At 39.2% G+C, this 72,089-nt stretch overlaps 1 protein-coding gene across 1 annotated transcript; it reads left to right on the forward strand.

Annotated features, from left to right (window-relative positions):
• The first annotated feature begins 15,234 nt into the window (after window positions 1-15,234).
• LOC149229400 (uncharacterized) lies at window positions 15,235-54,521 on the forward strand. Its single transcript, XM_089378618.1, has 7 exons — window positions 15,235-15,918; window positions 52,559-52,657; window positions 52,771-52,926; window positions 53,298-53,468; window positions 53,631-53,747; window positions 53,903-54,001; window positions 54,161-54,521. The coding sequence occupies exons 1-7, from the start codon at window positions 15,502-15,504 to the stop codon at window positions 54,407-54,409; spliced, it is 1,308 nt and encodes a 435-aa protein (XP_089234744.1). The 5' UTR covers window positions 15,235-15,501; the 3' UTR covers window positions 54,410-54,521.
• The last annotated feature ends 17,568 nt before the right edge of the window (window positions 54,522-72,089 follow it).

Here is a 72,089-nt window from a genome sequence, read left to right on the forward strand (position 1 = left end):
GAACCTATAGCATAAGAACTTGTTGTATAAACCACCCCCATAAAAAATATGAGTTGTTATCATTTGTTTTAGCAGTAAGAAAGTCCAATAACAACAATGACACAAGGAAACCATATTATTGTTACACAAGAACCAGTAATAGGAAGTCTTGTTGTTGTTGCACAAGAACCAATGATAGGAAATACACCATATCATAAATCATGATTTATTATTGTTATTACTCTAGTTATAATAGTGTTAGTTGTTACTATGATTTTCTTGTTATATCCAAAGAATGATTTGTTTATATCATGGATCAAATGGTCACTTCATGGCAATCGATTTGTAGAAAATGGATAAAAGAAGCTTGTTTCTACTCTTACAACAATCTTGTTGCAGCTCTTTATAAAGGGTTGTTGCAACTCCACCAAATTTGTTGTAAGCTCATTAAAATTGTTTTGGGATGCTTTATGACAATTCACAGTAAGCATTAAAGACACATGAAAAATGTTATATAATATCAAGATGTATGAAGTGGAAAAAAGAAGCGTACTTATAGTATGCCTAATACAAAGGTACTAGGTCGCATGAGAACATGCAACATTTTCCGTTGGGGGCAGATGATAAGCCTCAGAATTGGCGTCTTTCTACAAACTCTTTTCCCTATTTTTAATTCATTTTCACTAGCCTATAACCATATATGAGTTCATTCTAATACTTATATGAGGGATTTAGACATAAAGTGTCTTTCAATGCATTTCCTTCATATTTTATATGAATTTATGATTAAACAATAGAAAAATATCATATTTGTATTTATCTTTGAGTTAATTTGCAAAGACAATGTGTGAGACAGGTTGTTGTGCATGTCGTAATGTCACAACAAGGTGTATCTTGGTTACAGTTGCTACAACTTCATAAATGTAATTGTTGCAACTCTTGTTGTTGCAACACCCGATCATTATTGTCATTGTTGAACCTCTCATTTCCGCAACTCTAGTCACACTCCAGTTTTTGTAACTCTTATTGTTGCAACTCCACAACTTTGTTCTACATCGCTGCAATTATGGAAGTTTTCAGGTGGTCAACTTGTGACATGTTTTTCGAGCAAATGAAGATGAATTTGAAAATCCTAAAACATGGGTTTTGTGGAGAATGAGCCAAATTGAGTAACATGGGGAAATATTTCTAAAACAAGAGACGATTTGGGAGATACAACCATTTTTCTAAAGATGTAAAACCGTGATTTACTATTACAACCATTTTCTAAACTTGCCCACTTCAACATAAATGATTTGACCACCAGATTTGCATTCTTCTTTTGTCAATAATGCAACATATCATAATTAAATGTGTCTTCATCAAGAACAACTCCAAGGCACATTAGTTGGGCACATTTATGCATTTAAAGGATTTAGTTAGCATTGTTGTAACAATTTCTTTTTATAAATTATTCCTGCATGTATAAAGACAACAGGATATCAATGTGTTGGGGTGGGGGGATGCTTAGAGCAATGTCTGAATGATAATGAAATAATTCATTGTTGAGCTTTTATTTTTAATTTTAGTTTTATGAATTTCATAGTGTGTGATTTAATGTAGCAATTATTCCTTCGTGTTCATTTCCTTTAATCAATTTAATTAATTTAATATTCTTGTCATCAATGTAGTAACTTTTGATATAGAATAATATCAACACTTTATTCTATGGAGGTAGAGCCCACTCCAATAGAATGGAGTGTTGTGTAATTTAGATAGATTTTTTAATTCTTCATTGTGCAATTTAATTTCTTTTATTTATTTTTAAATGTTTGTATTTTGGATTGGGTTGCAATCATGTTGTTGAATAAATGTGCTCAATGTGATGATTACATTTGTTGGTCAGAGTAGAGACATGGATCATCTTGGCAAGGATTAGCCATTTCTTTCTGCTTGTGTGATTTACTTTCTTCAAGTGTGAATTTACTTTCTTGTAAGCGTGAATTTAATTTCTTCCAAGTGTGCTCTTTACTTCCTTGCAAATGTGGATTTGATTGCAAGTGTGGCTTGTACTCTGAAGTATGTAGAACCTTGCTAAAGCTTGTGATTTATTCTCTCCAAAAAAGTAATCATTGATACTACAACTGTAAACCAAACCAATGAAAGTAGAAAGTGTGATATGTAAATATAGTGCATGGTAACTGCCAAGTTCCATACGAATCTCGAGTTAACAATTAAATGCACAATCTCTTGGTTGTCTTTATGAGAAATTAGAAAGGTAATTAAAAGTCTTGTTAGTTCCCATGTCTTAGAACACTGATGTGTTTTTGCTTCTTTTTCCATGGGTTTTTCTTTGCTCCATCTACACACACTTCTCTTTTTAATTCCTTCATTTCATTCTCCCACCTTTATCTTCGCCACTATTAATAAAGACCAAAGGCCTAGGAACTCGACCTTGTTTTTTGTACTTCTGCCATGAGTATATCTGACATGGATAGAATGATCCTAGGTAAAACATGGGGGGTCTCCTTGGCTCACCCCATCAAAAAAAAAATACTCTGAATATTTTCAACAATAATAACCATGATCAAAATTTTGGGCTTTCTTACCTTCTGCTTCAACTCATATTTCATGGCCATCCTAATAACGGAAAAAACAGAGACATTGAGAGTGATGTATGAAGCCTAAAAATACTTGTGGTTCTTTCCCACCATATTTGATATAAATAAATACATGGAAACCCTTCAAAATTGGAAACTGACTTATTAGAAAGTCATACTTGTAAACAATTTTGAGGAGAATCCTTGTCCCAACTTACACGTTGTTTAACATCCTACTAAACTAAAGAGAACACCTAGAACATGTATGGGCAATTTTTGAAAAGGTGTAATGTTGATCCGTTGTAATTTTTGCACAATGGGGAACAACACACCATCCATGCTTTTGGAAATTATCCCAAGACAATAGATTATTGTTTATAGCCAACCAAAAACATATTTTACATTTGAGTGGGGCGTAAAGCTTCTGTAACAAATTCCACCACTATTGAATCTCATTGTTGAAGCTGTCTCATACCAACACTTATAGCCTAGTTTTGTTGTCAAGTCTCCATTGTTCAAATCTTTAGACTATACAAGTGTATCCTCGTCATCCTTACATAAAATTATATAGCTTGTAGCCAGTAGGTCTACATAAGCCTACCATTCTTTCACCTATATACCTTCTCCTCTGCATGACCTAAAGGTTGGGGCACCTGAGCCCTTACATTAGCCAAAACATAGATGTCAACATCATTAAGGACCCTTCTAAGGTCTTCAAACAACCAAAAGTGCTCCTTGGTGCCCATATAAGGATCTTTACTAATTCTGATATTGGCTCCACTTCCAACTTTCCATACCACCTAGTTTCTAATGAGAGGATAAGTATCTATTAGAGCCTTCCAGACAACCAAACCTTTTGTATATTTGATTGGATTTCTGAACCATTCAGGAAGTGAGAGATGTTTTAGATATGTGGAATTCATTGAACAAAAGCCCAAGGAGTCTCATTTTGTGCAAGTCTACAAAGTCTTCTTACCACCAGAGCCTTAACAAAGAGAAATATATTATTTAAACCAAAACCACTCATAGAATTTAGGGAGATAACCTTGTTCCATTTTTCTACTAAGATTTTCTAATCCCTAGAGCCACCCTTCAAGAAGCGAAAACTCACTTTCTTGATATTTGTGAGAATATTTAAACCAAAACCACTCATAGAATTTAGGGAGATAACCTTGTTCCATTTTGCTACTAAGATTGTCTAATCCCTAGAGCCACCCTACAAGAAACCAAAACTCACTTTCTTGATATTTGTGAGAATAGATATTGGAACAACAACAATGGACACTCAATATACAAGGATGCTTTCCAGGATTGTTATTAACAAAATCAACCTACCCCTTCTGGACATAAATTTGTCAACCCACAAATATATTCAAACTTCCACCTTCTCTAAAATCTAAGTCCAATTTGAAATCTTGTAGCAATTTGGCCTTACGTAAAATCCCAAGTATTTAAAATCAATATCCAAATCCCTTTTGGCGAATAGAAATAAATCCTTCAAGTGAAAAGGGCAAGGCTTTGGTTAACTAAAATACATCAAACAAGACTTTTCGTGATTGATTTCCATATTCGATGATGTATAGAAACGAGTCAAGATAGATCTTATTAATTTGATGTCCTCCAAAGATACATTTGTGAAGCAAAGTACGTTGTGCGTGAAGAAAATGTGTCTATTGGTTACCTTGCTAGATGAGGCCTCAACTCTAGAGTAGGAACCATTCCTTTTTTTCAAGACCAATGAGTTTGCTTTGGGCTTCTGCCATAATTAGAAGAAAGAGCAAGGAAAAAGGGCATCCTTGCCTCAAACCCTTTATGGTTGCCTATTCCACCTGGATCTCTAGTTGGTTTCATCAGTTTCCTTGATTATAACACAATTTACTATTTTTAGCATTTTTTCGGGTCCTAAACTTCTGGAGCTATTTTGACCCCCTAAACAACATTTTTTTGAGGTCCACAACAAGCTTCTAGCTACAAATATTGTAATACTCAGAGAGATATTTCTAACAAGGTATCGTACCCACCAAACATAGATCATATGACGAAGTTACGACCATGGGAATTTGGTTGTCCAACTAACCCCAACGAGGTCCACAAACTCTTGGTGTTCTATCTCCTAGGGTTAGGGTTTTGGTTGTTTAGGGTTTCCCCTTGATGTTCAATAATAAAAAGTCCTCTGAGCCTCATTTTAGCACATTTCAGAGGCATGTAGCCACCACATCTCTTCTCAGAGATAAGCTACCATCGCCCGAGATAATTTATTTCCATTTTGTATGTAAGCATATTTCATTTCTTTGATAATAATGAAACGAAGATTTATTTCCACTGCATCTCTGTGTTTATGTTTATATATGTATTATGTTGCATTCCAACATAATTTTGGATCAATGGTATCAAATCAGTCTGCTCTTTCTTTGTCTTTTTTAGCATGTCCCCAACGAGGTCGAGGTATAAGGAGTTATGGCTCGAACTAGTTGAACCTTTGCAAGATCGGCCTCGCCAAAACCCACAACCTCCCATGGTGGAAGAAAATAAAGAGGAGGGAGTAGGAGATCCTTTCAAAATATTACTTGAAGAAGCCCTCAAGCAAAAAATGAACACGATGATGGACAACTTTGCCCAGATCCTTTGGCGGATGCCCACAGGAGAAGCATCTTCATCCAACAGCCACTTTAGAGGCACCACTCCTTTTAAGGTAAAATTCAACTTTGATATTCCCATATTTGAAAGCCAGATAGATGCAAATATCATAGATAAATGGTTAAATCTATTGGAAGGATATTTTTTGGTTCATGGTTTTTCCAAAAGGGAAAAGATTACTTTTGCACTCCTCAAAGCCGCCCCCCGTGTCAAGGACTAGTGGGAAACTACTGTTAGCAGAGGGATGAGAGGGAACCCTCATTTTTTTCAACTTCACCCACTTGGAATTCTTTTTGAGATGCCAGCAAGGAACAATATTACTCTGTCAGGAGTTATCAAGACAAGTGCAGACAATGGACTACATTACAACAATAAAGGGATAAACATGTGCATGAGCTAACAAATATTTTCCATACCCTGCACATAAAGTTGGGTATTAAATATTCTGAGAAACGTATAGTGCTCAAGTACCGCAACTGTTTTCACAAATACATTAAGGAGGAAATGGAGTTCTTGGACATCTCCTCACTTGGTGTAACATACCAATATGCCGCCAAGAATGAGCATAAGTTCAAGCAGAATAATTGAGTCTTTGGATTTATGAACCAAAAGCAATGCAAAGGCGACCCCAAACCACAAAGCAAAGGGGAAATATAGGCCATGATCCCTTGGGAAAACTCCTTGAAGCTACAAGCCAAGAATAATGGGAAGGTGATGAAGGACACCGACAAGTGGTGTGAGTTCCATAAAATCCCCACTCATAACACGAACAAATGTTGTGCAAAGCAGACACTAGTGCCCAAGCTAAAAGACTCAGAGACGGATGCATGCTTTGATTTTGAGTTGGAACCCAACAAGGGAATGCAGATCATTAATACAGAACCCACTGCGATGGTAGCCGCCATTAAGCTTTAAAGGGCAAGACCTGAGGTTCCAAAGGAGGGGGAACACCTCTTCCACTCATAGATGTGGGTAAAGGCTTCATCGATGTAGTTCATCATTGATAGTGTAAGACAAAAGAACCTAATCTTAGTCAAGGTCGTTAAGAGATTGAATTTGCCAACAACACTGCACCCATAGTTGTACACCATCGAGTGGCTCCACCAAGGGCAAGATATTTGTGTCAACTAACAGTGTCACCTGTGTTATAACATCAAACCATTTGTATATGAACCCATACCTCGTTTTGTTATTATTACTTTGGGTTAGAAATTGTACATGATACCAGAGGTAGCGTCGCCTATTGCTTTTTCTTTGATCTCTACTAAAAAATGTAGTAAGATCATTTCCCGAATCAGGAAATTTGTCTTCTCTATAATTCACCCTCAGAGCAAGAGGAAGATTGTGGCCACATCCACAACCTCCAGACAGGGCTCCTCTACATGGCAACAACATATGGACAAGGTCATGGAGGAGTACATGGACATCTTCACTTCACCCACAGGGGTACCCCTACACTATTAGGTCAAGCACTCCATTGATCTGACCCTGGGCGAGTCGCTACCTAATGGACCGATCTACAAATTCTTTGTTATGGAGAATGATGAAATCAAGAGGTAGATTTAGGAGCTATTGCAAAAAAAAGGGCACATTAGGCCAAGTTCATCACCCCATGGGAGCCCAATCGTGTTGGTACAGAAGAAGGACAAAAGTTGGAGGCTTTGTATTGACTATTAGGTGCTGAATAAGATCACTATCCAGAATAGGTATCTAATCCCACAGATTAATCACCTTCTGGACTAGCTCAAGGGGGCCAAATATTTTAGCAAATTGAATTGAATTTTGGTTATCACCAGATACCAATCAAACCCTTTGATGTGTGGAAGACTGCTTTCAAATCCAAGGACAACCTTTTCAAATGGTTGGTCATGCCTTTCGGGTTGATGAATGCCCCTACAATATTCATGAGGCTGATGGACGATATCTTGCAGCCCTTCACCAACTTGTTTGTGGTAGTGTATTTAGACGACATCCTGATCTTCAACGAGAGTTGGAAAGAGAACCCACACCATATTCAATAGGTCCTCCAAACCTTACAACAACACAAATTATGTGCCAATTTGGAGAAATTCACTTTTGGTATGACCCAAGTTCAATATCTCGAGTACATTATTAATGAATTGGGTGCACATGTGGAACCATCCGAGATACAAGTTATTCGAGATTGGCCAGCCCCAACCACTCTAACAGAGTTCCACAACTTTCTAGGTCTTTCCAATTTATATCGCATGTTCGTGTTGGGATTCTCTCATATCACTTGGCCTTTGAGTCAAGTCACAAAGGGTGGAGCGAAAGCAAAGTTCTTTTGGTCTAAATCCCAACAGAAGGTGTTTTCTGATTTGAAGCATCACCTCCACTTTGCATTAGTGCTCACATTACCAGACCTACAACAAGCATTTGAAATTGAGACAGATGCCTCCAACTATGCTATTGGTGCAATTCTTACCTAGCAGGAGCATCCGACGCCATATCACAGTGAGACACTTTCAGATACAGTCATAAAGTATCCCACTTATGACAAAGATATGTATTCCATTGTGCATGCCTGCCGACAACGGAAGCATTACGTTATGGGGAAGGAAACAGTCCTCCACACAGACCACCGACCCCTGTAGTTCATATAAACACAAGGAAAGTTGTAGAATAACCGCCATTAGAAATGGTCCACATATCTGCAATAGTTCTATTTGAATATAAATTATAAGAAGGGCAACACCAATAATGCTGCAGATTGCCTCATCCGACCATCAGTTATGGCGTTGACCACTTTGATCGACTCTTATGGACACGAGATGTCGAGATGGTCGCATCTTTACAAGAGTGACCCATAATTCAACACCACATACCAGATTCTCCTAGAAGGAAAGAAAGTTTCAGACTTTCACCTCCAAGGTGCACTATTATGCCACCTGGGACACCTCTGTGTTCGTTCAAGTGAGAGTTCCAATATGATTTGGGAGGCACATTACAGTTGGGTTGTTGGACATTTTGGGGTAGAAAATACAGTGGCAATGTTGCAGAAGTATTTTTATTGGCCGAACCTTTGACAGGATGTTGGGAAGTACATCAGACCTTGCACTACCTGTGCCATTTCCAAATCTACAATCAAGAAGAAAGGACTCTATACTCCTTTGCCTACTCCTTGTCAGCCATGGTAATCCATCTCCATGGATTACATGTCCAACCTTCCTTCTACCAAGGATGGCAATGACTGTGTTTTCGTGGTCGTCGACAGATTCTCTAAGATGACCATCCTGCCAGCCTGCAAGAAGAGTATCACAATAGAATCCACTGCCAAACTCTTCTTTGAACGAGTGTGGGTACACTTTGGGATCCTATAGTCCATTATCTCAAATCGGGACAACGGGTTCCTAAGTACATTATGGTTAAGCCTTTGGTTGTTGTTGGATACCAAGCTCACTATGTCCACAACCTTCCACCCCAAACTGATGGCCAAATAGAGGTCCTCAACAGGATGATCGTGCACATCTTGCACATGTACAACTGGAAGCATCCACACACATGGGATGAAAGCCTCCCCTTTGTCCAACATAGCTACAACAAAACTCTCCATAGCTCAACTGCCCACAAACCCTTTTAGGTGGGGTTGGGATTCCAACCACTATGTCCCATTGATGTTTCCATACCACTTGTAGCTACTCAGACAGATTCGGCTCATGTCCAGTATGAAGTTGACAGAGATACCGGCTTCATTGAATGCATTCAACATATCTACCAGCAGGTCCATGTCATATTGGACAAAGCAAATTCTAAGTACAAGCAACATCATGATCAACATCGGGTGCCACACAAGTTCTAGATGGGCTACAAAGTTTGGTTACATTTGCAGAAGGAGCGCCTCGCTTGTCCCACCGTAAGCTTCGCCCACTCTGATATGGGCCTTAGACCATCACTAAGGTTGTAGGAGACAATGCTTTTGAGCTCAACATTCCACCATTCCTTGCCCTGCACCTAATATTCAATGTGGACCGACTGTGACCATACTTTCCCCCATTATTGGACACTTCAGACATTGTTGAGCAACTGACACCAACAAAGCTCAACCCAAGTTGTATTGAACGGGCCAAGATTGATAGGATCGTGGACACACAAATCAAGAACACTCACCATTCGAGGATCTAACTATATCGAGTTGTCAAAGCCGGCCAACCCTTTCACCAAGGCACGTGGCTCACTGGGGACCAGGTTCAACAAAAAATTTCTCACCTCATGGAGGTTCAACAAAAAATTTCTCACCTCATGGAGGCTCTGCATGCAATTGGGACCATTGCTTCCTAAGGTGGGAGGACTGATCCAGGTGGATATTGGTGGCCACCCGCCTATTCCACCTATACCTCCAGTTATTTTCATTGTTTCCTTGATTATAGCACAATTTACTATTTTTAGCAGTTTTTTTTCGGGTCCTGAACCTCTGGAGTTGTTTTAACCCCCTAAACGACGTTTTATAGGTTTGCAGCAAGCCTAATACCATAAGTAGGGGTCTACCTCAAATATTGTAGTACTCAAAGAGATATTTCTAACAAGGTATCATACCTACCAAACAAAGATCATATGACCAAGTTACGACCCCAGGAAATTGGTTGTCCAACTAACCCTAACGGGGCCCACAAATTCTTGGCGTTCCATATCTTAGGGTTAGGGTTTTGGTTGTTTAGGGTTTCCCCTTGTTATTAAATAATATAAAAAAACTTGAGCCTCATTGTAGCACAATTCAGAGGCATGTAGTCGCCACATTTCTTCTCAGATATAAGCTACCATCACCCGAGCTAGTTTATTTCCATTTTGTATGTAAGCATTTTTCAGTTTTTTGATATTAATGAAATGAATATTTATTTATGTTGCATATCTGTGTTTATGTTTATATCTATATTCTGTTACATCCCTGCTTAAATCTGGATCACCATGTGGCTCCAAAGAAACTAGAAGGGGGGCCCATTTATGTGAACAGAAAAGGAAACTGATTGAAGACATCCCAAAATCCAATTTACCACGTGACAAATCCCATTTTTCAAGAACACTAATCTCAAGAAGGTCTAGCTAACTTGTCACATGCTTTGGATAAATCAATGTTGAGCACCACCACTAACTTTTTGGAGGTGTTGACAGTGTGGCTAGTTTCTTGAGTGATGGCCACTGCATCAAGTATCTACCTTCCATGCACAAAGACGAATTGTTCTTCATAAATGATGTCAGTAAGAATTAGCTTTAGATGAATAACAATGACCTTTGCACTAAGTTTGTATATAAAAATACAAGAAGAACTGGGCCTAAAATTTATGAAGGAACTTCCATCCTATTTCTTTGGAATAAGTGTAATGTGTGTCTAATTGAGGGAGCCCAACACTTTTATGGTGCTTTGAGATTCTTTAATCATCAACATAAGAATGGATTTTTGATCAAATCATAAAAACTCATGTAAAATTCCACTGGCAAACCATACTACTTTAGGCTCTTGCCTTTATGCATAGAAGAAATGACATATACCACCTTTGCTTCTCTTACCTCATCTAACACGATTGAATTCAACCGATATCATGGAAGGTAAAAGATTAACAACTTCCAAAATCTCTTGAATGGGGTATCTTGCTAGTTCTTTAAACATGGAATTGAAATAATTTATTTCTTCCTCCACCATATTAGATAATGAGTGTAGTGAATACCCATTGCTCGACCATAAATGCCTTATAGTTTTTAAATTCCTTCTATAGTTTGCATACACATGAATTTTTTTTTGGTATTATTGTCACCCTCCTTTGTGCAAATTGCCCTGCTTTTCAATCACCATTTTGACTCTTCGCTCTTTCGTAGGATTTGCCTAGTGTCTTCCATACTATGAATTTGAAAATTGTTTGAGGATTCTAGTGAAGCTATAACTTTCTATCGAAAAAAATCGTAATATTCTCTTCTATATCCTTCAAATCAACTTTATACTTGGCCTTAAAGGCTATAACCCACTTTTTTTTTTAAATTCTGAGCACACCTTTGAAATGTTATGCACAAATTGAATCATAAATGGTAGAGAAGAGGAAGAATTGAGGGGAGTCTAGGATTGCTCCACCAACCATCATAAGTCTTCCATTGAAAGCGAGTCTTGATTGAATTTGAGTGTAGAAGGAGACTCAGGACTACCATAATTGATCTATATAAGAACACGGAGGTGGCTTAAGAGACCCATTGTCACAACCCACAACTTCAAAGAGAAATTATCAACCATCCACCCATTGGCAACAAAAAACTATCCAATCTTTTGGCCATTTCCACGTTGTTAGTTTGGCAATTTCTCAAGCGGGCGACAACTTGATTGACTCTAAATCCAAAAGATGTTTCTTTTTGAAGAAATATTGAAAGAAGAGGTGGAATGGCTTTGTTATGACCCTGACTCCCCAAAATTCCATGTGTGACAAGGTAAAATTCATGTCTCCACCAATAATACAAAAGGAAACATCTAGAGCACCTAGTCCATCTAATTGCTTCTAAAAGTATCTTTGTTTGAGTAAGGCCCATATACGTTTAGTACATTGAAAACTGAACATGTACTTTTTTGTTCTAGAGTTGCAAAAATAGTGGACTGAGTAGCTGAGGATGACAAAGTGGATTAAGTTGGGCTCCAACTTGTAACTAGTTTACCTAACATATATTCAACATCCAAAGAAGCAAAGGACCAATCTTTTATCCATGGTCCTAGTAAGAAAATAGTCTTCTCACCTCAAGTCATTTTCTCCTACAAAAATATAGTATCCAGATTATGGTTATGGATTAGCCTTTTGGTGGCTAACTTTTTATTGGTGCTCCCACCTAATGAGTGCTAAAGAAGAGAATGATCATGAGGTTACTTGTGGAAGGGGCTTCCCTACTCCAAGGGCCCTAGAAATGATGGATCGTTTCCCCCTTCTGATTGTGAGCAACACTTTTTTTTTAGCATTAAGAAGGTGAGATTTTCAACCTGCAGGTTTGGAAATACGGGCATCAAGTGCCAGATTAACCTTGGATGGGCAATCCTCCTTTAATTTTACCATGGACTTGATGGCATATGTAACCTTAGTGACATTGTCCTTGACCAAATTCAACGATGGGTTGGAAGATGCACCTACAATTGCATCACTAGGGAAAATGTCCAAAGAGATGAGAATAAGTATGTGTTGACCCTTAGGAGACTCAGGTATCGAGGAGGGTGACTAGGACACCTGTCGCAGTTGATTAGAAGCCTCCCTCTCCAGAAAAATAAAAGGAGAATCAATCAAGGGAGTCGAAAACTTGTTGGCCATATGTGACTTCTTCTTGGAGATGACAACTTATGCTGGTGAAGGAGACTCCAAACCATCTTTATTGCAAGTGGAGAGTGTACCTCCCACCCACCCCATCGATGATAGACCAATGTAGCATAAATCCCCACCATGACATCAAACCCTTGAGGAGCATAGAAGCATGCTATCATAGAATCGGCAACTATAAAGCCCTTTCCCCCTCCAATTATCGTAGCTATATATATATATATATATATATATATATATATATATATATATATATATATATATATATATATATATATATATATATATATATATATATAGTTGTGTAAGGTAGGTGCTTGATTCAACAATGCAGATGTCCTTGCATAACCTCCGGAAGTACTTCCCATGCAATGGGTTTGACGTACCTTTGATCAGTTAAGTGAGAGCCCTTCCACATAGAACTCCCATATCACTATGGCCATTTTCATCTTTGTTCGACCAATGAGTCTCACAGTCAGGTAGGCTAAGACCATTATGGTGACCAAACGATTAGAGGAGGTACCCAAAATTGTTTGAATTTTCAACATGGAATCTTCCCATATGCTACACGTGGAATTTGGTAACATTTATAGAACAACATATAAAGCAAAATCCCAAAAAAGCACCATATAAACCATCCTAAAATGTTTGAATCCATCCTTCATAGTCTTCAATCCATCCACCTACCTGTAATGATAACAACAAACATCACCACATTTAGAATATAATAGGCTTGGAAATTCCAACTATGATTGTGTTCTTCTGAAATATTTTAAAGTCTAGATTAACACATCCTTACCTATTCATTGTGATACCAAGGGTGCCGAGGGCATATTGTGGGAAGTTTGAGAGCATTGAGACTATAACTTATTGATATGACTGGAACACGATCATCTGTATCATCGTTGTCAATACATTGAAATAAGTTTAGGTGATATTGAAAAACTCTTAATTATATCTTGAAGGGTGATCCATGTATTGTGCATAAGACATCAATCATTAAAAAATGGGAATACCTATATACCCATATACGAAACCGCATTACATGCAAGCCCTTCATCTTTCAAATTATCTTGTACATGCACTGAAATAACCTAATTATTGTTGAAAAAACCAATTTTACAATAACCTAAAATTATTGTTGAAATAACCTAATTTGTACGCTACCCATATAATACATGCTCACGAATCAAATCTATATTTACAAATTATCATCTTGAACACAAACATAGATGGCCAGTTTCATCAAAAAATTGTGCTTGCTCTAAGTTATTATAAAATATATAAAAGGTTTCAAAATGTGTGTGATGATGTGTTTTGTGTTATTGTATCAGATGCTCTATGATTAAAAACAATTTAAAATATTCAATACACTTTAAATCTTAAAACCGTGTAGACCTCTAAAGTATCCAAAATAAAAAAACAATTTGATGTTATCAAAGATCCATTATATCAAGTTGATTAAAATTGATGGAAAAGAGACAAAAAGCCTTTAACACATATTACACAAAATGTAGAGTACATAATGTATAATTAACTCATAAATATTTATTGAAAATCACTATATCGAGAGTGGGTTTGTGCAAACATTAGCAGTAATTTTGTGTGGGAGCACTAATTTAGATCTCCATAGTTGACAAGCCCCATATGCCTTTTTTTCTGCCAAATTTGTAATTTAAAATTGGGAGAAATTATTGAAGCACACATGCTAGTTACGATTGGAGTGTTTAATTTGTAATGCATGTGTAGATGCGCCATGTAAGGTCGAATAACATTGGATCATTCAAACCTCACCATATTCAATCTGCAAGTAACCTGATAACTTAATAACATGTGCATCAAACCTTGCCACATTCAAACCTCATAACTTAATAACCTAACTTAACCTAATAACTTACACATTGAACCTCGCCACATTCAAGCCCATGCATTAACCTCATCACATTGAGCTTGCACATCTAACATTGCCACATTGAACTTACAGAGGGTCTACAACATACTCAACAATTACATCTAAATCACCAACATCATTGGGAATTTTGTGAAGCTTAATGTAGTGCTCCATTTCTCGCCTTAATTCTACTTATGACACTCTTGATGTTGAACCATTGTCTAGAAATGAAACAATTTTGTAAATTGTTTAATCCTTAAATGACTGTGTAAATCGAAATCAAAATGGTCACGAAGTAGAGGAAATGATGGAACTCACGAGTAAGCCAAAACACAAACATTTTGGACAAACAAACAATCCACATACCCTTGCCACTTGTAAAAATAATTACATAATAAAAAATTAAGAAGAGTAAAAATAATTACATAATACAAAAACGAGAAGAGAAACACATAAGATGATGTTGAGAAATAAATCTCAACCATCCAATCTTAAAAATTCTCTCATTCTCCAATTCTGAGCATCACATTAATAAAAAATTAAAATTCTATTAGCATAATTAAAATAAATTCATATGAAAGAAAAAATTACTCATTATGATGAATTCATCTTTATTTATGATTTTTTTTCCGCATGGAAACAAAATTACATTTCAATTTTACTCTTAATATATAATGTATGATGTAGCTACACCGAGTAAAGAGAATGATAAGCGCTCTTAACACTACCCTTTAAAACAAAACCCTCTAACTCCTCTTTAAAGCGCCGTTACGAAAGATCACGATCACATAATGTCACTCCGGCCCCGGATATGTGACCACGTGCTTAACTCGCTTTCGCTCACTTGTAATTCCAGCATCTCCGGAAATCCGGAAACCGCTTGCTGCCTACCTTCGTCGCGGAAAATCAACTGGTATTGTGGGCTATCAAAACCACAATGAATTTTAACGCTCCTGGACGAAGATGCAAACAAAGACAGAGATAGGGCTTGAAGAGTTTGGACGAATTTTGCAAGGGCGGCCGGCCATTGATTATTCGAAGCTTGAACGGAGCGAAAGCCACAATTTTCGCCGCATAGAACAACCGTGTTTTTAGGTACTTTGAGAGCCTTTTCGAGCTAAAAATGGGCCGAATTCGGCCATCGAAGGACGATGAAATGTCTCCTAAAACCACGATACAAATCCCCAGCGATGAAGAGGATGCCAATGCAGATTTAAGCCTCGGAATATTGGCCAAAGCAAAGCGTAAGAAGCGTCCTGAAGATTCTGTCTTGGATATTGCTAGCTCCGACGATGAAGTCAGGGAAATAGAGACTCCCCGGTCTCGTACTCTGGTTGTCGACCTCGAGGGCGAGCCTGATGGCGATAGAGGAAACGCAGGCGTCGAAGCTTCTGGAGACGGTGTTAGCTTGTCGCAGGCAATTACTGTAGAGGAAACAGGCGTGGCGGTTTTGAAAGAAAACCCTGATTGTGCTGATGGCGAGGGTGGTGCCAGTGAAGATAAGAAGAAGAAGAAAAAGAAGAAAAAGAAACAGAAGACTGTAAGTCTAGAGGGTTCCGCTCTCGTTGCTTTTGCTGTTTGTTTACGATTTGAAGTAAATATGAAATTGGTTTGATTTATTTGTGGATATTACATGCTTTTGAAGGTGATGAGTTCGATTCCGTAATTTTGTGACATATTACTTGCACTGAAACGAAACCGCTCCACTACTTTTGGGATCAGTAAGAAGCAACACGTTGTTCCTTTATCATAACATAGGGAAGGAAAAATGACTACGCCATTAGGTTATTTGGTTGTCAGGGGCTAACTTGGCCATATAAGTCAGTATCAGTGGCCTCTTTAGGTAACTTCATTTGGTATGCCATTTTCTTCCTTAATATTTGAGCTATTTTTTGAATCATCCGTAATTTTATTCTTATTGGGGTCACAGTTACCGGGTTTGGCTGGACCTGGCCCAGCTTCACCCTGACTCCGAACCTTGTGGACCGTCTGAATTGGTCCAGTTCTTCGAATCTTTCCTTAAAAAACGCAAGAATAAAACTTAACAAATCGATCTGAAATTAAGACAACCACTTTAGAGCTTGTCAGTCCCCCCCACATCATATTCCTTCATTGTATAAGCTATTGACACAAGGATAATTCATTTTTGAAATACAACAAACCTAAAAATGATAAGGCATTGGATGATGTACGGGGTCACAGTTACCGGGTTTGGCTGGACCTGGCCCAGCTTCACCCTGACTCCGAACCTTGTGGACCGTCTGAATTGGTCCAGTTCTTCGAATCTTTCCTTAAAAAACGCAAGAATAAAACTTAACAAATCGATTTGAAATTAAGACAACCACTTTAGAGCTTGTCAGTCCCCCCACATCATATTCCTTCATTGTATAAGCTATTGACACAAGGATAATTCATTTTTGAAATACAACAAACCTAAAAATGATAAGGCATTGGATGATGTACGACAAACCTAAAAATGATAAGGCATTGGATGATGTACGACAAACCTAAAAAATGAAAGTTAATATTAGTAGGAAGTTTAAATCTTCGAGGAATTAGAACAAGATATGCAAGACCCTTGTGAAGACTAAATAAAATCTGCCCTCGAAGCACAAAAGAACCCACAATGTTCTAGGTTCATATACACTCAACCTTTTCGGAGATTAAACTCAAAAAATTAGGATCTTTCGACTAAGGCTACAATTTTCCAAACAAATTAAATAAATCGAGTCATTTGTAGGGGAAAAGTAGACTTGGTATTATATTCAATGTTGGACCGATTTTTTCCTACATTTTAGATCCTATAGAGCGCTGCATTGTGATTGATTAAGCTTTCTTTTTTTTTTTGGTATTATATTCAATGTTGGACCGATTTTTTCCTACATTTTAGATCCTATAGAGCGCTGCATTGTGACTGATTAAGCTTGCTTTTTTTTTCTATATAAAAATATTGATATTTTTTTTTGGCCCAAGTCCAACATGAAAACAAAAAAACAACATGAGCTAAATGTGATGGAAGTTTGTCTTTCTAAAGATGTGTTTTTAAAATTTATGAAAAGGCAATTTGGTTCCTTGCTAGTCTAGGTAGCACTCCTTGCTAGTGTCTTTGTGTAGAGCTTAATTTGATGGAGTAGGAGGAAAATAATAAGCCTTAATGAAGATGTCATGGGAAGGGAGGACAAGTCGGTAATTCAGACTCACATGAATCAGGTTGCCTCACCAAAGTTGATCATGGTGACTTTTCCTTGGAGAGAGCCAAATCCAACATGTAACACCACTTGAACCCCTAGCTCCACCAAATCTTTGCATCTCTTGCTTGCAAACTAAATTGAATGAAAACTTAGATTTCCTTGCTTTTTGGGCCTCTACCACTCATTGTTTTACAAAACGGTCGAATCGACTCCGACTCGGCCGAGTCGAACCGAGTCGATGGCCTGGGCAATGAAACGGTTGGAAACCCGGCTCGGTTGACCGAGTCACATGACTCATGACTCGGTCGAGTCAAAGTAGGGACGGCTGGGCAGCGTAACAGCTAATAAAATTTCACTTTTTATATGATTTTTGCAAAAGTTAAATGCAGTTAATGGATTCTAAAGGGTAATTGTAATTTGTTAAATGCTTTTGGGGTCCATTTCCCCCTCCCAAACCCTATTTAAGACAGCCAAATGCTCTCATTCACTCACAACAGTCTTATGCATTTGAGTGAGAGTCTTCTTTGAGAATTAGTGAGCAGTTCTTGAGCTTGTTTTGGAGCAGCAGTGAGGAGTCTTGGAGGAGCATTGTAGCTGGAGTGAGGAGCTTCTTGGGCAGCCATTTGGAGCAGCATTGAGGAGCTGATTCTTGGAGCAAGCTTGAGGAGGCAGTTTGTGCCTGGAGGTATTTTTTTCCACCTCTATAAATCTGTTTTTGCTTAGTAAATTTTAGGTGCATATCAAGAAAGCTTAGAGAGTGTTTTTTGTCAAATAAATGAACATTGAATCAATTTTTTTTTTCATTTTCAGATTGTTTTCCTAGTCAAAAAATGGCACCTAGAGCAAAAGATCCTGCTTGGGCATATGTTGAAATGGTTGATAGTCAGATGCATTGCAAATTTTGCCATAGGAAAATTAAGGAAGGTCCTGGGGGGATTAATAGGCTGAAACAACACTTGGCAGGGATTAAAGGCCAAATTACCGCATGTCCCTCATCAGAAATTGAGGAGATTAGAAAGAATTTGTTGGCCAGCTTTGAGAAATTTAAAGAAGATAAGGCTAGGCAAAAAGAGATACAAGCTGAAATTGGGAGGAAGAGGGAGATACAAAGAATGATGGCTACCAACCCCCACTATGATTTTGAGGGTTCTTCCTCTATCCCTCAAACTGAGGCATCCAACCCTTTCCGTTATGTTCCTCTCTCTTTTGGTTCTGTTCAAGATAAGGGAAAGGGTAGAATGAATTTGACAAAGGGTGATGTGACTATCAAAAGTTATTTCACTCCCTCCTCTCCATCAGATGCACATGGTCCTGAAGTTAGTAAAGGTCAAATTCAGCCCACTTTAGATGACCATTGGAAGAAAGAATTGAGGGAGACTGCTTGTGACTACATAGCTAGATGGTGGTATGATGCTAATATCCCCTTTAATGCTGCTCGTTCACCATATTATGAGCCTATGTTTGATGCCATACATGCTGCTGGAAAAGGCTTCAAAGGCCCTACTATGCAAGAGCTAAGGGGGTTTCGTTTGCAGAAAGAAATTCAATCCATTAATGAGTATTTGCAAGAGTTCAGGGACTCATGGGCAAGAACAGGGTGTACCATCATGTCAGATGGATGGACTGATCAAAGAAACCGTACCATCATAAACTTTCTTGTCTTCTGCCCACAGGGAACCATGTTTTTAAAATCAGTTGATGCATCTGATAAGGTAAAAGATGGCCACTTGTTGTTTCAGCTATTGGATGAGGTTATTGAGGATGTGGGGGTGGCTAATGTTGTTCAAATCATCACAGACAATGCCTCTAACTATGTTCTTGCTGGTAAACTGTTAGAGGAAAAACACAAGACCATCTTTTGGACCCCATGCGCTGCACATTGCATAGGCCTCATGCTTGAGGATATTGGAAAATTAGATTGGGTCAGAAACACTGTAGATAATGCCAAAAGCATAACAAAATTTATCTACAATCATACACTGGTTTTGAGTCTCATGAGGAAACACACTGGAGGCAAGGATATTATTAGGCCTGCCATCACTAGATTTGCTACACATTTTTTGACATTGCAATCTATGCTTTCCCAACATAGAAACTTGCAAAAGATATTTTCCAGTGATGAATGGAATCAAAGCAATTGGTCTAACAAACCAGAAGGCAAAGAATTGAAAAGGAAAGTCCATGATGAAACTTTTTGGAGAAAGGCAGCAGAGATTGTGAAGCTTGCTGAGCCACTAGTTAAGGTGTTGCGGTTGGTGGGTGGGGAAAGGTTGGCTATGGGCTTCATTTATGAGGCTATGGATCAAGCAAAGGAGCAAATAAAGACAACATACAAGGATAGAGTGGCAAAGTATGGGCCCATTTGGGCAATCATTGATGAAAGATGGAACAATCAACTCCATCGCCCTATACATGCAGCTGGGTATTTTTTGAACCCATGGTATCATTATAAAGCTAAGGAGTCAGGAGCTTTGAGGGGGGAGGTCAGAGATGGACTGGTTGATTGCATTGAACGCATGATCCCATCGGAGTCTGATCCGCTGGAGATACATCAACAGGTCACATCCTTCAGCAATGCAACAGGTACCTTTGGGAAGAACCTAGCAAAGATTGCAAGAGAAGCAGATGAGCCAGGTAAACAAAAATTTCAATTTTCAATTTCTTAATGGTTTTACAATTTTACTTTTTTTATTAAAGGCTAAAGTTTGTTAAATCATTTATAATTTGAAAGTTAGATATAATTTGTAATTTTGTTGAGCTTCAGCCTTCATCTAACTCATAATTCATTACACTCCTATGTTTTTTGCAGCACAATGGTGGGAGGCCTTTGGTGGCCAGTGCCCTCAATTGCAAAGGTTTGCAATTCGTATTTTGAGTCAAACTTGCAATGAATCTGGGTGTGAGCGCAATTGGTCTGTCTTTGAGAGGATTCACACAAAGAAGAGAAACCGTTTGGAGCAAAAACGGTTGAATGATCTAGTTTTTGTCCAATACAACCTTCGGCTCAGATGGAACCAATTGCTGAACAAAAGACCTGATTCAGATCCCATTGTGTTGGAAGACATTGATCCAACATCAGATTGGGTAGTGGAGAGTTGTCCACCAGAGTTTGATCCTGATGAGGATCTTGATGAACTTGAATATCCACTTCAGCCTGTTCAGTTGAATGCAGATCCCAATCCACCAACCTCAATCTCACAGCCAGCAAGGAGTAGGACTCCAGTTGTAGGTGCTTCCTCTGCTCAACCACGACAGAAGCGCAGCCGCATATCTACTCTATCTCAGCTTGCATCTGCTGCACAGCCTGCTAGTGGTACTGGCACCACTTCTACAGTTGCAGTTGGAGACGATGATGATGAGGAGGAGCCATGGGGCCCCTTGTCTGACTCTGATGATGATGATCCAAAGATTGGTTGAGATGATCTTGGCTCCTTTGGCAGTAGCTACTAGCCAGTAGTACTAGTATTGGAGTCTGGTCACCATCACAGTTTACTTTTGTTGTAGAGGCCATTTCTAGCCTCCTTGGTTATTTGTATTTTGTTTTGAGTCTTTGATCATGTATGGCAGTTGACTATGTATTGCCATTGGGTACCATTTTGATATAATGGGTTGGTTCATGAGCCTACTTTGATCATATGTTGTCTTCCATCTATATTATAATGCTGTGTGTTTGGAAACATGAATGAAAATCTTTAAAATTATGTTTAAAATATTTAAAATAATGTTTTTTTATAAAAAAAATAAATATTTAATGTATTTTTTACAACGACCGAGTCATTGAAATCGAGCCGGCCGAGTCATTACCGAGTCGGAGTCGATCCTCGGCCGAGTCGGAGTCGGAGTCGGAGTCGTAAAACATTGCTACCACTTGATCCTTGGATTTTTAAGTTTTGCAACTTGGGAGTCCATAAGGTTTAAATCTAAGAATATCTTATGGGGAAGTGAGAAGAGTCTTTGCTTGTCTCAAAGAGTTATCAATTTGTCGCTGAAAGACTGAAATCTAAGAAAGAAGGTAGTGGAATTTGATTAAACCAAGCACTCTTGATGTTGAGATTGGGGAAGCTTAAGGTGTCCTAGAGTAAATAAGTAATTGCTTGCATGGGATCAACGAGTGTTAAAGGTTGGGAGGGTGGGACCTTGAGCCTTCATATTAGGTTCCCGCATCCACACAATGTTTCTCTATTATCTTAGCTTAGATGACTTCCTCTATACTATACTAAACTAACTTCATTCGACCTCGAATGTTAGGAGAAATGGGTCTATTCCAGGGTAGGCCTACCTCCTTACTTTTGGTTCTTCTTGTTCCCAGATTTTTCTCATCCTATACATCTCCACCTCAGAGTGTGTTTTTGGGCTTGGGGTCGAGGGTTATGCATATCTCAACTTAGAACTCATTCTCTATTCTACATTACTCTACTTTTTGCGTCTTAGCTTTATAGGAGACCTTTTGGTACTCCCACTCTGTAATGACATTATTGTATTCAATAGTCCCTTTGTCCTATTTTGTGGTCATTAGTTAGGCATTAATAAAATTATCTTATCTTATAGTTATTTTATCTATTTTTACCTCTACTTGAGTGGAGCCTCGTCTTTGCCATGAATTACCATGGCCCAGGATTTGGGGTTTTAGTTTCTTGTTTGAATAGAACTTGTTGGGATCTCATTTCATCTTGTTTGTATTTGAGGTCTAGAATTTTAGTATGAAGCGAGTCTCTTGGGGGTTAGAGGTTTTCTTGATCTTTGGAGCCATTTAATCTTTTCCAAAGTTAAATAATACCTTGATGGTGGTGCACTTTAGCATGGGCTTCATGTTTTGTTGCCATCATGGAGGGTTTTTTTCTAGGGAGAACATTTTTAAGACTTTCATCAGAGTCTTCATATCTTTCTTGGAGATTTCCTATTCAAATCTTCTTGGTCTTTTGGATGTTGATTGCCTTCATCATGGTTGCATATCTCACAATCTCTTCCTTCCTCACACATTCCATTCCTAGTAGCGTTTAATAAGAGTTTCTTCATTGTAGTCAATCACCTCGTACTTCATATGAGGACATATTATGTTGATTTCATCTAGTGTGACTTATGCCTTTCAGTTGAGGAGATCCTTTTCCCTCAATCATGCTTCTTAAGATAGAAGTGATGGTCTATATTACCTGCAACCATATGACATGACATTATAAAAATTAAATACAAGCATACATACCTCATTTTATCTTTATCTAGGCTTCTTCTAGCAACTTCCCTGATTGAAGTGTCTTCAATCCCTTGATTTGCTTCATCTCTTAAGACATCATACCATCATCCCATAAATTCCACAAGTTGGAGTTTCTGATGAAACACTTGCTTCCTCTCTTGATTAGTGAATCCTCCGACTAGGATTCTATAAGAGAATTTCGAGGATCTTGTATATCCTCATATGGCAGATGTTTCCCTTTTGACTTGATGTATGATGAGACTTGTCCTGGATGACTTCTTCCTTTGCTTCAATGTCCAATGAGGTTCCCAAGAGTTATGTCCTTCATGTTCGACTGTCATGGATTTTGTTTTCCATGATTCCCATGGTGATGCCACGAGCTCTTGCTTCTAATGCTTTCATGATGCCACGATGCATCTTAATATCATGGTCATATCTAAAGATTTAGGAGCTTATGATAGGACCCCTTTTGTGAGGGAGGCCATCTAATCATAGTGGATATCTGTTGCTCCCTTTTCCCTTGGCCCTTTTCTTCAACTTCCTCCATCTTTCTGGCGATATGAACTTCTTTCCATATTCTTTTCATAGCATTGAACCTTATACTATTCTGTTTTGTTTGAGGACCAAACTTTCCTTTCCTTTCTGCACATGATTGAGTTCTTGAACGTTTAATACTTTTGTCTGCAACTTGTCTTTCTCTATCTAGCATAGAGACCACAAATTTCTGGATGAGGTAACCTTCTTGTTCATTGACATTTGTTACCTTGCTTATCAATGATGACTACCTTCTTATCATCTTTCCCAGATCTCTCAATTGAGATCTCAAGAAGATATTCCTTCATTCTTTGATACCTTTATTTTTGTGTAGGTCTAAGTGATTTGACCTTCTTTACTACAATTTCAGAGAGTATATCTTCTAGCATTTCATATATCTCTCTTTATGTCTCCTCTTTTGCTACATAGGCATGAGAGGACCTTTGAGTGATTTCATACGAATCCTATGAGTCTCTTGTTGCATTCAAACAATGCTTGATCTTCAGAGACCTTTCCATAGACATCAATGAATTTTCTTTTCTATGAGGATTATGACAATCCTCCTTATTCTATGCAAGGAATTTTGATGAATCATCAACTTGTAGATCTCATTGCAATCATGAAGTCATTTTACCAAATTGATTAATGAAAAGTACTTACTTGATTTGTGAAGACAAAATCCTCATCTTGATCATATTGATGAAGAAGATGTACAAGGACTTCTTCTTGGATGATCTTCTTTCAAATGTGAAAGACTTTCCTCAATAGAGAGGTTGCTCCTTTTTATGAGGACGATTTGTTGCTTCATCAGATGATCTTTTTTCGCAGTGTGAATCAAGATTGCTGCTAGGGTTTCAACTTTCTCCATGTGATCTTTGTTTTGAAATCCTTCGAGCTATCTTAATTTGTAGACATCTTGATGAGAGTCTTGGTGGCCATTCAATGATGACTGTGGAGACACAAGTTCTTTTTTTTTTAACAAGATCGTGTACTCATATATTATAAAAACTGCAGAAAGCAGGAGAAGATACGAAATATGCTAGTAGAGGAGTGAGAGAAGAAGTCCTAAGAAGGGGCGTAGCCCTTGAAGTCTGAGAGTTTAGTTTGAGAAGAGAGTGTTGGAAAAGATATCTACTGTACTGTCTTACAAAAAGGCCATCTATCAGGCAGACTTTGCTGTTCATGAGGTTAACACCAGAATTGATTTACAGTTTCCTCCATGTGATCTTCTTTCTGTTGCTCCTTTTGGCTATCCTTGGTAGAGGCTTCTGCCTGCATGCTCTCTGTGATGGATTGAATGTGCTTGTTTGCCTCCTCCAGATGCTCACACCTGTCCTTAAGGCTCTCTTTTTCCTTCTTGCGTTTTTCCAGCTTCTTGCGCTTAGATCTGCTGTCTGCTATGAAGTCTTCGCGCAGTTCGTTGTGATGCTTCATAGACCGGGCAATCAGGAAGCGGTGATCTTTGCAAAGTGTGCAGGTGTCATTGCCCAGGACTCTGTCAAGTGGATTCTCACGGGGCGCCTCTCTCCCCCGAGCCTCTGGCTGTTGTCTTTCTGCCATGACTGAGAACCGACTAGTTAGTGTAAAAATATCTTGCAAGAGACTTGTATTATACCTGGATGCTGTGTGGATGGCCGGAATGTCTGTAACGCCCTGATGACTTTCTTGCTGGTTGCTTGTGGAATGAGCAGGCGCGGGGAGCGACTGCTTGCTTCCGCAGAGAGGTCTGCAATGCTCTGGAGACACCTCTTGCCCAAGCTGCTTCTTGAGAGAATGGTGAGAAGAAGGGGGCGGGAGGGGGATATAAAGGAATGAGAGGGGTCCTTCATGATGATGGAGCTCGAGATATTTCCCTGAGGAGGCAGAGGGCGGATCCATCAGTAGATTTAGGGAGCAGACTTCGTTGGGGCTGAAAGGATGTGTACCTAAAGGAGTAAGGGGATTGTCACGAGACAGAGAAGCTCTGAGGTCAAGGGAGGAGAGGAGCGCCGGCATTTTGAGGGAGATAGGATGGGCGAGTGTGGGAGAACCAGGAGTAAGATTGAAGTTCTGACAATTTCTGAAGAAGCTTACCTTGTGCTCAGTCTGGCCACTGGAGACCTTAAGGTATAGCTCTTGCGTAGATTCTGCCATTATCCCTGACTTGTCCTTGTTGCCGGTTGACCGCTTTGTTAGCAAGGGAATCCGCTTCTGCGTTGATTTCTCTTAACACGTGCATGAAAGTGGTTTTCCCCAAGTGTCTGAGATTATCGTTTATCCTTGCCTTGATGCTATTGAGACTGGCTTTGATAAAATCTTTACCCGTATTCATTGCTGCAATTATTATAGCTGAGTCCCCAAGGATTAAGGCGTCCCGATATCCTAACCTGTGGAGAATCGAGGTGCCTAAGAGCAGACTGTAGGCTTCCGCTTCATTGTTGGTTGCGTGACCGAGTCCCCATTCGTAACTACTGACTATATTCCCCTTCTGATCTTTAATTACTCCCCCCGCGCCTGCTCTCCCGGGATTGCTCTTTGATGCTCCATCAAAGAGGAGTAAGGGACGATTCTGGGCTGTGATCCAGTTATTTATTTCTTCTTTGTCGCCCCTGATTTTCCAATTGTGACGATTCTGAGGGGCTTTATTCTGAGGGGAGGGATTTTGGGAATGACTAATGTTGAACCTTTTGTACCAGTCAGTCTCTTCCTTTGTCCATCCTTGCGGGTCTGGGGGGGCGATGTGGTTAGCGCTGATAGCCTCTGAGATCCCTGCTATAGTCTTGGCGATAATCCTGTCTATTTTGATCTGCTCGTTTTTAAAAGTGAAGTGGTTCCTTGCCAACCAAATATTCCAGCACAGCGTAGCTGGTATACAATTCCATATTCTTAGGAGATTTTTTTTCCCTTTCCTGTTCAGAGGATAATCTTTCTTCCAATTTCTCTGTAAGTTGTTCACCTGATCATAGCTGCTTCTGGCTTCCAGTGGGCTAAGTAGTTGTTTCCAACAGCTTTGAGCAAAGGTGCATCGAAGGAAGGAGTGATGGATGGATTCTTCCTCTGCTTGACAAAAACAACAAATCGAGGGGCCTTGAATTCCTCTCTTTCTCAGGTTCTCGGCAGTAAGGATTTTCCCTTTTAAAAGAGCCCAATTAAAATGTTTCACCTTGGGGATGCATTCGTTGTTCCAAGCTGCCTTATGGAGATTCCAAATTGCTGTGGGAGTCATGTTTTGCAATGATTTATAACCCTCTCTCACTGTGAAACTTCCCCCACAGGTGTCCCAAATGTAACTGTCATCCATCTCCTTGTTGATTGGGGCGGCACCAGATAAAGAGATTTTCAGCTTATGCCATTGATCTCTGAGGTCCAGAGGCAGGTTCAGAGCCTTCCAATCAAGCCATCTATTTTGGGACCAAGAGGATATATCGAACAAAGAGGATATGTTGTGCTCCTCCATCCAGACTTGGAGGGGTCTTAGTTCTTGGAGAGAGTCTCTGGGGTTGGAGCCCATGATTCTGTCAAGCCAAATTTTAACGTTCTTTCCACTGCCTGGTTTCTTGGAAGCATTCCCTCTGAAGTGAGGAAGGACTTTTTTAATCAGTCTCCACATTGGAGTGCACTGCCTATCCACAATTGGGTCCTGTAGAATGTTGGAGTTCGGACCACTAAGATATTTCCTTTTAATTGTCTCAACCCACCACGAGCCATTTCCTGAAATGATCTTCCAAATCAGCTTGAGCCCCATAGCCTGATTGGAAAGACTTGGGATCTTTATGGATAATCCTCCTTTTTCATACGGAAGGGTGACTTGATCCCAGTTGACGAGGCTGAACTTCTTTGAGTCCTGTTTTCCCCCCTGCCAGAGAAAACTTCTCATAATGAGTTCCATGTGCTTGTGGGTGCTTGCGGGAGCCATGATTATCGCATACTGGTAAATAGGAAGGCCTGAGAGAACAGCTTTTATAAGAATGGTTCTGCCAGCAAGGTTTAGCCAGGAAGCACCCCAACTCTGCATAAGACCTCTCATCTTCTCGATATGTTTTGTCCAGACCTCTGCTTTGATGTGCTCTTTTGCTAGAGGAAGGCCCAAATATGAGAAGGAGCTCCAGCTTCTTTGAAGAGGAATGTCTAGAATCTGGGAGATTCTTTGTTGAATCTGAAGAGGAACATTCCAAGTGTAAATTTTACATTTTCTGTTATTTAGTTTTCCCCCAGAAGCGAGAAGGAAGGCATCCAATACTCTTTTAAATCTCCTGGCCATTAAGCTGGATGCCCCTCCGATTAGGAGTGTGTCATCCGCGAAGAGTGAGTGATTGATCTCCTTAGCTCCTCTTTCAATGCGAATGCCCGTGATTTCTTTTTTGCTTCTAAGATTTTCCAGATGGGCGCTCAGAGACTCAGCCATAAGAATGTAGAGGAAGGGGGAGAGGGGGCAGCCTTGCCTTAGCCCCCTTGAACTTCTGAAGTAATTGCTTGGGCGACCATTGATCAGAGGCGCGGTCCAAGGATTGGAAATACATCCATTGATGATGTTGACAAAGTTGGAGGAGAAGCCAAATTTTTTTAGAACTGCTCTGAGGAAGGTGTGATCCACTCGATCAAAAGCGTTTGCCATATCCAGTTTGATGATCATTCCCCGTTCTCCTCTATTGAGGCTGCTGTGGATGGCTTCCTGAACTAGGATGACGTTATCAATGATCTGCCTACTTGGGACAAAACCGCCCTGATTCTCAGAGATTAGAAGGGGGAGGAATTTCTTTAATCTGTTGGCAAGGATTTTGGTGATGATCTTGTATGAGACATTGCAAAGCGATATGGGGCGAAATCTATCAAAGGTTTTTGGGTTTGCTTCTTTAGGAATCAAGGCTATATGTGAGGATTTTGTATTTTCCCCGACCTTGTGATTTCTAAAGGCATTCTTTATCATTCTCACAAAATCCTTCTTTATTGTTTCCCAATGTTGTCTGTAGAAAGCAACTGTGAAGCCGTCCGGCCCCGGGGCTTTGTCTTGTTGCATGCTGAAGGTGGCTTCTCTGATTTCCTCTTCTGAGGGTTCTTGTTCCAGCTCCTTGTTGTGGTTCTCTGTGATTTTACTCTTAATTATATTGAGGAAAGTCTCGCTGTTATGTTGTTGAATGTCTGCTGTGAGAAGGTCCTTAAAATGATTAAAGGCTGCGCTTTTTATTTCTTCTTGTTCCTTCAGCTCAATCCCTGCTACTTCGATTTTATCTATTTGGTTGCATGCTCTTCTAATCTTGATATTATTATGGAAAAAAGAAGTGTTTTTATCTCCAGCCTTCAGCCAGAGGCAGCGGGATCTTGTTCTTTGATCCTCTTCCTCTATCCGGTTTTGCCTGTAAAGCTCCTTGTACAGGGTTTTTTCCTTCTCGAGGTCCTCTGCTGAGTATTGGGTTTGCTCCTTTTCTATATGCCAACGCTCCATTTCCGCTAGCAGATCGATTTTCTTTTTCTTTTCTATTTTTGCCTGCTCCCTCGCCCACTGCTTTATTGCTGTCCTGAGCTGCTTCAGCTTTGTTTCCCAAACAAAATAGGGCGACCCTATAACTTCTTTTGCCCATTGATTTTGAATGAGGTTGCTGAAATCTTCGTTGAGGTCCCAATTTTTGTTATATTTGAAGGGGAGAGGGCCGAGGTTTGGACCTTTGTCCAAAATAAGGACCACCGGCTTATGATCCGAGGCAGAACCGTGGATTAGTTGACTCCTTATTGAGTGGAAGTTTCCTGCTACCCCTTCCTGGATTAGGAACCTGTCCAGCCTTTCCTTGATATTGTGTATGCCTGTTCTTTTATTGGACCAGGTGTATTTCCCATTTGACAGAGGGGTGTCGATTAGATTGAAGATCTGTATTATAGCTTCTAATTTGTCTCTTGAAGGATCTGCATGATAATTTCCTCCATATTTTTCTTGCACATTCCTTATTAAATTCATGTCGCCCCCAAGTATTAGCCTGCTGCTTTGAAGAGAGGAGATGTCTTCTTCTAGGGTGTTCCAGCAACTTGCTTTGTCCCTGTAGTGGTTGGGGGCGTATATGTTATATATATGATAAATTTCCTGCGAGCTTTTGTACTTTAGATCTGTTCTAATCCACCAAGTGCATTGGTGTGAGTTGTTGATTTCCCACTTATTTTTATTCCATAAAGTTCCAATCCCTCCTGATGCCCCATCTGAATCATTGGAGAGGCCTATGAAATTTTTGAATCGTTGGGTTTGATGAAGGAAGTCCTGATTGGTGAGTTTGGTCTCCTGAATTAGGAGGATGTCTGGCTGTTCTTGTATTAGTAGATCCTTGATGGCTTTTAGTTTTAAAGAGGAGCCCATCCCCCTGCAATTCCAGGAGACCAAATTCATTATTTACCAGCTGTGGGGTGGAGTCCGGCTTTCTCCTTTGTTTTTTCGCCACTTCCTTTTGGCCGTCCTAAATAGGAATCCAGAGGTTGCTGAGTCCCAGTTGCCATCTCCTTTGCTGCTGTTTCGTCCCTGAGTTCCTTGTTCGATTTCCTGCCTACTTTCCTTGGTGGGTCAGAGGGCTGGTTGGTTTCTTTTGCTTTGTTCCTTGTGAGTATTCGTTCAATGGTGTGGGGGGGAGAGGGAGGGGGGATTGAGCAAGGAGAGGCAGGGCGGGGGGATTGAGGGGGTGAGAGAGGGGTTTCAGCTGCTAGAGATTCGAAGGGGTTAGAGGTCGAGGGAAAAGCTGAGGGAGGGGGAGGAGGGGGCGGAGGAGGGAAGCTTGAGGCCGGGGGAGCTGTGGTACTAGGGCCCTGGTTAGACGAGGACTTTTTCCTTTTGACTTGTTCCCATGGTCCCTCTGCGTTTTCCTCATTATGTTCTGTTTCCTTTGCTTTTAGCTTGCTACATCTATTTGCAAAATGGCCATACTCGTGACATACCTTGCATTTGAAGGGGAGCTGTTCGTAGTCCAGCTGCTGAATGTGCATCCACTGGTCCACCTTGATCTTAATGGCTTCAGGTAGGCCTTTCCCTAGGTCGACTTCAACACAGATCCTTGCGCATGCGTGCATGTTTTCTCTGGGCTCCGATCTGTCGATATATTTTCCAACTGCATTGCCTATTGCTCTTACCGATTCATCCCCCCAACAGTGAAGTGGAAGATGAGGGAGGCGCACCCAAACAGGAACTGCGTTTGGGATGTCCATTTCCGGATCGAAATCCGGGGTCCATTTATTCAGATAAAGGCCTCTTGTGTCCATGAAGTAGGGGCCATTGCGAAAAATGAGGTTCTTGTCTTCCTTTGATTCGAACAAGAATGTGAAATACCCACGTCCACAGAATCTGATGGCGATCTTTCCCTGAATCATTGGGCTCCAGTTACGCTCCACCCATTTTTGAACAGTTCTTGGGGACGGCCAGAGCCCAGTAAACTGACCAACAAGACCTCTTTCGGCAAGAGCTATAGCCGATTTCCTTGGAAGAGAAGGGGGCAGATTCACCTCAGGAATCTCATCCAGCTTTTTGATAAACTTTGTTTGAGAAGGACGCGGTCTAGAATCTGTAGTTTCAGTCAAAAGGGAGGCGAAAATTTCTTCCTGATTCTCAGGGCCAGGGGGAGGGGAAGCGGATCCTGCCATTGCAGGCCCGCTGGGAGTGCTAGGGGTCAGAACGACGGCGGCAGGACCCGAGGGGATCCGAGCTTGAACGCAGAGAGGGCCGGGGCGAGAAGGCCCGACCAGGCAGAGCCTGGGGGCTGGGGCAGAGGCGCGCGGAGGGTTCAGGCTGGAGCAGAGCTCGACCTAAAGTCCTCGGGGCTTCTTCTGACAATGACCACCGTGGAGACACAAGTTCTTGTTGTTGTAGACTGTCTCCTAAATTGCATAGACAAATACCCTTATTGATGTAGACTATTGTTGTAGATTGTTAGGGTTTGATCTTGCAATGTAGATCTCAATATCCTTTCAGCTTGCTTTGATGCTATGCTAGAAACTTGATCCTTGAAATGTATCTTCTCTACCCTTCCTTTGACTGCAACCATAGCTCTGATTCCATGTTGAAGAATCTAGGGCATATGTCATTAGTGAGATTCTTCTATGTGATAACTATTTGTGAGGCATTTTATCTTTAGATTATTAGCACAATCTTTTGTTGATTTCATTATTTCTTACTTCATCAAATAGCTATTAGAACAAAGGGACAAGAACACAAGAAATTGGCATTCTGCCAGGGCCAAAACTTCTCCCTCTTGCAGAGGAAAACCCGTACAAAATTATTCTTATAGAGATTCTTATTGACGAACACCAAGACCACGACCCTTGACTTCTTGAGCCATTCCAAGACCAAGACACCAATCCTCTTCTTTGTTTGAAATCATCATTATTACTGTTGCTTCATCGAAGTCATCATTACTGCACCTTACTAAGGTCTTCATTACTTCTATCAAGATCATGAGTGTGTCAAGATAGAGATATTCTCATCACATGTATCCCGAGACTGATGACTGTGATTTCTCTTCCTGCATTTCATCATTATACATATGCTGCTCCTGAGACAGAGTATACATCGAGATATAGTGAGATCATCACGATCCTATCCATCAAGACTGAGTGTTCTTGTAGGATTATCGAGGTCATCATGATTATGTCGAGACTGATAGTGTGCTGCGATGAGATCACTGATATTTATTGTAACTGTGTTGCGATTACAACTATGTTCAATATGTCACACAACTACCCTGAGACTTATTACTGAGATGTCTTGTGATGTTTCTTTATTACGCATATGCTGATATCCTATATCGAGAGTATGTTACAGGGACTTCGATCACTTTGAGATCATAGTGACTGCTGCGTTGTGATTGCATTTTCTTTTCCGTTGAGATTGTGACATAGCAGTGCCGAGGCAGAGTTTCCTCCTACACCGATACAGAGTATCCATCGTTTTCTTTGATGCTATACTTCGTTGTACCCACCGAGACATATGGAGGAGTTCAATCATCTTCATATCTAGAGTGTATGCTCCTATAATATCCATTGAATATCATGGAGTCTTCTTCAATCGAAACCCTGTCATCTTTTCTTTATGCGAGATACCTGAACCCATTGTGCCATACAAAGCTTTTTGGAGATATATCCGAAATTCTTTTTTCTTGACTTTGACTTTGAGTTCACACGCTTATTTATAGTGGTTTGACTCATCTATTTACGCTGACATGTTATGGTGAATCGTTGTGACTTTTTTATTGAGCCGACATGTCTTCTTGATTGTCTTTCATATCGATTAGCTTGGAATCATCTTCTTTGGAGGATGGTGCTTGTCTTGGAGGGCTACGTGACACTAGGTTGACCCATGTATATTACATAAATGCTTAAGAAGAGTTCTTTAACATGATTTTGACTCTTTGACTTTACTAGACCTATGGAATGAGCAAGAAACTCATTCATATAATTTACAAAAATAATATTTCTTTTCTTTACAAGTACAAAGATCAAAATTACATGTATAAATACCGAACCTAGTTACATTTTTATAAGAAGAGCTTCGACGTAAATCACATATAGAAAGACCTTTGTCGACGCGTTTCGAACCAACAAGTGTGGTTCATCGTCAGGACAAGTTGAAGAAACAGATCCAACTTAGCATGTTAAATAGTCTGAGCAGAGACTCCAACGGCTAAATCGAACAACGACTACTTTTGACCTTAGGACCCAGGTCAAATTATTATTCATTAATTTAATATTATTGTTATTTTTAATATTAATACAAAAAATATTTTTAATGGTTAGTTTTAAAAAAATTAATTAATTAATTTATTAATAATTATTAATATATATATATATATATATATATATATATATATTAAAGTTATAAAATTAGGTTAAAAATAAATAAATAAATAAATAAATAAATAAAATACTTTTAGAGGTTAGTTTAAGAAGATAATTTACTTATTTATTTAAATTATTTAATAATATAATACATATATATATATATATATATATAATGGTTAGTTTTAAAAACACCTTTTCTTCGACAATTTGAAGACACCTTTGTAGCAGCTATTCTCTCTCTCTCTCTCTCTCATCTCAATGGAAAGATACATGAAGGAAGGTCTTAAGGCTCTTAGGAGCCTCTTTGAATCCATCAAAGGATACATCACGAGATTCATCTCTAATCTATCTAAGGAATTCAAGGATGGAAGTCTATATTCAACACTTACAAGTTCATTTGAAGATGAAAGCATGTGGGTAATCGATAGTGGAGCTTCAAGGCATATGACAGGTGAACGTGGACATCTCATTACCCTATCTAAAGGAAGCTCTTCTCACAAAGTCGAACTTGGAGACAAAAATAACTACTCGGTCAAGGGGATTGGATCTACATCCATAGAGCTGGAGTTCGATGGGAACATTCATCTCAACAACATCCTCTATGTTCTAGGTTTGAAAAAGAATTTGCTTTCTATTTCTTGTTTAGAAGATAAAGGAGACAATGTGGCATTTGTTGATGGCAAAGTAATTGTTTGGGCAAAGGTATCTAGTATAGAAAATGCAAGGACAATTTGGATCCGTGAGGGGAGGTTGTCTAGGCTTCTAACTCCTCAAGCCATTATATTTGGCCATCAATCCTTGTGAGTTATGACATAGAAGGTATGGTCATCTCCATTACAAAATATTGCCATCCCTAATCAAATGGTTACTAACTTACTGGTATACCCCAATTAAAGGAAGAGCATGAAGGAGTTTGCAAAGGGTGCGCCCTTAGTAAAAATGTGAAGAAACCATTCCATAGCAGTGATACAAGATCATTGGAAATTTTGGACCTAATCGACTCTGGTGTTTGTGGGCCCATGTTAGAAAAATCACTTAGTGGTCATCAATATTGTGTAACATTTATTGATGATCACTCCAGAAAGACTTGGATATATTTCTTGAAGTCGAAAGATGAAGTATTTGAAAAGTTCCAAGAGTTCAAGGCAAAAGTGGAGAATATGACAGAAAAGAAGATCAAGACTCTAAGATCAAATAATGGAGGGGAATATACATCTAAAGAACTTGTGGCCTTTTGCAAAGAAGTTGGGATTAAGAGGGAGCTAATAGTTCCTTACAATCCTTAACATAATGGTGTAGTTGAAAGAAAGAACCTATTTATTGAAGAATGCGTAAGAGCCATGCTACATGATCACGACCTTCCCAAATTCTTATGGGGTGAAGCCTCTATGACAACAACTTACATTCAAAATAGAAGCCCTCACAAAATTCTTGACAACATGACTCTAGAAGAAGCATTCACAAGAAAGAAGCTGAATGTTGATCAACTCAGAATTTTTGGATGTCCTATATACATTCATATTCCCAAGGACAAGAGGAAGAAATTGGACCTTGCAGGTTTGAAAGGAATTTTTGTTGGTTATAGCACTTCATCCAAAGCATATAGAATCTACATCAAGGAAGAACGACGTATTGAAGTAAGTAGAGATGTCACATTCGATGAAAGTATTATGTACAAGAAGTCCAAGGATATCCCCATTGACTCCGATGAAGAAGAAGGACTCATCTTTCCCAATGAAGAAAATCCAGAGCAAGACAATCCTCCAAAACCTACAATTGATCATCATGAAGAACCAAAAGGACCAAGTGAACTTTTACAACTTGTCATCATTCCAGAGACTCGAAAAAGACCAGCCTGGTTAAGATCAACTCTACAAGAAGCCAAAGGACATATAACAACAAAAGGAACATTTAGGGAGTTCAAGAAACCCAAGAGATATTCAGTTATGCAACATACATGACCAAACTCATTGAAGCATAACCTACCTCTTATGAAAAAGGCATCTAAACATCAAGTATGGAAGAATGTGATGTTAGAGGAATACCAAACAATAATGAAGAATGATGTTTGGGAAATTGTTCCTAGACCAAATGACAAATCAATTGACAAATATAAGGCAAGATTTATGGCTAGAGGATTCCCTCAACAAGAAGGAATGATCATGACAGAACTTTTGCTCCAACAGCCAGATACACAACTATTAGATCTCTCATCTCTATTGCAGCTACTATGGAATGGAACATACATCAAATGGACGTAAAGACAACTTTTCTAAATGGAACAATTGATGAAGAACTCTACCTTGAGCAGCCTCAAGGATTTGAAGTGCATGGAAAAGAAAATAATGTTTGCAAGTTAAAGAAGGCTCTATATGGCTTGAAACAAGCCCCTGGAGTATGGTATGCCAGAATGGATGCTTATCTATTAAGACTTGGTTTTGTCAAAAGTACTGCAAGTCCAAATCTCTACATCAAGGTGGTAAAGAATGAGCCCATGATGATATTACTTTATGTGGATGACTTACTAGTAACAGGTGTGGAGCATCAAATTCATTAGTGCAAGAAGGAACTAGTAGTTGAATTTGATATGAAAGATCTTGGACTAATGCACTATTATGTGGGACTTGAAGTTTGGGAGAAACCTGGCGAGATTTATCTTGTTCAAGGAAAATATGTGATCAAAGATCTTACAGAAATTTGGAATGATGGATAGTAAACCTATGACAACACCTATGATAACCAATTTGAAGAAGCTAAGGAGTTTAGACTCAAGTTTTGTTGATCCAACAATCTACTGACAACTGATTGGTTCTTTGATGTACCTCGTTAACACTTGGCTAGATATATGTTTTGCAGTGAACATTCTTAGCCAGTTTCAGATGGGCCCTAGACATGATCATTGGGTAGTAGCTAAACACATCTTAAGATATCTCTGTGGGACCATACATCATTGCTTAAAATACATTGCAAGTAGTGAGATTCAGTGATTGGGCTACACAAATTCAGATTGGGCAGACAATGATGCAGATGAAAAAAGTACTACAGGTGGATGTTTCTGTTTGGGATCCGAAACCGCTATGGTTTCATGGATGAGCAAGGAACAAGACTCGATTGCTTTGAGTATTGCTGAAGCTAAATACATAGCAGCTAGTGAAGTTAGTCGAGAAGCAATTTGGCTCCGTAAGTTGCTTGCAGATCTATTTGAAGGATGTTTGGATTCTACGATCATATGTTGTGACAACTAGAGCTGCAAAACGCTGACAGAGGACACAATTTTCCATGCAAGGATGAAGCACATCAATATCAAATATCACTAGATTTGGAGCTTGGTGCAGGATGGGGTCATGAAGCTATAATACATCTCCACTGATGAACGGATAACAAATATATTGTCTCTTCCTAATAGGAAGCTAGAGTATTTTCCAAACAAGCTTGGGCTTGTGGATATCTCCTCCCTAATTGAGAGGTAGTGAAGATGGATACTGTATTCTCCATGTGTCATGTACTATGGCTAGGACTAACAGTCATAAGCCTAGTAAAGGCACTAGCTTGGAGAATGGTGGATTGGATAAGCATCAGGGACGTACATTCTTGAGTCATGTGACTAGGATTAACATCCTAAGTTGGATACATGGACTTGGTAAGAATGGTTCGAAGGACGAGCTTTTCCTTGGGATGAGAAGGAAATGGTCCTGTGAGGACATACCTTGGGAACACCTGGGTGGGTATGTGCTTGAGAGGCGGTGGTGTCCATGCCTCCCAACATTGTGCTCTAATCTAGTGGACAGATAGAGCTTACTTGTCAAGGCCTTGGTATTTTGACAATGTTGGTTATGATGATGCAAATCATCATTGATGCTTATCAATCTGGATCCTTTTTTATATGAATATTTCAACTTGAGATTGTCCTGTTGAGTCATTATGAATACCTCCCTAGTTAAGAGGGAGTGTTGAAAATGTAACTAGTGTCAGTCTTCATAATGTAATATAATTTTATCATTAATGTATTTTTCATATTTATTATTATTATTATTATTATTATTATTATTTTGGTCAAAGCATGTTCTTCATGCTCAAAAGAGTCAAAATAATTTATTATGAGTCAAAAGAATTTGTAATTGAGTCAAGTCCCATTTGGACTTTTAAAGAAAAAGAAAAAGATTTTTTATTTTGAGTCAAAAAGTCAAAATGTCATCACAAAGACCAAGTCGGCCCCTCCTTGACTAGTTGGCCTATGTGGCACCTTTTTGACCCTCATGGACAACTATAAATACAAGTCAACTTGACCACTTGGAGAGTCAATCATCACTCAACATATCACATCGATTTATGTGCCAAAGATAGAAGAAAAATCAATCGATGTCAAACAAGAGAGGACGAAGTCAAAGGAGAGAGAATTCACATTTTTTGCCCGATTTTTGCTCACACGTGTGAAATTTTTGTGGAATTTTAGAGGTACTACAAGCCCAAAATTCGGCCTTTATTGTAGGGCCAATTTTTGTGTGTGATTATACCAGAATTCAAAGCTTTGACCAGTGTTGATTTTTGTTGACTTTGATTTGATTGGAGGAGACTTGGAGGAGAAATGACTTGGGATCTTTGTGATAGTGTTTTGGTCTTATTCTTGGAAATCTCATTTTGATTTGATTCTATAAGAGAAGGATTTTTGGGCTTTCCCCCTTGTGGGTTTTTCCCTGGCTTGGAGCCTAAATTCTGATGTTCATTTTCTCTTTGTGATCTTTGTATTTTGAAATTTTGTATAATTGCTTGATTAAGAGAACATAAAAGAAGAAAACTGCTAATATTCACAAGTAATTATCAAGAAAGAGAAATCAAGTATTAAACTGTATAGCCTTTGGTTTCTCGATAATACAGAGGTTTGAAAATTTCTCAACAATGATGATAGTCTATGGCCCATAATTCTAGGAGAAGGAAGGCACTCTTTCCAAGGGAGAGATAAGTATAAATTTTGTTATATTAAAGGTTGTAATAATTTTCCCGTGAAACTAATAAATTTTCTTTGAAGACTGGTTTTTGCCTTGTGGGTTTTTCCAGGGCCTAGTTGACCAAAAACACTTGTATCCTGTATGTTAAATGTTTGCGTAAATTTTATATTTGTTGAAAGCAATGTTTTAAAACTCTGACTTCGGTTCGGAAACGACTGAGGGTCGGCTTCGACTCTGACTCTGATTCGGTATTCGACTCGATCAGTTTGATTTCAATGACTCGGTTGTTGTAAAAAATACATTAAATATCTATTTTTAAATAAAAAAACATAATTTTAAAGATTTTCATTCATGTTTCCAAACACAAAGCTTTAGAATATAGAGAGAAGACAACATATGATCAAAGTAGGCTCATGAATATATCCATTATATCAAAATGGCAACTAGTGCGCTGTCCAATACATACATGGATGATGATATAGAGATCAAAACAAAAAGACATAATCAAGGAGGCTAGAAATGGCCTCTACAACAAAAGTAAACTGTGAAACATCACTAGTCACCAGTACTACTGACTACTGCTAGAGGAGCCAACGTCGTCTGGTTTAGACTCTGAATCAGAGTCAGACAAGGAAACCCATTACTCCTCCTCCTCCTCATCTCCTACTGCAACTGTAGAAGTGGTAGCACTAGCAGGTTGCGCAGTAGCTGCACGCTGAGATAGACGAGATATGCGCGTCCGTCGTGGCTGAGCAGAGGAAGCGCCTGCAACTGGAGGACTTAGGGCTGGTACAAGTGGATCTGCATTCAATTGAAAATTGTAAAGGCCTCCGTCTGTAAATCCAAATCAAGATCCTCATCAGAATCAAACTTTGCTGGATGACTCTCCACTACCCAATCTGATGTTGGATCAATATCTTCCAACATAATGGGATCTGAATCAGGTCTTTTGTTTAGCAATTGATTGTGTCTGAGCCGAAGGTTGTATTGGACATAGACTAGATCATTTAATCGTTTTTGATCCAAACGGTTTCTCTTCTTCGTGTGAATCCTCTCAAAGACAAACTAATTGCGCTCATACCCGGTAGCACTGCAAGTTTGACTCAAAATACGAATTGCAAACTTCTGCAATTGAGGACAATGGCTACCAAAAGCCTCCCACCATTATGCTGCAAAAAACATAGTAGTGTAATGAGTTAGCTCAACAAATTATATCCAACTTTCAAATTATAAACAATTTAACAAAATAAGAATTTGAAAATTGAAATTTTTGTTTACTTGGCTCATCTGCTTCCCTTGCAATCTTTGCTAGGTTCTTGCCAAAGGCACCTGTGGCTTTGCTGAAACAAGTGACCTATCGGTGTATCTCCAACTAATCACTCTCCAATGGGATCATGCGATCAATTTAGTTAATCAATCCATCTCTAACCTCTCCACCCAAAGCTTTTGCCTCCAGAGCTTTATAATGATACCTTGGGTTCAAAAAATACCCAACTGCATGTATAGGGCGATGGAGTTGATTGTTCCATCTTTCATCAATGATTGCCCAAATGGGCCCATAGTTAGCCACTCTATCCTTGTATGCTGTCTTTATTTGCTCCTTCACTTGATCCATATCGTCATAAATGAAGCCCATAGCCAATCTTTCCCCATCCACCATCCGCCACACGTTAACCAGTGGCTCAGCAACCTTCACAATCTCTGCTGCCTTTTTCTAAAATATTTCTTCATTAACTTTCTTTTTCAAATCTTTGCCATCCTGTTTGTGAGACCAATGGCTTTCATTCCATTCATCACTGGAAAACATCTTTTGCAAGTTTCTATGTTGGGAAAGCATAGATTGCAATGTCAAAAAATGAGTTGCAAATCTAGTGATGGCAAGCCTAATAATATCCCTGCCCCCTGTGTGTCTCCTCATCAGGCTCAAAATCCATGAATGATTGTAGATATATTTTGTTATGCCTTTGGCATGATCTACAACGTTCTTGACCTAATCTTATTTGCCAATATCCTCAAGCATGAGGTCTATGCAATGTGCAACACATGGGGTCCAGAAGATGGTTTTGTGTTTTTCCTCACAGTTGACCAGCAAAAACATAGTTAGAGGCATTATTTGTGATGATTTGAACAACATTAGCCACCTCCACCTCCTCAACAACCTCATCCAATTGATGAAACAACAATTGTCCATCTTTCACCCTATCAGATGCATCAATTGATTTTAGAAACATGGTTCATTGTGGGCAAACGATAAGAAAGTTTATGATGGTACGGTTCCTTTGGTCAGTCCATCCATTTGACATGATGGTACATCCTGTTTTTGCCCATGAGTTTTTGAAATCTTTCAAATACTCATCAATGGAGGAAATTTCTTTTTGCAAACGAGACTCCCTTACCTCATGCATAGTAGGGCCTTTGAAGAACTTTCCAGCAACAAATATGGCATCAAACATAGGCTCATAATATGGTGAACGAGAAGCATTGAAGGGGATATCAACATCATACCACCATCTAGTTGTGTAATCACAAGCAGTCTCCCTCAATTCTTTCTTCCAATGGTCATCTAAAGTGGGCTGCATATGACTTCTACTAGCTTGAGGACCATGTGTCTCTGATGGAGAGGAAGGTGTGACAGTGAAATAACTTTTGATATTTATATCACCCTTCTTTTTCATTTTACCCTTACCCTTTTTTTCCTGCATGGACTCCAAAGAGGGAGAAACATAGCGGTAAGGGTTGGATGCATTAGTACAAGGGATAGATGAAGAGCCCTCAAAATCAAAATGGGGGTTGGTAGCCATCATTTGTTGTATACTCCTCTTCCTCCAAATTTCAGCGTCTATTTCTTTTTGCCTAGCTTTTTCTTCCTGAAACTTCTCAAAGCTATTTAACAACTCCTTCCTAATCTCCCCAATTTGTGGTGATTCACATGGAGTAATTTGGCCTCTAATACTAGCCAAGTGTTGTTTCAGCCTATGAATGCCCCCATGACCTAATTTTTCTATGGCAAAATTTGCAATGCATTTGATTATCAACCATTTCAGCATATGCCCAAGCAACATTTTTCATTCTAGGAGCCATTTTTTGACTTGGAAATGAAAGGAAAAAATCTGAAAATGAAAACAAAAATAATACATTGCTTCAATGTTCATTTTTTTTTACAAAAACTACTCTTTTCAATTTCCAGATTTGCACAAAAAAATAAATAAGCAAAAACAAATTTTAGAAGTGAAAAAAAATACCTCTAGGCACAAACCACCTCCTCAATGTTGCCCCAACAAACCAAGTCCTCAATGCTGCTCCAATAGCTGCCCAAGAAGCTCCTCACTGCTGCTCCAATGCTTGCCAAAGACTCCTCATTGTTGCTCCAAAAACAAACTCCACAACTCTTCACAAACTCCTCACAAATTCTCACACAAATGCAGTGAGATATCTGTGAGGAAATGAGAGGGGTTGGGTAGCTTTTATAGGGTTGGGAGAGGTAAATGGACCTCAAAATAACACTAAGCCAAATTAGAATTGGCTGTGGGATCCAATTACCCACCCAAAAAATCCACAGGTTGTGCTTTTGCGTTGGTGACCGGTTTGTTAACAACCTAGCCAACTGATCTGTTTCGGCCACTGAGCTGACCCGACTAGGCATTGGCTCGGTCTAGCTCGGCCGAGTCGGAGTCAACTCCGCCCCGATTAGGCATTGGCTCGGTCTAGCTCGGCCGAGTCGGAGTCAACTCCGCTGTTTTTTAAAACATTGGTTGAAAGTGAAATGAAAGTAGAGTAGCCTACGTATGTTTCAAATTAATTTGCATCTAAGTAACCGGATTCGTTGATATACCCCAGCGAATCCGAATCCCGCATATTCGATACGATTCGCTGGAAAATCATATCCCAAAACTGGATTCGATGAGTTCGACTAGGATTCATAGATATCCTGTACGAATACCGTACATGCTCAGCGAATCTTGATTTTAGGATTCGTATCCCAGAAAAGTGCCTCCCGCGGGTTAAAAAGCACACATTTCCTTTTCACGCTGTTTGTCATTTGTATTTGCATTATTTGAGCTGTTTGCAAGGAGATAAGGGTTTGGTCACCAATCCCGAATCCCGAATCCCCGTGTCAGGTGACTTAGGTCACCAGGTTTATGAATTTTAATTCTGCATGGGTAATCATGACATTACAGGTCCTTTGCTGCTTCAGAATTAGGCCTTGGACCTTGCTTAGTCTCTCGTTGTCCTGAAATAAAGGGCTAAGGTCTGTTGTACAAGGGGCGAGGTCCTATGATGGTCTGAAACAGGCCTATACCCAAGCGAATCCCATAATCCAAAAGGAGGCCAAAGTGCACAAAAGTCCTTTTCAAGAAATATGGAGTTCGATTCACTTGAGAAAGAGAACTGAATGACTTTGCAACTGTCCCATATCAAGAGAAAAATAAAAGGAACGAACCCTTGATCCTTTCGAAAAGCGAAACTCCAATCCAAAGATCTCTTGTCTGATATACGATGCTCCACAAGTCCGAAGTGAAATTTCAGAACTCGCAATTACTCAAAATGATATTCATTTCATACTGCTTTAGAAGATTAGGAATGATGTCTTTATATAGTCTTTTGAAGCCATGGATTAAGGAACCGACTTAATGTTTTTGAGGAGGAAAAAATCCTATTTTGAATATTTAAAAAGGTTGAAGCCCCGGGATATGATTTTGACATTAGGATACGAACCACATTTGGATATATTAATAAAATTATTCTCGGTCCTTTCTATATAAAAGATAAAAGGACATATAATTTTAATAATATTTCTTTTAACTTTTGACTATATTAAGCTTATATTAAATTTATATTAAACTTTCTTTATTCAATTTTCCTTTGACCTTTTGACTTGATGATCTTGCCAAGCCACATTAACTCCAACATTGATGATTTTGTATGTACTATGCATGCTATAGATGAAGATCTATGTTTGAAATCAATAAATTTGTATCATTAATTAAAATTTGTGTAAGAAATATCTAATTTTTAATATATATATATATATATATATATATATATTTTTAATAAAATAATATATAACGAATCCTATGTGTCCTGTTCCGGGGGGTCAGCATGTCTGAATCCGACACTACGAATCCCAAATCCTACGAATCTCGAATCCCCGTGTCAGGTGACTTAGATTTGCATTAGTTTATATCAGCTAACAGTTTGAGGTTGAGGGCATTAAACAATATGCAAAACCCTTGAAACTGGGAGGGCTACTAATTTGCCTAAAATTTCTACATTCTATAGGACACAATTCTTGTGCTTCATAATCAAGGCTCTCTCAAAACTTGTGAACTCTGTCTTGTCACACAGACCTTTGTGCACAAAATAATGAATTTTCCTGTGCCTTCGTCCTCCTCTTTATAGATCCAATTCGAGCAAGCAAGGAGACCCAGTTTAATTTAGAACTCGAGCTTTGATAGCAAGTTAACTGAGGGTGTTACTCACTCTCCTTCCAATCATCACTGGAATTGTTAACTTGTGCTCTCTCCAATCAACACTAGAGATCTAACTCGCTCTTCCTTCAATCAAGACTAAAGACTGTTGAGAAATCCAAAGAGTGGCAGTTACACGATTTCTCTTATTATGACATTATCTTGTGATGTTTTTCATTATTATTATTTGTTCTTTCGAATTATCTTTTTCTTATCTTCAATATTAATGCCAAGCAACAAATAGAAGAGAACACAAGATGTAGGCACGTTGCCAGGGCAAAACCCCACTCTAGGGAAAACTCGGTTAAAATTCTTCCTTCAGTAGATTCAAGATGAGACGACCAAGGCCCTTACAACTTAGACTCGAGACTACCTCCATCCATCAAGTCAGCCTTGTCATGTCAAACTTTATTTTTATGGTAGTCTATTCTTTGCTCCTATAGCAGACAACCTTCTTCACACTTGTATCTTTGAAGAGATCATCTCTGCAACCAATCCGAGCTCCTTCATCCACTGTGATACCGAGACTTGTCTATTGTGATAACACCACTGTAATAGCACCGAGTCATTGTAACATCAATGTAATAGACTATGCTATGCACCGAGACCTTCTCACTGTGGTAGCATCGAACCCATTTGCCGTGGTAGCACCAAGATATCCCCCCTGAAATAGCACCAATCCATACCCTGTGACATATCTCCGAAACTCTGTCTTTAATCTCCACTGTAATCGCACTTGCTTTAGAGGTCTTGCGAAATTGTGTCTGAAATCAATCTATAAGTTTTTGTTGACTGTGTTTATGCGAAGTCCTCACACTTGTATATATAGTTGTTGCCATATGAAAATAGGCCGACATGTGATCATGAAGAGTTGTGTCACTGTATTAGGCCGACATGAATCTTTTGAACAGTTGTGTCTTCATAAGGTTAGGCCGACTTGAATTTACTTATGGAAGCCAACTTGATGATGAGTCCTTCGACAACAAGGAGACTTTGATGGATGGAAGAGTTTTCAAACAAAATTTTGTTTGACAATCCTAAAGCCTACAATGGAGGCTTGGCCTATAACAATTGACCCAAGCATGAAACCCATACTTTAACAAGTCAATTAAAATAATAATAAAATTCTTTTTGATTTCTTTTGACAAATATATTACATTTTGATTTCAAGTATAATTATGAAGACCAAACCGAGTCACATACTTCAACAAAGACCAACTCATTCCAATTGAATTGCTAACTGCCACCTTGTTTTGTAGTAAAATTTATGAAGGCTCCACTTGATAGAAGCTCCAACTCTATGCATGCTAACTTGATGATTATTCTAATAAACTGGAAATAACTCATCCTAACTGAAGTCTAACTCATGAGGACAACTCGAGGCTTCACTGGTTAAGGCAGAAGCCAAAAGACCTTGATTGCTACATTTTCAACAACCCTCACACATGACAAAATCAAATGGAAATGTTGCAATCCCCAAAATCCTGAAAACTATTAAGTTTGCTGAACTTTGAGTGAAATCTAAAATTTTATTTTCTCCATATGAAATCCAATGAAGGTCGAAACCACTTTGAAACATCCTGAATCAATTCATGGTAATGTTAAAAACTTAAAAATTTACGTAAAAGGCTTTAAGAATTTAACATTATCATTGGTTTCCAACATTGCTGGGATTGACTTAGGTTTTTTGTTTAGGTTTAGGGTTTAAGAGGGGCGGGTTGGTTTTATGGCCAAGTGGGGATGTATTGGAAGGAAAACAACCCTGGGTTTTTTCCAAAACCACTTGAAAAATTGCCATTGGTGGTCTTGGACTTCCCCACAAATGTGAGATCTAACCGGGTCGATTAGGGTTGGAACCATACCAAACCAGTCGGTTTGATACCTAACCAGTACAAACCGACCCTCCAATCAGATTTTTCTACTGGTTTGTTACCTAGGCCTATCTACTCAATTGTTTTGATTGGTTTCCGATTTAGATCAGCCGATTTGGTACCTAAGCAACAAAATATATATATGGGCCTTGGCATAGTCAAAACCCTAATTTGCACTTATCTCCTGGGATTTCCTTTGTGGATATGGTTGATTTGCTATTTTGGGGTTTTGACCACATCCTTTCTTTTGGAGTGCTCCATCCAAATGGCATCTTGCTCATTCATCCATGGAGTTGTTTACGATGGAATTAACATTTGTGGAATGGTTGTCTGCATGCATGCATTTTTGGAGGGTGCATTTCATGTGGACACTTGGCATTTTTGGTGGCCTGTCCCCTCCACAAGCATTATTTGGTGCTCATTGTTGATTTGGGGTAGCATTAGATGTGCTCTAAGCTTCAAATTTTGCAGGGAGACACATGTATTCCAAAGAACCCAGAAAACGTTTTGGAAATTACATTCAGAAGTGATTTTATTAAAATAATTAATTTTTTTAATGGGGTTCCTAAGTCTAAACTTAGGAAAATTAAAATATTAATGGGTATTAATCTAATTAGGGGTGAAACTTCTAGAAAAAGCCACAGATCAAGCCAAAACGATCTGAGCCTTTGATTATGTTTTAATCTAGGTTGTTGGTTGTCCAACAGGAAGATATAAGAAGGGACTTGAGGGTCATTTGGAAAACACACCGAGAGATAGAGAAAATTGATTTTCTAAAGTGAGAAGTTCTCAGGAGGAAAAATCGATTGAAGAGATCTCTTGTAGTTGAGGGGCAGGGATAGCAGCTTCCGGAGAGAGAGATTCTCAGCTGGAGATACATCAACGGAGAGAGGCCGTGAGTGATCCAAAAGCCTTGACACAGAGGCTAACGTAGGGCTCGAAGGGCCACGCAAAAGCAACACAGAGGGATAGAGAGGAGTTCGAAATCTGCAGAGGAATTCGAATTTCAGAAGCCGGGAGCTGGGGTGTGAGATCGGGAGGTAGAAATCGAATTTCCCGGGCAACGGATTGACCAGCCAGAGAAGTGACACAACACCCAGAGAGCTTGACGTTGGGCTGATGTAGACACTGTGCAGAGGCAGGTAGAAAAGCCAGGGGGTAGTTAGTTTGGGGCTAGATCAACTAGGATTTCTTAGTGATTGTGTGAGGTAAAACTCACAAAGCTTCTGCGAGTATTTATCTCTGTAACTGAATAACCCGAGGTATTCAATGATGTATTCAGATTTTGCTACTGCTTAATAATAATAAACCCTCAGAGCTACTGCATCGGTTTTCCCGCATTTGGTTTTTCAGGGGACCATTGTCCAAAAATAATGGTGTCCTATGTGTTTCTATTTTCCTTGTTTAGTTTCTATGTTTCAGAATCATATTTAATTTGGTGTAGGCTGCTTCAGTAATTTACTTAAATGTTTCAAGAAGAAATCTGAAATAAGCTTGTAATGTTATTTACAATCTAGGAGAAGTAGATTCCACTGGTTGCAGTAGGATTCCTAAGATTGTTAGATCTAGGATTTTTCACAAGGTATCAAAACTATTGATGTGAAACAAGGAAGAGCAGATCTAGCACTGAAGCAAGGGCCAACTTGCTGCAACAAGCAATAGTTCGAATCCCCTAAGGGATTGCGCAGTTCTAGCCAGGAGGGTTGTATTTTCGTGGGTGTCTCTCTCAAGTGAGCCGATAGAGAGGTAAGACTACCAGATCGAGAATTTTCGGAGGCAGAGGGAGCTACGCAGAGCCAGAAAGCTAGAAGGGTGCAATTTTCTGCAAGGTAAGTGTTGGGCAGAAAAGCCGTCAGAAGGAAGAAGCAAATCGCTCAGTGAGGGAATACTTCCTTAGTGATTTCTTGCTAAGGAAATCAATATTTCTCATTTGCTGAGCAGTAGAGGAGCAACAACTTACCAACTCTATCAGGGAGTGTGTAAGTCAGCATAGGAGCTACGCAGTAGGGAGAAAGAGAGAGTTGTTCGACATTTTTCGGAGGATATGACAACTAGTGGATTGAGGGATCAGGACAAGTTGTACGGGGCTTCCAACTATGCCATTTGGAAGGCTAGGACGACTTTCCTTCTAGATGAGCATGCCCTCAAGACGTATGTTGATAATGTGGTAGCTGTCCCTGCGGATGTAGATCTGCTGAAGAAGTACAGAGCTGAGATGGTTAAGGCAAAGAGGATGATCCTGGATGGAGTCAAGGATTACATGGTGTGCCACGTTGCTAGCAAAGGGACTGCTAAGCAGATGTGGGATGCTTTGGCCACATTGTATCAGAGATCTCCCGAGCAGTGGAAGATGTACTTAAAGCAGAAGCTGAGATCTGCTCAGATGCAGAAGGAAGAACATGTTGATCCATTCCTCATGAAACTGAAGGAGACTCGTGATGAGCTGTCGATTGTAGGACATACACCTCAGGATTCAGAGTTAGTGAGACTGGCTCTAAATTCCGTCTCGCATGTGTGGCAAATCTTTGTCCAGAGTATCCTGAGTAGAGCAACATTGCCAAATTGGGATTAGATGTGGGCAGCTCTGAAACAAGAAGAGCTAAGGAGAGACCTGCTCAAGGTCGAACTTGACGGGAGCAGCAACAGCAGTGGGTTGAAGCGCAAAGTAGAGGAGGAGGATAACGTAGCCCTTGCATCAAAGGGACAATAGGGGCAACAAAGACGAAAGAAGGACGTCTCCAAGGTGAAGTGTTTCAGATGTGGCAAGATGGGCCACTATGCATCCCAGTGTCCTTTGAAGAAAAAGGACAAGGATGAGAAGCATGATCCTAAGGTTGTAGCCGCAAAGATCGAACAGGAGGAGGAGTTCGCCATGACAACCAAGATACCTCCAGGAGGGAGGTGGGCTGATATAGAATTGTAGTTCGATAGAGCTACAAATGGGCAGGATCCTTGAGAAGCCCACCTCTTGGATCATCACCTTGCTACGGGAGCCCATGATCAGTAGTAGTGGGATGGTGGAGTTTTAGTTGGTACCATGGAGTGTTGATTCGACAGATGCAATGGTTAGTAGCGCTAGAATGTGAACAACGCAGAGCAGAGAGGCAGCAGTGCGAGGAGGCACAATGTAGAGCTTCAACAATGCAGTGGCTTCAGAAGAGAGCGTGGGACTAACAACAATCAGGATTTCAGCACCGAGGTGTATCCACTAGATACTTGTCCAGTTTTGGGTGTTTTCAGTTGCTTCTCTCAGCAACTAAGTTGCAGTACAGATGCAGTGTTAGCAGTGGTAGTGCTAGCAGCATAGCATATGCAACATTTGAGAGGAAGCTATAGTACAAATGTAGCATTGGCAGTGGCAATGTCAAAGGTAACGGTACAGTAGCAGCATCAACGTAGTAGTTGGTGGACAGTGTGTCAGACATCAACAACACAATAGTTGGTGGACAGTGTGTTAGACATCAATAACACGGAGGATGATGCTTCAGAGTCAGAGCAATATGCAATAACAGTGTATTGCTAGAGCACATTCCTCGCTAAGAGAGAGTGTTGATTTGGGGTAGCATCGGATGTGCTAAGCCTAAAATTTTGCAGGGAGGCTTGGGCACAGGTATTTCAAAGAACCCAGAAAGCGTTTTGGGATATTCTACCTAGAAGTGATTTTTTTAAAAATAATTAATATTTTAATGGGGTTCCTAAGTCTAAACTTAGGAAAATTAAAATATTAATGGGTATTAATCTAATCAGGGGTGAAACTTCTAGAAAAAGCTACGGATCAAGCCAAAACGATTTGAGCCTTTGATTATGTTTTAATCTAGGCCATTGGTTGTCCAACAGGAAGATATAAGAAGGGGCTTGAGGGTCATTTGGAAAACACACCAAGAGATAGAGAAAATCGATTTTTTGAAGTGAGAAGTTCTCAGGAGGAAAAATTGATTGAAGAGATCTCTTGTAGTTGAGGGGCAGGGATAACAGCTTTCGGAGAGAGAGATTCTTAGCTAGAGATACATAAGTAGAGAGAGGCAATGAGTGATCCAGAAGCCTTGACGCAGAGGCTAATGCAGGCCCAGAAGGGCCACGCAAAAGCAGGGCAAAGGGATAGAGAGGAGTTCGAAATCTACAAAGGAATTCGAATTGCAGAAGCTAGGAGCCGGGGTGTGAGATCGGGAGGCAAAAATCAAATTTCTTGGGCAGCAGATCGACCAGCCAGAGAAATGACGCAACACCTAGAGAGCTTGACGCTGGGCTGATGCAGACATTGCGCAGAGGCAGCCATAAAAGCCGGGGGCAGTCAGTTTGGGGCTGGATCTGCCAGGATTTCCGAGTGATTGTGTGAGGTAAAACTCGCAAAGCTTCTGCCAGTATTTATCTCTGTAGTTGAATAACCCTGTGAAGTATTCAATAATGTTTTAAGATTTTGCTATTGCTTAATAATAATAAACCCTTAGAGCTGCTACACCAGTTTTCCCGCATTGGGTTTTTTTGGGGACCATTGTCCAAAAATAACGGTGTCCTATGTGTTTCTATTTTCCTTGCTCAGTTTCTATGTTTCAGAATCATATTTAATTTGGTGTAGGCTACTTCAGTAATTTACTTAAATGTTTCAAGAAAAATTTGAAATAAGCTTGTAATGTTATTTACAATCTAGGAGAAGTACATTCAGCTGGTTGCAGTAGGAATCCTAAGATTGTTAGATCTAAGAATTTTCACACTTACTACTAATATTTTTGGATGAGGGTGAATTGCCTTTGAGGGGCTAGTTTTTACATGTTGTAACATTGTCAACCATGGATTTGGGAGGAATTTACTACTCCATTACTATAATATTTATTTGACTTGTCATGGAGTTCATTGGAAAGATAGTATATTTTTTGTATGAGAGATTTAACTCACTCTATATATAGAGGAGTTCCTCTCCATTTGAAATCAATGCAAGGGAATTAACAATAGAGGATTGTGAAGGAGATAAGTGATAGGAGATTGTAGAGCTTGGAGATGATTGATGTGGAGCTCCGTTGCATATCAAATTCTTGAAGACTAATGAAGAAGTGAGGTGTTGATCTACTTTGTTGTATGGTTATGTACACACTCTTCAGTATTGTTAATTGTGTGTGGAAAACCTTTTTTGTCATCTTAATTTGAAGGCCTATTAATGATTTTTTTTTTCTCATTTAGGAGTAAATCAATGTGAGGATATTCTCCCTTTTTCTTTCCTTTCTGCGATATGTCTGATATTTTTCCTTCCATCTAATAATTTAATTGCTGAAATGGAATTATATTTCACCTTAATATGACAACACCCTCAAATTTATTTGATGAATAACAACCTAGCTCTTGTAGATTAAATTTTCACGCATTAATTTTCAGCAAACACTGAAGGCTGCATCAAATTAGTTCCTTTTACCTCAAGTTATCACCCAAATGATGTTATGTTTCAACAAGTTCTTTCATCCCAAAGGTTGAATGTAGTAATCTAGCTCTTTTTACTATATACTACCCATCCAAAGTAGTTGATTGTTATGCATTAGTTCCTTCATTCATGCAATATTCACGATTCCATTAGTCCATAGATTGATAGGCATTGGTCCCATATCACCCAATTTCCTTGTTCCCTCTTCTTTCTTTCCATATTCTTTTCCCATTTCCATTTATATTTTTATGCTACAACATACATTTTATCAAGGCTCAATCTTCAAAACACCTTGTGTGTCCACTCCATAGCCCTAGCAATCTTATCGTAGGGAAGCCTCCTTGAGTTGGCGAAGAGTCAACCAAAAGAGAGAGGAAGAGCCACCAAGGTGATAGTGGATAGCCTTCCTAAGTTGCACAAAACTAACACCTTGGTGATTCAGACTTTACACTTTTGTAGGTGCTAGATTTTGTTGTAACAGGATCCAACAGATAATAGGTTGACTGTCCAACACATACAGGTTAGCCTTGCGCAAACCCTTTAATAAATGTTTATATAACCTTCGTTTGCCATTTTCCTCAGCAAATTGTTGCGGCCAATAGTACATCATAGGAGTAGTTTGCAGGTTAAGATGTAGGTCGTTGGCATATATTGCAGAAGGAGCAGGTTAAGGAGTATAGGGCCGATGTAGAGCAAATCTGGAGGGTTAAGAGATGAGCTTTGGGGATGGACATGAGTTGGGTAGGTCTGGGGCCAACTTGAACATACCTGCAAGTCTGGGGCTGATGTGGTCAACTCTCATGCAGTCAAGGGTTGAAGTACGTCAGAGGTACTCATGTAGATGGTGTTTGGGGCTCTGATGTGATCAGGTCTCACATGTTCAAGGGTTGAAGCACGTCAGGGAAGAGTCCCTCGGAGAGAGATTAATAAAATTATCCTATCTTATCTTGACCTTCTTGGTGGTAAGATGTGTATGACAAGGATCTTGTTACTGGTTAGCATAGTTTCTTGCCAATCGGATAATGAAAACAATGGAGGGAAAGGCTAAAAGGAGCTGCTGACAGGGGCAGTCTCCAGAAAGTCCAACCGTGAAGAGAACCTATATATTTTATTGTTTTCCCCTCTTTATTTAAGGAAATTATCTATTTTTCTTTCATTTTGGTTGTGCACATACTTTTTGAACATATGTTGTGAAGATGTAAAAGTAAACCAAGAATCACTACAGTTCATTGATCAGATATGATATGGTAGTATGGGGCAATCCTCAAACTCCAATGCTGCTGGCAATATTATTAACAACATACAGGTATTACTGTATCCCAGTATCATGAGCTATTCTCATTGTGACTGGTGGCATGCATATGAGGGAATGGTCTGTGCAACATGAAAATGGACCTTTTGCCTTCGTCAGGGCTTGAGGTTAGCAAGGTTCCCACTTGTTTTCCAAAAAATTGTGGTTCCATTTTAATGTTCAAGGGGATAAATAAATAAATGCTAGAAAGCAACATAGCTCTCTTCTTTCAAAAGAATTGAGACTTTTGTAAGGGAGGAGGATATTATGGGATATTAGGATGATTGGGTCAACCTCATTTGTCTTATTGCTGAATAAGACAGCTGGAAATGTCTTAACAATACGTAAAAGTTGTTTTAAGTGTATCCTCCCGTTGCAATAAGACACAGTTGTTTTATTTAATTTGCATAAGAATTTCCAATACAATACAGGATAAAAAGAATTTTTGTTTTGAAGCAGCTGACTGATTCATAATTTTTTTTCCTGAATTTCTTTCAGGATGACGATCAGAATAAATGTTTGCCTTTGGGCATGCCTGAGATAACAGTGGGAGAAACAAAAGAAGTGGCAGAAAATTTAGTGATGCGAAAGCTTCTTGTATGTTCATTTTCATGAAGGGTTTAATTGTTTCCTCTCATGTCTCTTCGTTTTGTGGAAAATACCTGTTTGATGAAAAATAAATTTGCTAATATGCTTTGGGATTCCTGCAGCGTGGCCCTCGTTACTTCGATCCACCAGAAGAGCAGCAGCTATGTTATAATTGTGGTGAACCTGGTCATCGTCTGGTTGATTGTACTGTAGAACGGCACAAAAAACCTTGTTATGTTTGTGGAAATGCTGGACATGAGGCAAGGGATTGTGTACAGGTATGTCATTCTTAATGTGGTTATGCAATGCACATGCACATATTGTGTGTGTGTGCGCGTGTGCACGCACATGTGCTTGAAAACTCCATGTTCACAGCTACCAAAAATTTATGTATGGATACATGTATTTGTGTTCATGTTAGTAAATACCTGTGGCAATTGCCATGATAGATGAGCACATTAATGGCAATGCATATTAATTGCTTTCAGAATACAATTCTGATAGGGTATCCCTTCAAGCATTCAAGTGTTTGTGCATATAGGTGAATGTGTTGGCAAGGAATGAAATGTGTGTGTGCAGAGAGAGGAGTGGGGGGTCACAGTTCTTGATATCGACAGTGTGCGCTGTTGACTTTTTGAGTTGATTGCAGGGTCTGGAATGCTTCATTTGCAAAAATGTAGGTCATTATGCTAAAAATTGCCCAGAAAGGAGCCTGAAAGGTGAGAGGAATAGTAATGACCCAGCGATATGTCTTCTCTGTGGTGATGTGGGGCATGACATGATGTCATGTAGAAATGGCTACAGACCTGAGGACTTGAAGGTTTGTACATGCTTCCTGGTACTGAGGGTTAGTTGCATTTTGGAATCTTGGTGGCAATAGCCGAACAGTAACCATATTATAGAGTTTGAAGCTTTTACTTTGAAATGTTACCCTTTTATTCTCTTGAAGCTATGATTTGTATGGCTTTCATCTGACTTGCAGGAAATACAGTGTTATATTTGTAATCAGTTTGGTCATTTATGCTGCATCGATGTTATGGATAGTTTTACAAGAGATCTTTCATGTTACAACTGTGGTGCAAAGGGCCATACTGGTCAGGTAAGTCTTAGTTTTTTTATTTGCAGAAAAGACAAACTGACATATTGTAGTTTTTACAAATTCAGAATGTTGAAATTTTTGATAAATACTTTTTTTTCCCTTGTTTAGGTTAATTTTCAAAATTCTCACAAGAAATGCTTTTTGCCTTTTTTTAGGGCTGTGCAAAAATCCGGGGAGGAAAGGGCAGTGCAAAGACATGCTATAGATGCGGAGAAGAAGGACACTTTGCTCGAGGCTGCAGAAGAGATGATAAGGTGGGAAATGATTAAATGTTTTATAAGTGTGCATTTCGTGTTTTAGATGATAATTTTTGCCATATATACTTGCTTTTAAGTTTGTCGCAAGTGTTCTAATGAAGCTAAAAATATATAAAATATTATTAGCATGACAGGATTCTGTATGATGTGGTGTAGCTTGCTCGGTGGATGCCTGATTCAACTGAACCTGCCAATGAATGGTCCCAAGATGACACTGGATTCTTTGGTTTTAAATCAGTTCCTCATGATTTTGGTAAATTGCCCCGATGGACAGATATGGAAGTTGAGGGCAGAAAGGCTGCAACTCCTGGGGAGTTTATGTCAAGGAATGGACGGAGATTCAAATATGAAGAAGGCTCTACCGGTTCAATGCCTTATCGAATGGGTACCTGGAATCCCCTATAAGAACTCTAAGCTTTGGAGATTGGGAAATTGGCTCTGGCAGTGGTGGACAGTATTCAAAGCCATTGCATACACCAAATAGTTCACATAATTCTCGTGGACACCACAATAAATATTCTTCCTCGAAGTCCAGGAAAAGAGATGGTTGGAGAAAATCAAATAAAGATTGAAGTTTCTGGAAATGTGAGGTTCATTATTTGGAACTTTTGTATCAAATTTTGAAGACTGAAATCCTGTCATGTATACAGCATAATGTGGCATTTCACAACTCACCTAGTGCGAGGAGCAACTCTTAAAATCTTGTAAGCTTTTCTTCATTGTTTCATTTCTATTGCAGTAGCTAAAAATATAGAGTATATATGCATTTCAAGGTTGTATGGATTTAAAGCATTTTTACTATTCTTAGTTTCCTTGTTTGTAATTTTTAATGCTTTGGTTTGACCTGTTTTCTACACATTTTTGAAAATTTAGGTGAATTATTCTATTCATTTCATGTTATTTTGATGGAAAATTCTGAAATCTTGATATAGATACAGAAAGGATACACATTGCTCTTGCTTTATAATTTCTGTTTTTTTTTAAGTCAGAAATTTTCATTTATAAGGAAATATTACATCGCTGTCCACTGTTTTGCAAAATTCTACCGGCCTCACTCTTACCAGATTTGTTGGCCAGTAGGAAATTTCCAAAATTGATTACACCAAGCCAAAAGAAGTTGGCAGTCCAAAACCAGAGAGGAACACAAAACCAAGATCATCAAAATCAAGACACAACAGATCACCATTAGGATTCCAAAATTTACTGGAGCAGGATTCTCTGACCTAGAGCTAGGGGGAGGTGGAGGCTAAAATTTACATATATATGCTTTTCCATATGCCCCAAGCAGCCATCCAGATGTTCCATGCTTTCCTGCATGCGCCATTGGTTCCATTGAAGATGAGCCAAGCTGTCCTGCATATGCCATTGGTTCCTTTGGAGGTCATTCATGAAAGAAATCAGTGCATTTTAATCATCATGCCTTGCCTTGAGGAGTTGCTCTAGTAATGTTTTGTGCTGCCTGTGCAGGGTGACACCTCACTTAGAAGGTTAGAAACAGATACTGATTGCCTGTTTTTGTGAGTCAACCCCTCTGAACAACGAGTATCTTCCTGCATGCTGTGTGAATTTGGTGTTTGGAAGGCTGCTAGCTTTGCCTGAGCTGGAGCCTCAAGGCAAGGCCGACTGGACTATCATCTCTCACCAGCAGCTCGACGGGCACAACCATGCTGTTGTGGCACAGTGCGTCTGACCAGAAACCGGAAGCACTAGAGTTTACATAATTCATCAGAAAGCCCTAGGAGAAGGGCCTCCCGCATCACTAGAGAGGAGTAGCTTCTCAGAAAATAATTGACACCAGCGGAGTTTATGATCTGTGGATTTCCACGGTTCTAGGGTATTAAGAGGTGGTGCAAGCCCCCTATCCACAGGTAAGGCCAACTCAAGACTAACAACGTGGCCTCGCCTAGACTAATACGAGATCGCTAAAGGGTATAATGAAGAAAAGGAGTGCCAGGGGCCAGTAGCCTATATTCTTGGCTGAACCCACTAGATTTAAACCACAGAAGAACACCAAGACCAATTTAACTAAACCATGCAGACCATAAAAATCAACATCCAAAAGAGAGCGAGAGAGGGGCCAGAACCTAGAGATAAGCCAACAAAACACAATAACAGAGACTAAGAACTAAGCCAACCAGGAACTTCAAGTTACCTCTTGAACCGACTGAGTGTGAAGAAGGCGGCTTCGCTGCAGGCCTGCTACTAAGTGAAGAACCTTTTGCCATGCCCCCTCTGTGCCCAATAGCCCCCGAGAGTTTGAGATTTTTACAGCACCAGGGTCCTAAACTTTACCGGTGAGTGCTTTCCATCCATGAATTTGCATAGAAGACAACCAATATACCAAGAAATTTCCATCACAGAGATTGAAGATCAGGCTTACAGGGTCTCCATTAGGACGATGCTTCCACCCTTGAATGCATCAGACTGCTAGCATCAACGAGCAACAACAAAGACAAGTCTCGAAGCGTCGAGCAATACCCATCTTAATTTAAACTAGATTGTCGCATGTTCGGTGCATGCGGGGGCATGCCACGCCGCCCCCTTCTTTATGAGCCTTGGGAGTTGGTGGGGTGTTTGGTGCCCCACCCAACCCCACTAACACTCTAATAATCCACACCCATTGGGGTTGTTTTGTAAATTCTGTTGTTTGAGTATAGTTTCCTGATTTATTAACTTGGTATATACTATATAGTGTAATGGACTAATACCATCTTTTATTGTATTTAAAATATTAGTGCCCTTAAAAGTTAGAAACATATTGAGATGACTAATAATAATGTCTATCTCTTCAAATTTTGAAACTTATATTTTGCCTTTCTATTTGTTTAGTCTCTTCTTCTAACATCATGCAGGTCAATAAAATAAGGATTTTGGTTGGGAGATTTGATGTTTACAGAACCATATTTTGACTAAAGGAATCATCTAGCAATGAAATTTTCCTCACAATATTTTGTTGCTGGTTCCCTAACACAAGCATCATAGATAAATATTTAACCATGGATAAAATGGACAAAGACTGGTTGACCAACAAATACATAAAATATTCAAAATTTAAATAAAAACACATATTTTCATGTGCATCCATATGATTCCAAACCATTTATACATAATCTGCAAAAGTTCTCATTTTTATAGCAAGAAAGAGTGCACATAACCAAAATAGCACTTAGTGAAATACAATGAACTAAAATAATCAAGAAACAAGGTGCATAGAACCAAAATAACACTTAGTGCAATACATCTCTGAACTAAAATATATCAAGAAACATGCTTTAAATGGCCTCTAGAGTCCAAAAATAAGCATAGTACTACAATACTACAACTACTAGTGCTAATGGCTATCATCAAAATCATCAGAATCGTCATCCTCCTCCTCCCCATCCTCAAAATGAGTAGCCTCTAAGTCTATAGTGGGATTCCGGCTTGATTCCCCTAGTCATGAAGGTTGTGATATCTATCCCACTGGAGGTGGGTCCAAGTCCATCTAAGAAAGGTCTTTATTGTCAAATGCTGGTGCCTAACTCTCCACAATCCATCCTAATGTTGGATCAAAGTCACCCAAAACTATGTTGCTTGATTCAGGGGTTTTGTTCAACAATTGGGTACGCCTTAACTTGTACTGAACACATTCCATGTTGTTCAACCATTTTTGCTCGAAACAATTCCTCTTCTTGGTGTGTATAGTTAAAAAACACTTCATTTCGCTTACACCCTGAAGCACTGCATGTCTACCTCAACATCTGAATTGCAAATTTTTGCAAATCAAGACATTGGCTACTTAATTGTTACCACCAATAGGTTGCATAAAGGGTCGAAGGCAAATAAGTATTAGCAAAAAGTTTCAAATCTTGGACTCAACTATTGCATTGAGTAATATAGTTTGAAAAGTTTGACATTTCTTACCCAATGAATCATTTGTTTGGCTTCTGAGAGCCATAGATAAGCCAAAGGTACTATTACTCATTGAAATTCAAGAGCTTGTTTTGTATCTCATCTTGAATCTTGGGATTTGGGACCATGCGCCCAATGCATTTGTACAATCCCTCTTTTACCTTCCCATCTGCCTCAAAATCTTTAATATAATGGTACCTTCAAAGTTCAAAAAACAAAAAATATTCATCAATTGATTTTGAATGTTTGGCAAAACTTTTCTAATGAATAACAAAACTTATAAAATTTGAAAATTGAAATTACATACCTTGGATTTAAGTAGTAGAGGAAGGTGCTTCTACCTTTTGTCCCCACATGCTGAATTTATTTACAATTTTGCCTGATCCATGGCCTCATAAACAAAACCCATGGTGGTCTTATCACCATCCAGCGTTTGCAACACTCTCACAAGAGGTTCACTAAATAACACTATCGCTATTGCATTCATCCAATTTTTTTTGTCAAGCACATGGCCAACCATTTGTTTCCCTTTAGCCTTTCTGTTTTGCTAAGATGCATTCTATTCATCACAAGAAAATATCTTCCTCAAGTTGGATTTTTGTTGAACTAGGGATTTCAATCAAAGAAAGTTTGTTGTAAATCATGTAATGGCTGCTCGAATAAGCTCTTTACCCCTAGTGTTCTTTCTCATAAGGTTCAAAACCCATGATTGATTGGAAATGTACCTACTTATGTATTTTTCTTCTTCCACACACTTCTTCACCCACTCAATTTTGCCAATATCATCAAGCACGAGGTCCAAACAGTGGGCTACACATGAAGTCCATTAAATGGTGGGGTGTTTTCCCCCCAATATCCTTCCAACTGCAACAGAGTTGGAGGCATTATCTGTGATCACCTGTACAACATTCTCTACCCCTACCTACATAACCACTTCATTCAAAAGACAAAATAATAACTATGCATATTTCATCTGGTTAAATGCATCCACATATTTGAGAAACATAGTATCTTTTGGGCAAACATTTAAGAAATTTAAAATGGTATGTGATCCGCCATCAATCCTTCCATTGGACATAATTGTCCACCTCGTTTTGGTCCATGATTACTTAAACTCTATGAGATACTAATCTATTATTGGACCTCATTTTGTAGAATTGGCCCCTTGATATCATGAAAACTAGGGCTTTTGAAGCTTGAACCACATGAAGCTATATCATCAATCATAGGCTGATAATATGCAGAATTAGTGGCATTAAGAGGCATGTTTGCATCATACCACCATCTAGCAATGCATTTCCATGCCGCCTCCCCAATCTTCTTCCATTTAGCATCAATGGTGGGTCGAGCACAAAGGGTGGTGTAGGGTACAAAGAAAGAGCTAATCCTTGTACACGCCCCTTCAAACTAGATGAACTAGTGATAGAACCATTTTCATTTCCAATTCTAACAGGAAATTGGAATATTCCTCAAAACTAGGCATACATTCTTCAAAATCAAGGTCACTATAATGAGCATCATCTTTTTGTCTTTTGGTTGTCTTTTTTAACTCTATTGTTTTTGTCCTTTTCTGCTTGGAAGCTTCAGTCAAACCTAGCATCTCCATTTTAAGCTCATCTGAAACTTTTTTACAAGGTTTTACTTGGCCTTGCCAATATGCTAGGTGTTCTTTAATCCAATGGATTCCCATTTTTAACTTGTTTTCCTATAATAGTGACATTTTTACCCCATATTCATCTTTTTGGCAATGAATCCATGTTGGATCATTCTTGTTTTTAGGGGCCATGACAGTTTGTACAACAAATAAACTTTTGGATACAAAACCCTAGGATTTTTTTTATTTTATAGGGAAAATAAAGCATTTTTTTAGAGAAAAATAGAAAAAGATTAAATGATTTGAAATACCTTGAGAAACTTTCCAAATATTGAGAAGAAAAACAATTCCAAACAACAAAAAAATTATCTCTCTAGCAGCTCCCACAAATCTGAAAATGGCCCTTTTAATCACCTCCAAAACAACTCGGAAATAACCCAAGATCCTTGGAAAAATAACCATTGAAGCAGCTCCAAATATCCTTTAGAAACTCAACTCAAAAGCTCTCTAACTACTTCAAATCTGCCCAAGAACTCCCTCAACACAACTCCCCCAAAATTCTCTCCAAATCCCCTCAAGAAACTCAGCTCAAGAATTCCAAGAAGCTTAAGTGAATAATGTGTTTAAGTTTGCTTTAGATGTGGGTCACCTTAGCAAATTTAATTAAATTTAACAAAAATAGAATTTTGAGTGCTCCGATCCACGCCGGGGCCCTAGGGCCATCTCAATAAGTTTAATTAAATTGAAAAAAATGATATTTCAGTAATTTGAACCGTGCTGTACAGATCCATATGGAACTTGTTGGTTTAGTATTGAATCGACCGGTTTAGTGAAAAAAGGGTGATACAACACTGAATTGGTCTTTTCCAGTTCCAAGCCTCCAATTAGACTAGTTTTGGGGTCAAAACCACTGGATTGATTGGTTCCACTGGTTCCAGTAATGCTGATATATATTAGATTTATTCTGCCTTTTTGTAATTTGTGGAATGGCGTGCTCAATTATATTAGTATTTTTTTTGCTTCATTTCAATTTTTTTATTGTAAATCTTCTAGGCATATAATTGTCCTCATCCTCTTTGTTTTAAAACTTAGACTTGGCCTCGAAATTGGCCGACGGTCAACTCAACTTAGAATTAGTGGAGGGTCAACTTGGACTTGGCTTGGAAGTGGTTGAGGGCCAACTCGAACATGGCTCCTAACTGGTCAAGATTTGACTTGGACTCGGCTCGAAATTAGATTGGTTTCAATTTTATGACTCTTTTTTCCAAAAATACATAAAATATTAAAATTTTATTGAAGAAATATACTTTAAAGAGTTCAAGCCATTAGAGACAAAATATGCAAAGTCTACTCATGTATATACCATGTAAGGTTGAATATATCAAAATGGTGTCGAGTTTAATACATATTAGAAACAAAATACATAATCAATGAGGCTCTAAATGGCTTCATGATTCCCAAAGACAACATGCTAAAAGCTATTGGTCCACTACATATCATTGATCAACAAAATCAATAATCAAATTCATCACCACTGCTAGAAATGATATCCTTAGCATGAACTACAAGATCATCCTTTGGCTTAGAGTCTTTGGATTCATCAAACTTGTTAGGGACATTTGTAGCTATAATAGTAGTACTAGTAGAAACACACGTTGCATGGCTAGTGCTTGCATATGCCATGCCTGGTGCTACAATTACTCTTACTTGTGGATCTCAATCCAAATCAATGCACCTCAAGTCATCAATATAATAATCAAGATCAAACTTTTGCATGGCGAGTCTCATCTACCCATTATGAGGTTGGATCAATATTATCTAAGACAGTGGGATCTATATTAGATCTTTTGTTCAACGACTGGTTGTGTCTTAGCTGGAGGTTGAATTGTAGGAAGATGAGATCATTTAATCGTTTTTGTTCTTAAGGGTTTCTCTTCTTTGTGTGAATCTGCTTGAAGATAGACCAATTGCGCTCACACCCAAAAGCAATACAAATTTGACTCATGTCTTTAATTGTAGACTTTTGCAATGGAGGACATTAGCTGCCAAATGGCTCTTTCAATGTACTACAAATACAAAATGCATATATCAGATCTGGAATTTCTTGAGAGAAAAAAATGGGGAGATTTGACATACCTTGGAATGAGATCAATGGGCACAAGAATCTTGTCAACAGGACCTTCAAGCTTGAAGATGGGTTATGGCCTCCTAACTTAAACGCCAAATCCATCACAAACATCCCACGGGCATTGCAACAAGCTCTGTCTATGTCACAACTCTACAATGTCGTTCCAGTAACTCCAATTGCTCACAAATGCTTAATGAGAGAGGTGTGAGGAAATGGTGCAGGAGCATCTCTATATAGTCTACTTTTAATGTTTTGGGTGATAGCATTAAGGTTTAATGCTAAATTAAAAAAAGAAAAAGAAAGTGAAATTTTCCCCAAATTGTTAGTCATGGTGAGGAAACAAACCAACTTGGTCAAGTGGGTACATACATGGCTGAGTTGGATAGATTTTGTATTGAATTGATTCAGTCATACGTTGATGTGGTCAAGTTGGATAGATTTTGTATCGAACTACTTGAGTCATACTTTGACATTGTTAGTTTGGTACCAAACTGGTGAGGAAACATATCATCTTGGCCAAGTGGGTATAGACATGGCCGAGCTTGATAAATTTTGTATCGAACCAAGTCATACATTGACATGGTTGAGATGGATATATTTTGTGTTGAATTGCTCAAGTCATACATTGACTTGGCCAGTTTAGTAACAAATTGGTCCTTGAACCAATCAAAGGGCTGAGTTGATATGGTTTGTAGTCAACTCTGCTGAAATGAATTTTAGTTAAGCACAAATCGTACTAACTTAGCTCTTTGATTAGGTTATGATTGGTTTGGTATTGAATTGGTTAAGTCAATGTATGACTTGGTTGATTTAGTACAGAATTGGTCCAAATTGGTTGAGTTTGTACCTACTTGGCTGAGTTGGTCTGTTTCCTTGCCACAATGCATAGTTTGAGGAAAGGTTAATTTTACATAAACCCTACACCCTAAAACAAACTATATAGAGACCTTCCTACCCAACAACTCCAATTTGCCTCATGCCCCTTTCGTTAAGCATTTGGAGCAACATTGAACAATTGTGATTTACAGTGAGTTTGGAGCTTTTTGGAAATCCTTGTGGGCTGATCGCCATGCATTTGGCATCTAAGTTCAAAGGTATTGTGATTTAGAGCGAGCTTGATGCTTTTTGGCAATCGTCATGGGCTTTTTGCGATGAATTTGGCATCTAAGTTAGGAGGCTACAACCCATCTTCAAGCCTGGAGGAGTTGTTGGCTAGATTCTTGTGCCTATTAATCTCATTCCAAGGTATGCTGATTTTCCTGTGTGTTTTCCTAGCATGGAAATTTAGATTTGAAATTTGCTTTTGTTGCTTTTACTAGTTTGCATATTAAGATAAGGTTTGCATATTTGAATTTACATATTTGTTTGCTTTTAAATTTTACCTTGGTCTCAAGAGTCAAAGACACTGCATGGATACATGTTGATCTTGATTAGGTGATGTTTTGCAAGTATTGCAAGAAACACATGAAAAGGGGTGGGGGCTGAGGGTGCATTAATAGGTTGAAGCAACACTGTAGTTGGTATAAGAGGCCAAGGTAGCCCATGCAAGGCACCATAGGATGAGATCGAAATTGCAAAATAAGAGTAAGAAATTGAAGAAGGCAAGGTTAGGCAGAAGGAGATAGAGTTTGAAATCAGGAGGAAGAGCAATTTGCCATGAGGAAGGCTTTCAGATCCTGAGCAAATACTAATGTTGATTTTGAAGGCTCTTCCTTTATCCCATCTATCAATGTTAGGGACTCCCTTCATTATGTTCCATCCCATTCATGAATTCTAGCCTAAAAGGATGAAGAACATTCAAAGTTATTTTACACCTACCCTTGTTGAGAAATCAAGGGAAGTAGAATTATGTTTGATTTCTCTGTCATGATAATTACTTGTGAATGTTAGATAGATTTTTATTATGTGTTATGTCGTCTTCATCAAGCAATTATGCAAATGTTTAATCAACCAAGAAAAAAAGAGACAAGAAACACCAAAATTAGGCTCCAAGCCAGGGCAAAACCCCGTAAAGGGGAAAACCCAATAACAATCCTTCTCTTATAGAATTAGATCAAAATGAGATATCCATGACCAAGACCATAATTGCCACCAAAATTCCAAGACCAGCCCTGCTCTAAGTCATTTCCAAAGTCAAAGTCAACATAGGTCAAACTGCTCAACCTCATGAAATTTCGCTCCTGAAATTTGGGGCCTACTTGAAATCTCGCTCTTGAATTTTCGGGCCTACAATAAGCTTTGAAATTCAACCTTCTTTTCATTGAAATTCCTCTACATGTGCGAGCTTTCTCCTTCCGCTTTGTCTTTTTCTTCATTAGTTAGGTGCAAAAGATATGTATAGTGATGATGAGTAAGTGCCCTCCAAAGTGATTGAACTGTCCTTTATATATATATCTATCCAAAAGGTCGAATAGGTGGCTCTTGGAAGCCCAGGCTGACTTGTTCCCAAGGAGGGCCAACTTGTACATTTTGGTGGACTTTGACTCAATAGAAATTCAAAATTCTTTTTCTTACAAATGTCCAAATGGGACATGACTCAAGTACATTTTATTTTAACTCATAATAAATTTCCTTTTGACTCTTTTGACTCTATAAGCATGAAGAACATGTGTTTGACCAAAGATAAAATAATAATAATGAATATAATAGACGATATAAATTACATTTTATTACATTATGAAGACCAACACTAATTACACTTTTCAACATCCCCCACCTTTGCCAATGCCAATACCTCTCAACCAAGTGAGACGTATCCCACCTTAGATAACAATTGGAAGAAGTAATACAAAGACGCTGTGTTTGAATACACATGTAGATGATGTTATGAAGTAGATAATCATTTCAATTCTACCCTCTCACCTTATTACCAACTTATGTAGGATTCCATTATAATTGTTGAAAAAGGTTTCAAAGGAGCTAGTATGCATGCCTTTAGGGGATCTCTTTTGCAAAGAGTTTTATTCATAGATGAATACTTGGAAGGGTTTTATAGAGTCACAGGGAAAAATGAGACATACCCTCATGTTAGATGGATGCACTGATGGAAATATCCTTACTATATAAATTTCATTGTTTATTTTGCCCATGTGGAACCATGCTTTTAAAATCGGTTGATGCATTGGATAAGGTGAACAATGAAAACTTGTTATTTCAATTTTTGGATGAGATTGTTAGGTTAATGGAGGAGGTAAATGTTGTTTAGAACATTCATAGACAATGCATGTAATTAATGTTCTTGTGGGTAAGATGTTAGAGACTAAATACAAAACCATATGCTAGACCCCGTGTGATGCACCCTGCATAAACCTCATGATTGGGGATATAGAAAAACAAGTTTGGATTAGGAACATTGTAGAGCATGGCAAGAGCATTACAAAATACATCTACAAACACTTATGGGTATTGAACCTAATGAGGAAAAACATTAGGGGATAGGGACCTTGTTAGGTCTACCATCATGAGATTTACAACTCATCTCCTGATGTTCCAAACTCTCCCTTAACTTGCAAAAGAAGTTCTCAAGTGATGAATGGAATGGATCTTAGTGGGCCCTTAAACAATATTGAAAAGACACCAAAAAGAAGGTTCTTAAAACACATCTTGGAAAAATGCAGTAAAGGTTGTGAAAATTGGTGAACCCCTTGTTAGGGTGTTGTGGCTAGTGTATGGGGAAAAATTGGCCATGGGTTACGTTTATGAGGCTATGGATCAAGTGAATGAGCAGATAAACGCAACATACGAGTTCAAAGTGGCTATGAGCTTCTCTGGAATATCATTGATAACAAATGGAACAATTAACTCCATTATGCTATACATGTAATAGGGAATTGCCAGAAACCATAGCTTAGTTAGGAGAAGATCAAACTAGGGAGGTTAAAGATGGACTATGTGAGTGCCTAGAGCACATGGTCCTTGATGATTATGAGTAGTTGAAGATTTGTCAACAAATCAATGCTTTCATTGTAGCCACGGGTACATTTTGCATAAACCTAGCAAAGATTGCAAGAGATGTAGACCAACTAGGTAAGCAATTCCAGAGTTGAATTTTTTTTTTTGTAAGTTGAATTGTTTAAGGCTTTAAGCTTTAAATACATAAATTTTTATCCCAAGCCACAATCTAATTTGTTGAACTTTGTCTTTGTATCACATTGGTTGGAGTCATTTGGTAACTAATGACCTTAATTGCAAAAGTTTGCATTTCGAGTTTCTTGTCAAATTTATGGTGCTTTTGGGTGTGAGTGAAATTTGTTTGTCTTTGAGTAGATTCACCCAAAGAAGAGAATTCATTTGGAACACGAATGGTTAAATGATCATCTTCATGCTATCGGTAGCTACCTTGTTGACCTATTCAACCATGTGGTTTGCACATGTTTTTCCATAGTTTTGGTCACATCACATCATTCACTTGGTTCGAAAATTAGGCCTTAGTACATATCCCAACAACTATCGAACAATCATGGCTGGCCACACATTTTCCAAACTCTATTCTATAGCCCTCCATTTGTAGCTTCCTTAGGGACTTGAGGGGACGTAACTTAGAGCCAGAGGATAGGCTAGATTTAGACCTGAGCACCAGACCATTGTGCACATCCTTACACTCTGGGTCGTTACTGAGGGGGCACAACACTGCTCTTTGAAAGTCTGTTGTTGCTTTGTAGACTTACGAAAAGTTTTTGATTCATCCCCACGAGGCTTTGTTTGAAGACTCAAAAATATTGGTATCTCCCATATGTTATTGACTACCATCATCCGTCACCATGTGTTATTTCTTAGTTGTCTATGAACAACATAAGGGATTTCAGATTTTATTGGAAGTACCATTAGGGTTAAATAAGGTTTTCCCCTATTCACCACATAGTTTGGGATCTACATTGACGAGTTGTAATCCTTTTTGCATGGGCACATCTAAGAGGGAGATGGGTGCCTCCTCCACCTTGTTTTGATTTCTATTCTGTGTTTCATTGATGACGTGGTCCTTTTAGCTTCATCCCTTGATGCGTTTGAGAGAGAGAGTTGGATGCCTTGGCCCTTTTTGTGACATTTGACAGTTGATGATCAACTTGGGTAAAACGAAGGTCATGATCTTCAATGGGTTGAATAAGATCCTCTTTGATCATCATTTCTTTTATAGAGGAGAGGAGATTGAGATCACTTGCTCATATACTTACTTGGGACTTCTCTTAATGGGACCTTCCTTCAATTGCTGCACGTACTCCAATATTGAGTCAACAAGGGATATGGTTTCCTGGCCCTCTTGGAGAGGTAGTGTTTTGGAAACCATTTTCATAACTTATTATCCAAGATGTCGCTCATGGACATCTTGTTCAACTCAAAGTTTTATATGGCTTTGCGGTTTGGGGACTTGGTTTATTAAAGTTTGATTGGCTTTTAGTAGAGAGTACAACTCATTATTAATGTTTGTAGCTCAGACAAATATTTCCTTGAGGGTTTCTACTTATGGAAATTGGCATTTAAAAGTATCCTATGCTTTTTTAGAAGTTCACTTTATTAAATAATTAATAAAGTGACCAAAATGGGTCACTTAATAATTTAATTAAAAGAGAGGCATTGATCTCATGGTTAGAATCTTAAATCTCAATTGTTGAAGATTAGGTTTTTGGCTCATGTCAAAGTTATAAAAGAAATAGAGTGCAAATGGCAAAGACACACAAAGAGCATTCATTTCACAAGTCACGTGAGTGAAAGAGAAAATCAGAGATATAAGTTTCAACCATTGACGAGGATTTCAGTAGTAGTTCAACAAGGAGAAGGTAGCCAATGCTCAACAAGGACACCCAACTAGTCAACATCAAGGAAAAATCAGTTGTACAACTTAGCATAGTAGGCCGTACATCCGTCTGTACGGATTGGAGGGAAAGTTGCCTCGATTTCTGTGTTGACTGAAATTTTTAGGTTTTCCAGTCGTTTGATTAATTTCTCAGGGCCATTTTCCTCATAAGGGAGCTCTTGTCAGTTCTAAAGATAATTTTAAATGATGAATTGATATAGAAGAGCATAAAGAATTATGAATTGTGTGATTGTTTTTCTCGTTTTTCGCTGCATGCAAGAAAAGTTAATAATTCCAGCAAGTAACTAGATCTGATCTGTTTGCTTAGATAACTAGTTTTAGGATAATTTAACATGGTATCAGAGCAATTGCTCTAAGAGAAAAGCATATCTATTGTTTTCTAGGTTACTTTAGCTACCTTGAGAGAGATCTCGAGACAAAAATGTTGGTAATCAGTGTGAAAGTTGAGGACTTGATGGGGTTTCGAATTTCTTGACATGGAAGGCAAGAATCTCAGTGATCTTGAAGGAGTAAGACTTGTGCGAAGTCGTTCCAACCGTCTCCAGCTCCAATGCAAACCTCAGGGAGCATGTACACACCAATAGTAGTAGACCCTACAGTCCAGGCGACGTGGGATAAGGATATAAAAGTATAGAGGGCGATCCTTGAACTATTAAGGATCATCTAATTTCGCGTGTTGCAGAAAAGACCAGATCTAAGGATATGTTTGATGCCATGGTATCAATTTTTCAAAGTGATAACATGAGTCGGAAAATGATTCTCAGAACTAAGCTCAGAGAGTGCATAATGAACCCCCCCAACCCCCCATATAATGTGAGAAACTACCTTATGAGGATCACACATATTCGTGACTAGCTTGTAGCTATTGAAGAAGCTATATTGGATGCAGAACTAGTGAATGTTGCTTTGAATGGGTTCACCAAGGCTTGGGAACCATTCATCATGAGCATTTGTGCTCGAGAGCATCATCCCAACTGGTAGACTTTGGGATGATTACATCCAAGAGGAGTTTCGTAAAGAGTCTAGCACTAGCAAGCAGGGAGGAGAGTAGCAGGTGAAAACTTAGCCTTGGTTAGCACGACGAAGAAGGCCAAAGGGAAAGTTTCCATCAAGAAGGGTGGCATTTAGGGAGAGGGACAAGATCAAATGCTATATTTGCCATAAGAATGGTCACTTTGCTTTTCAGTGTCCATAGAGGAAGAAAGGCAAGGGGAAGTCGCAGTGACAACAAAGGCACAATTGAGCAAGCTTGCTTCCAAGTTCGAGAGTGACTTTTCACTTGTCTTGCCTTTCCACTAGCACTATTTTTAGAAGTGCGTAGTACTTGGACAGTGGCACCTCCCACCACATGATAGAGGCTAGAGAGCTATTTAGTAGTTTTGTAGAAGAGGACTCAAGGATCCATATTGAGTTTGGCTATGATGCCGAGTATCCAGTGAGGGGACAAGGGATAGTGTAGTTCTAGCATGAGTAAGGAGGGCCCTTTGATGCGCAGAGGTACTCTATGTACCTGGCCTAAAGAAGAACCTTTTGCCCATCCTAGGAATGGAAGACAAAGCTTATGAGGTTAACTTCCAGAGGGGGCAAGTGTTCATCTTCCTAGAGGGAGGCAGTGCAGAGACTGTAGTGAGGATAGGAGTCCGGGAGGGGAACCCATACAAACTTTCAGGGTCAGCGTGCTTAGGCACTAGTGCACACTAGTGAGAGCATTTGTGAGCTTTGGCACATGATGATGGGGCATCTCCATGACAGAGCTCTACCATTACTAAGACAGATGGTTGTTGGACTTCTAGATTTCAATCTGAACCAACAGGGGTTCTGCACTTGGGAGGAATGTCAAGGCATCTTTCCCTAACAACGAGACTCGATCCGACATTTTGGATCCGATCCATTCTGATTTTGCAGGGTCTATGTTAGTGTCTTTAGTAAAGAGTGCATCTTACTATGTGACCTTCATTGATGACTTCTCTAGGAAGACCTGGATTTACGTCATGAAGACCAAGGGTGAGGCCTTTAGTGATTTTAGAGCTTTGAAAGCTCAGGTGGAGAACATGGCAGGAAGGAAGATCAAGGTGTTGAGGATAGACAACGAGTGATTACACCTCTAATGAGTTCGCTGATTTCTACAAGGAGGCAAGGATGAAGAGGGAGAAGACAATGGCCTACAACCCACAACAGAATGGTGTTGCAGAGAGAGAATCGTTTTGTCATCAATGTGGTGAAGGCCATGATATATGATCAAAGTTTGCTAATGTTTTTGTGGGCCGAGGCATGCAACAAACCTTTGTATTTACAGAACATGATCCCACACCGGATTTTGGAGGATAAGGCACTGGAGGAAGCATTCATAGGCAAGAAGCCTAAGATAGGACATCTCAGGATATTTGGTTGTCTAGTTTAGATCCACATACCTGTGGAAAAGAGAAAGTTGCAGTGTTAAAGTGAGAGTGGCATTCTGGTGGAAGATACAATGAGGATTAAAAGGCTTATAGAGTCTTCTTGATAGATCATTGAAAGACAATGGTGAGCCAAGATGTCAAGTTTGAGGAGAATTTGGAATCTATGAAATCTCCGGACCTACCAACAATTATAAAGGGCCTCGGAGGAGGAACAAAAGGAGGAGTCGAGAGCAGAGACTTCCAGTAGCAGAGATAACCAACCTTTAGTGCAAGAGGAGCAGTCAACTCCTTCGACATCATTCAGGAGGCCCAAGTGGGTTGAGCAGACCTTTATGGATTTTTTTGACATACATGGCTTTGATGACCATCATCATAGATTCAAAGCCTTCCTGCTTTGAGTAAGCAACCAACCAATAGGTATGGAGAGATGCCATGGTGGAGGAACACAACTCCATCATGATGAATCATGTCTGGGAGATTGTGCTGAGACAAAAGGTGAAGTCAGTTGTGGCTTTACAAGGTAAAACATGTAGTAGATGGCATTGTGGAGAAATACAAGGCCAAATTTGTGGCTTGCAGGTTCTCTCAGAAAGAGGGAGTAGACTACAAGGCGACTTTTACTCCCGTAGCCAGATACTCCTCTATTTGAGCAGTTCTTTCAATAATTTCTAAGATGGTATGGAGCATCCATTAGATGGATGTGAAGACCACCTTCATCGACGACATCATTGAGGAAGAAGTCTACATCGAGCATCTATAGGGGTCTGTGGTCAATGATAGAGAGATGCATATATGCAGGCTTAAGAAAACCCTATATGGACTCAAGTAATGACCATGGCCTAGTATGCCAGGATTGACATCTATCTGTAGGGCATAGGCTTGACTAAGTGTGAGGATGAACCTAACCTATACTTCTTGTTGGTTGGATGTGAGCCCCTTATTTTGGTGTTGTATGTGGATGATCTCATTTTGATAGGTGCAGAGAGACTAAATGTAGGTTACAAGTCAGATCTAGCGTTAAAATTTGAGATGAAGGATATTAGGTCGATACATTACTTTTTGGTGTTGAAGAAAGGTTAACTAGGTTTGGTCTTCATAATGACATTGTAATTATGATTTTTGTAAACAAGAAAATGAATTTATTATTATGCTTGCTTCATGGGTTTCATGAGCAAGAATTTTTATAGATGGCTCCCATTGAGAACTTTAGGATTTATCTTTAAAGGTCAAAGAGTCAATGTCATGTAGGGAGAACCCTTATTGGGTATGTATCAAATGTATTTGAGTCATGAACAATGTCAAGAAGGCCTCCAAATGACAAGCATAATCCTCTTTGTCATGTTGGCGTGCAAAATGAATAAAAAGCAGTCATGTCGGCTCAAGTAAGGAGACACAACGATTCACTGTCATGTCAGCTTATATACAAGGCTAACCACTATATATATGCGGCTAGGGTCACCACAGAAAACACTAAACTCAGATTCTCCCTGATTTTCAGATGGGTATAGGAAGTACAGGAGGACAGTTACAAGAAGAATTTCAGATGTCATTTTCGGAGGTCTGTCCACAACTTCATAAACTTCAAATGGGTACAATAGGGTACAATCTCAAATACCTTTGCAATTTTCATGGATAATTACAGTGAGAAAATTACAACCTCATCCTCCTCAGTGGTGACAGTCTCAGCATATCTATGATGCTGATCTTAGTGCAAGGAAAACAATCACTGTCTGGCGTAGTTGTAATGATAAAGATCTCAGTGCTGATCACTATATTTGTGATGAAGAAGATGGAGATGATACACTCTCTAGACATTGATCTCTGTCTCGACATAATTTTGATCCCACAGTAATATACTCTCGACATACTAGACAAGGTCATGATGAAGATCTCGGTGCATTGATGAAGGCATGAAATCAAGGTCATAATGAAGATCTCGATAAAGACAAGAGACCTCGTTTACATGGTAATGATCTCAGTGACAGTGTAGAAATTATAAGTGAAGGTACATGGTGCAACAGTAATGACTTTTGTGGTGCAATAATGGTGGCCTCGGTGAAGCAATAATGATGATGATGCACTCAACAGTGACAAAGAAGAGGATTGGTGTCTTGGTCTTGGAGTGGCCTAATAGGTCAAGGGTCATGGTCTTGGTATTCGTCAATTGGAATCTCTATAAGAAGAATTTTGTGCGGGTTTTCCTCTCAAAGAGTGAGAGGTTTTGGCCCTGGCAGAAAGCCAACATCTTGTGTTCTTGTCTC

The sequence above is a fragment of the Pinus tabuliformis genome, chromosome J (genome assembly GCF_031772625.1).
Source record: "Pinus tabuliformis cultivar Carrire ecotype Pingquan chromosome J, CPIR1, whole genome shotgun sequence".
Lineage (NCBI taxonomy): Eukaryota > Viridiplantae > Streptophyta > Pinopsida > Pinales > Pinaceae > Pinus > Pinus tabuliformis.

Excerpts from the sequence above, each read along its gene's own strand:
- LOC149229400 (XM_089378618.1), top strand. The coding sequence starts at position 15,502 with ATGGGCCGAATTCGGCCATCGAAGGACGATGAAATGTCTCCTAAAACC. Across the intron at positions 53,748-53,902 it reads CAAAGGGCCATACTGGTCAG|GGCTGTGCAAAAATCCGGGG; the intron begins GTAAGTCTTAGT and ends GCCTTTTTTTAG. Across the intron at positions 54,002-54,160 it reads GCTGCAGAAGAGATGATAAG|CTTGCTCGGTGGATGCCTGA; the intron begins GTGGGAAATGAT and ends GATGTGGTGTAG.